Here is a 72089-nt window from a genome sequence, read left to right as displayed (position 1 = left end):
GAAGCCACCCTGCTGCAAAATCCCAAGCCTGGGATTGCAAACAAACATTTAATGCAAAGCAAACAGAATTGGAGCTCCTGGTACAGCTGTACCAGCACACACCCTATCATGTGATTTTCTAGATCTGTGAATATGTGACTTGCCCAAGGTTATCCAGATGGTTTTCTTAGCTGAGTGGTCTTCAGAGTTGAGGTACAACTCACAAACCAGTACACTGCACTGCTTCTATGTCAGTTTAACCAGTTTAATCAGCTCCCTGGCCCTCAGAAATGGAAGTGGGACATCTGCAAGAAGTTAGAAGCTTCCTGTAAGTCTTTGGGATATTTGATCTATTTTGTGAGGGGGATGGAACTTTACTCATGCCTGCTCTATATTACTTGAAATAGGATAAAATAAGAAAGCAGATTAAATAAGCAGCAATAGCAACATATGAGAAGCAATCAAATTTCAGCCAGTTGAAAATCTTCTCTCCTTGCCAATGGTTGCGCAGGCAACCTGAATGTGATGCTGCAAATAAATCTCACCTGAAAAGCTCTGAATGGGCGATAATAATTGTGATTAATAACACCCACTACCAAGACACAATTAGAATGGTCTAGGTTTTTTTAATTAGGTGTCTCAACCTGGACTGCGATGGGTTGGCACTGTGGGGGCGGTGGCTTTACATCCTGACCTTTCTTCTGAACACAACGCTGACGTCCAAGGAGCTGTTTTGACAGTTCTTCCACAGCCCTGGCTGGAAAATGACCTTACAAAATCTGTTGATTAAGTGCCCTCCCTTATCAGCCTCTTGATTCAACATCACAACAAAAGATGCAAAATGCAGCCAGGGAGGCTGGGATCTAATACATCATTTTTTTCAACGGGGAAAATGTACATTTTCTTGCTCCACTGTTTCACAAAGCCTAGATGAGTTGGGCTTATTGCAAAGAACAAAACACTTCTTTTTGGTGGATGAAATATTTATTCTTTATATAAGGAATAATGTACAGTCTCTCTGATGTTGTTGTTTGACAGCAGTGCAAATACAGAAATTAAACAAATATAGAAGGCCTTTCCTCAATGACCTTATAGTCTAAAAGGAAGGAAACCTCAGATTCCAGGATCAAAGCCATCCCTCTTGGTTTATCAGTCTGGCCCTTTGGACTTCTCTGGATGACATCTTTCAAACAACACTTGCTTTTGGTGTCCTCCTAACATTTGTGCAGCTTATAAAAAGCTGACATGCCTTCCATATGACTCATAGCACTAAGAGCTTTGAAAAAAAATATGTTGCCAATCATGGCCCCAAACTTTCACTATAAATCGCATCCACCATTAAGATAGGACCCCAAAATCTAGTTTGTTTTTTGGGTTGATAGTGGTTCCTCATCCTCTATTGAAAGCTGAATGGCCAAGAGGGGAACAGAAAGTAAGAAAGACAGAGGAGCAGAAAGGATAAAAGGCATGGATGTGACCGTAGTTCTGTGTTTGGCATGGTTTGGAACAGAGATTAGGAAAATGGAAAGTTCAAAGACTTAGTGGAATGTAGTGGTTTATATTAGCGATGCCAGGTTGAAAACTAGAAAGGGCGTCTGTTCCTGTAATGGTTGATCAAAGAAGGGATTTGAGCAAATATTTCTTGTAAGGCAACCAAGTATCAAGCAACACTTGCTGAAACCAAGGTCCTTGCCACACTAGAACATCTATTCAAATTAAATCCAATTGCTGCTTCATGCAGAATTATGGGGTTTGTAGTTTAGGGAGGGTCCTTTAAACTGCTCAGACAGAGAGGTCTTGGGCTCACTTATTTTGCTTATTGTTTGATTTGCCTTGTTGTTGTGATGTTATACTTTCTACTGTATTGTGTTTGAGGCTTCGGCCTGTGTAAGCCGCATCGAGTCCTCCGGGAGATGCTAGCGGGGTACAAATAAAGTTAATAATAATAATAATAATAATAATAAACTACAAACCTCTGCAGGAGACAGCAGCTTCATTTAAAGGAGATAGATGCTCTAGTATGATGAAGACCTCCATCTTCTAAACAACTATTAATCGTACATGAGTCATCTCATTTTCTTTTCATTTGGCAGCCGTGTCCCTCTGTATCCACAGGGGTTTTGTTAAAGGACACCTCCCTACTCACACATACACACACATAGAGACCAAAATCCATAGATGTTCAAGTCCCATTATGTTGAATGGTGTAGTAAGATTATGATGAATTCACACAAGTGCTGGAGAGAGTCTAAATCTATGAAATCTTTGAAATGGCAGAAAGCTACAGTAGGATAGGCATGCATGTCAGTGTAGTGCTTGGCACATGGGGAAAAAACCCCCCAGATATTGATTTTGGGACTTCAAAAATATATATTGGGGCTGCGCTTGGTTAAAACCAAGTTGTAAAATTGCTCCTCTAGAAGGTCCAGTTAAGGCTGAAAGACATTTCATTCTGCAACCAAGTGAAATATCCTTTTTTAAATAAGTTTCTGACTTATGGAATGCTCTAGAATTTGCCAGAAAGGTATGGTGAATGTTGTTGTTGTTGTTGATGATGTTGTTGTTGATGTTGTTGCTGTTGCTGCCGCTGTTGTTGCTGCTGCTATTATTGTTTGCTTTCATGTTGTTTCCAACTCAAGGCAACCCTTCCATGGTATTTTCTAGGCAAGAGGTAGTTTGCAAGCCTTTCACTGAGGTTCAAAACATGGGACTAGCCGTTTTACCAGAGTCTTTGCGTGTGGATGGATGACACACCTCCTGCCAACAGATCCAAAGAAGACACAAACTCTGAGCTGGGTAGAAAATGGCCACAACTTGTGTATTGATAACAGGAACAAAGGAGGTTGGCAGCCAGGCATGAGTTCTGGAGCATGATCGGTCAGTCAGCTTGCTGCTAACTGTGTACTTGACACCACTGAGAACCTTCGCAGCTATGGTGTTGCTGCTTTATAGTTGGGGTTGTTTTCTAACATTCAAACTCCCTTCTCGGAAGCTGCGCCCCTTTGAGAAAATAATACAATCCACAGAAGACAAACTTTCTTCCAATAAAGTAAATGTTTATGCAATAGTCACAAATAACAGATTCAGTCCATCAATCCCAATATTCCAGCAAACCTTCCTTGAGCTTTTACAGGAATCTATTCCTCTTCCTCTAGCTCTTGCTTTCTTCACAGTCTCACCAACACCATCAGCATACTCTGCGCATACTCTGCTCATACTCTGCTCATACTCTCTACATTCTCAGTCTCTCAATTTGTAGTAGCTAAGCTCTCACAGGTGGCTTGACTGTTGCTGGCCACACAATGACTGGACATGATTCCTGCAACCACTTATCCATTTTTCACTTAAGAAATGATCTAAATAATATAAAACTCTGACAAGAACCACCAGATGTTTCCCCCTTCCACTGGAGGGGGGCGGGGAGAAAGAAAACCAGATCCAGGGCCCATGCCACATGACAACCAAAGTTGTGACGAGATAACAATAACCCAACTGATGTTAACAACAACCAAACCAACTGTCATGCAAGGTGGGTAGGATGGCAAGTTGAAGCAGGCAGAGTGCCTGCCAGTAACTGGGGTGGCCCTTTAAGGGGTGCTGGGTGAAGGGAGGAGGCCGGCCCTGGCTAATCCGAGGGCAGGGCAGGGCCAGCTGCTGCTTGGCCAGCCTACCAACTGGTGAGAAAAACTCCCACGGTGCAGGGGGCTTCTGGGAAGAAGAAGCACCCTACAACCAACATAGCTAGCGGGAGAGCACCACCACCACCACCACTACCACCACCACAATGGGCATCACCTGGTAAGGCAGGCGATGCATTAATCAAACACTCAAACAACAATGCCATGCTCTGATGATGAATATCCCTAAACCCTTCTCCCCTTAAGCCAGTGCAGACAGCATACATAACAGGTGAATTTCTGTCTTTTTATCCAAGGAACTTTGGAAAAATGCATGAAAAAGAACATGTTGTCAAGCAGCATTACCCCAAGCATCAGCATCACATGCTGCTCAATACAGCTAACTCTGATCTCAAAGGGTAACCTCTGTTTCCATTCAGTTTACAGCACCCAGCAGAGCCAATGTTAAACACCCTTTTGACTAGATAACATCGAACTGAGGAAATAAAGAAAGCTTGTACATTTTTTCATTTTCCATAAAATGAAAGAATGTCTGGACACCTTCCAGGAAAAAAAAGGAATGGGATGAGGTGAGTCTTCAGATTGAGGAGAATTTTCTGGAGAACATGTTTGCTTTGCAACAAATCATATTTTTACACATCAAACATGCAACACGTCTGCACAGGAATTGGTGGACTTTGTGCAAATAGTATATTGTTTTGTGTTCAAAAATGAAACCTTTTATTGTTTTATGTGCAGCGCCTCATATGTTCAGTTCAAAGAAAGCATTTTGGTGCAAATGGATTTTTCAACAAAAGTAACGGAGTGAAAATGGTTGTTAAAAACATCACTTTTTTATGTTGTGGGGAGAAAACTCTTGAAATTATCCATTCTTTCACCCAAGAATGAAATAATTAGAGAAATTAATCCTTATACTAAACACCAATATTTGATGCAAGTCCTGTACTAGGGATTACCTCTGAGAACAGATGGGACTATCAAATGAGCTCTAAAGATGCTATTGTTGTTTTTATGTGTCCTCCAGTCAACTCCAAATCACTATTATCCTATCATAATGGTTTCTTTGCAAGATTTATTCAGAGGAGGTTTGTCATTGTCTTCCTTTGAGACTAAGAAATTATGAGTTGCCCAAGGTCACTCAGTTTCATTTCACAGAGCCCTAGTCCAATAGTTTTCAAATGTTGGTCCTCCAAGTTTTTTGTACTCCATTTCCCAGAAGCCAAGCAAGACAGGAGGAAGGTAAGGCCAGCCCTTGTTTGCAAACCTCCTTAGAGTGCATCTGCCCCCCACCCAATCCAGCAGTAAAACCATTTGTATTAATGTACTCATACATTATCTAGTGGCTATGGATCAAGCTACTTCCAGCTTTTTTTTTTTGTCATGTCAGGAGTGACTCCTGGTGTGAGATAATTGGTCGTCTGGAAGGACGTTGTCCAGGGGACGCCTGGATGATTTGATGTTTTTATCATCCTTGTGGGAGGCTTCTCTCATGAGAAGCTGGAGCTGATAGAGAGAGCTCATCCGCCTCTCCCTGGATTCGAACCTGCGACCTGTCGGTCTTCAGTCCTGCCGGCACAGGGCTATAACCCACTGCACTACCGGGGGGGGGGGGGGGGCAGCTAACAAGGGATTAGTTTACTACTTGGGATGGTAGAGGGTTATTAACATTAAGAAAAATACTCTTTTGAGATGCAAAAACATTTGGGACTTGTAGAAGCCAGGAGTAGAAACATCTTACTACCTTTGTTCTCAGGGATCTGTTAGGCCCCTTCCACAAAGCTGTTTAAAATCCACATTGAACTGGATTAAATGGCAGTGTGGACTCAGATAACCCAGTTCCAAGCAGATATTGTGGATTATCTGATTGATATTCTGAGTTATATGGCTGCGTGGAAGGGCCCTAAGTCTTTCCTTTCAAGATGTCCTTGGTGCTGACCATTGGTATGAGGACATTTATTTATTTACAGCTTTTGTATTCTGCCCTTCTCACCCCGCAGGGGTCTCAGGGCGGATTACAGTGTACACATATATGGCAAACATTCAATGCCAATTTTGACATACAACATATATAGACATACACAGAGGCTATTTAACTTTTTCTGGCTGCCAGGGAAGCTGTCGCTTTCATCGTCCATCTGCAACACTGATGAAGTACTTCTGCATTCCCCGCATGCTTTTTTGCTGGAGGGCTTTGCTGGAGTCTTTTTTATGGTCTCATAAATTAGATAATTTAGCCTTCCCACACAAGGTAGGACCTAATTTTCCTACTTCACAGATGCAACTGTCTTTTGGGTTGCAAAGGTCGACAACAGGCTACACAATTGGTTGGAAACCCACTCCAACCCGGGCTGGCTTCGAACTCATGACCTTTTGGTCAGAGTGATCTTAATGCAGCTGACTCTCAGCCAGCTGCACCACAATCCCGGTGCATCTGGTTGAGCTTCATCCCTTGGCATTTCCCCTAAAAAGGATATCAAGTAATCTGTGGAAAGAACTCTCTGTGTTGTGTGGGGCAAATAAATAATGTGACTCAAAGCTTGGGAGAATGACATTTTTGATTGCTTTGTTTATATGCCCTCAAGTCAGCTTGGCTTATGGACATCCAATGTGATAGCTTTTCATGGACTCTAGTCATCTCCAAACCTCCTCAAGTCTTGCAAATGCCTGGCATTGGTTTCCTTGACAGAGTCCATCCATCTGTAATGTGGTCCTCCTTTTTCCTAATGGCTTCTGCATCATGCTATATAGCAGTGCTTTTTTGGGTAGTGGAACTACAATTTCCATGATGTTAGAGTGTATATTTAGGATAACATTGCTATTGCTGAGGTCTGTGAAGCCAGGCAGACTTTTCTATTTATTTTTATTTATTTACAGCATTTTTACCCCGCCCTTCTCAACCCCTCCATCTAAAGCCGGCATCCCTTTGATTTATTCCCACTAGAGAAAGAGAACATCTTCACTGTAGAATTAATGCAGTTTGTGACCACTTTAACTGCCATGCCTCAGTCCTATGGAATCATGGGACCTGTAGTTTTACAAACCTTCTCTACCAAAGTGTGTCAGTGCCTCATCAAACTACAAATCCCAGGAGTTAATAATAAATAATAGTAAACTTTATGTATACTCCGCCACTATCTCCCTGATGGGGACTTGGAGTGGCTTAGATGAGGCCAAGCCCAAGAACACAATACAATAAATGAAGTCAAAACACATATAATAACATGATAAATTACATGAAACATAAAAATACAGCAAACAATATAAAATTAAAACCAATCATAACACAGTGATTGTGACAGTGACATGTAAAGAATAAAATACTAAAGCTAAAAACTAAAAACACAGGGTGAGATAGTTCCTAGTATTGAGCCATAGGAGTTAAAATAGTGTGAAACTGCATTAATTCTATAGTGTAGAGCCAGCCTATTTGAATAGTTGTGGTATAACGAATAAACATGTAGGTAATTTCTATTGACTGAATGGCTCTACTCTAGTGAACACAAACAACAGAATATAGCCCTTAATGTGCCAAATAGAGACAACTAATCAGGACTTTCCTTGCCAAATTGGGACATTTGGTTGGCATGAATCATAGCTGGAAAAAGAAGGAAGGAAGGAAGGAAGGAAGGAAGGAAGGAAGGAAGGAAGGAAGGAAAGGAAAGGAATCAAGTCTCTAAACAGGTGACCTTGGTTTGGATTTGCTTCTACTGTATGTTCTAGCTACCTGCTACTGGACTTTTATCTATCAGTTTTAACAGAATGCCAGTCTCAAAAGACTGATGCCTTTATTTTCATAGGATGCCTATTTATGTCCAGGATAGTTGGGAAATGGCATCAGTTTTCTACATCTTCTCCTACAGAGTTACATCTGCCCCACCTCTACCCCCCAGTTCCAAGAAGCCATGTCTTCTATCTTCTGGAGGTTAAAAGGACTCGAACCTCCTCACCTCATCTCCTCTCTTTGCATGATCCATGTGCAACCTGTTGTATCAGTACAAATCAAAGCAGACCACCGACACACAATGGATAACCTTTGTAGCTCTGGATCAACTGCATATATTTGCATAGCATGCATAGCCAATGAGGTGGCAATGTCTGTCAAGCCAGGAAGAAACTGAAAAGCATGGAAAGGACACAATCAGTTCTCATTGTCTTACTTTTTCACTCAACCTCTCACCATTTTTGTGATGTTTCTTTCTCTGTTGCATCCTTGGCTGGCTGTGTCTTTGTTGGAAAGTGAACCACTCAACACAGAAAGACATTGTCAGCCTGTCAACATAAGGATTGGGCACAACTGGGCTCGGGCAATGTTTTCTGTTTCGGATGCAAATATATGCACTCGAAAGAGGACAGAGATACGCATGCTGGGAATGGGGAAAGTGTAGCCCCAGGGCTGTTTTTATGCTTTCTGGATCATGAATTGTTTCCCTATTTTGAGGAAGTGTAGAGTGAAATGTTGCATTCTCTCTGTCACTGAACTGAACTGAATAACCTGGAAGAAATCTTGTAATGCAGACTTACCCACTACTAACTAATTTATTGATTGATTTTTTTATTTAATTACTTCATTTATATGCCACTTTTCTCAGCCCTCGGGCGACTCAAAGCGGTTAACAATAGCAAAAATTAAATGCTCGACATATAAAAGCAGTTAAAAAAACAAACAACAACATAATAAACAGTTAAACATCAATATAACATCTCATTAGTGTCTCAAGTAAAATCATGATTCAATCTCATCATCCGTTGATCCGTAATTCTGTGTTCATTACACTGCCTATTCAAATGCCTGCTTGAACAACCAGGTCTTCACTTTCCTCCGAAATGCCAATAGGGAGGGGGCCGATCTAATTTCTGTAGGAAGGGCATTTCACAGCCGAGAGGCCACCACTTAGAAGGCCCTGTCTCTCATCCCCGCCAGATATACCTGTGATGCAGGCGGGACCGAGAGCAAGGCCTCCCCAGATGATCTTAATGTCCTAACTGGTTCATAGGAGGAGATGCGTTCGGACAGGTAAGTTGGGCCACAACCATTTAGGGTTTTATAGGCCAATGCCAGCACTTTGAATTGTGCCCGGTAGCAAACTGGGAGCTAGTGGAGCTGGTGCAACAAGGAAGTCTTAAGCAATAGTGACCGGTGGATCCTGCATTATTGGGAAGGCAAAATCACTTTGGCTGCTCAGGACAGTATAAGGATCCACATGTGGAGAAAATGTACTTCAGCAATGCACAGTCTTCTTGCAGAATAGTAACACATACCAGAGACTCCTTGAATGTGCAGTCACAGCACACAGAGGGCATCTTCTACATGGAATTGCAAGGCACAACCACAGTATGGACTGTGCAACTACAGTGCACAAAGTTGCAATATACACAGCCTGGCTTCAGACTATGTCTGTAGAATATGTCTGTGGCACTGACATATTCTGCTCCAGGTAAGTAGAACAATTTATGCATAAATGCATTCCTAACAGGATGCCCACCTCTTGAACATTGAGAGAGCTATCCGCGGTGCTGAAATCTATCTCTCAGTTTTGTATAGAGTACTATTGTTAATTTTCATATTTGAAAATGAAAAGGAAAGATGAGCAATTAAAAATCTTGCCGCACTGTTAAGTGCCGCAAGATAAGAAATAAAGGAACCATGGAACACATTAGAGCATCTTTCAATACAAAAATGGACAAATAGAAGGTGGTCAATAGAAAGAAATATCCAAAAAGCTAATGCATAAAATGAGATTAGCAAGAGGCGAAATCAAAGAAGATAAATTTGAAGAAATTTGGAAACTCCTTATTACTTTACTTGTGCAAACACTGGATTTAATCATACTTTCTGCTTGGAAAAAAGTCTTTTAAATATTAAGAATAACACTATGTAACAAAAATTAAATGTCCTGTTTAATTGTGTGGAACTTGCTTTGAAAGCAATTGTTATACTCCACAAATTTCAATTTTTGTGGCTATTTACTTCAGTCTAGGCACTTCGTTTCCTTAATGAAAATATACCATTTTTAACCTTTCAATGTGCAGTCTGCAACAACATTCCCATGTTTTTATAATAGAACCAATTAAAAAATTAAAATGTATAACCCAGGAACAAAAAATGTGCTACATACTGTAATATGTAAGCCTTTTCTAAATAAAAATCTATGAAGATGTTTGGGTTGATGTAAGTTTTTTTCGGGCTATATGGCCATGTTCTAGAGGCAGTCTCTCCTGACATTTTGCCTGCATCTGTGGCAAGCATCCTCAGAGGTAGTGAGGTCTGTAGGAACTAGGAAAATGGGTTTATATATCTGTGGAATGACCAGAGTGGGACAAAGAACTCTTGTCTGTTGGAGCTAGGTGTGAATGTTTCAACTGACCACCTTGTTGTTTACTGATGGACAATGTTATATATTTGGGAGGAAAGGGCAGGGGGGAGTGAATGTTATAACATTTGTATAAGGTGGAAGATTCTTGTGAATCTTCAAAAGCAATATGCAAGTGCAGCCACAAGAAAGGTGTTCAAACTGGGGTTTAACATTTACATAAATGATCAGCCACTGCCAGAAGGGACAGGGAGTTTCATCTATGCTGATGATCATGCCATCACCGCTCAAGCAGGGAGATTTGAAATGCTTGAACAGAAACTCTCTGGAGTTTTAGATACTCTTACTGCCTATTACAAGGAACACCAGCTGATTCCTAATCTATCTAAAATGCAGATATGTGCTTTTCATCTTAAGAACAAATAAGCATCTCGAGCTCTGAAAATTACCTGAGAAGGAATCCCACTGGAGAATTGTAGGACACTGAAATACCTGGGAGTTACTCTGGATTGTGCTCTGACTTTTAAGAAGCACTGCTTGAATATCAAGCAAAAAGTGGGTGCTAGAAGTAATATATGAAAGCTGACTGGCACAAACTGAGGATCACAACCAGACACAATGAAGATACATCTGCTCTCGTGCTTTGCTACTGTGCTGCTGAATATGTGTGCTCGGTGTGAAATACACCTCACCACATTAAAACAGTGGATGTGGCTCTTAAAGAGACCTGCCGCTTTATTACAGGATGTCTAGCACCCTACATTACTGCAGAAATTATACTGTTTAGCCTGCATTGCACCACCTGACATCCATTGGGAAGTAGCAACCTGTAATGAAAGGACCAAGGCAGAGACATCTCTGGCTCATCTTCTTGACTGTGAGAGCCGTTCAGCAGTGGAACTCTCTGCCCTGGAGTGTGGTGGAGCCTTCTTCTTTGGAAGCTTTTAAACAGAGGCTGGATGGCCATCTGTCAGGGGTGATTTGAATGCAATATTCCTGCTTCTTGGCAGGGGGTTGGACTGGATGACCCATGAGATCTCTTCCAACTCTTTGATTCTATTATTCTATTATTCATCCCCTGTTTGGATATCAGCCAGCATGCCAATGCCTTAAATAAAAAGATAACTTTCTAAGGTTTGCAGAGATACTCACAGGAACACCTCAGCAAGCAAGAGTCCAAAAGTGGCAGGTTAAAACCCAGAACCTCAATCAGTGGCTGATACCAGATGAGGAACTCCATCCTGGGCACACAGAAGACTGAGTGACTTGGAAGGCACTGAACAGACTGTGCTGTAGCACCACGAGATGCAGAGCCAACTCCATGACATGTGAATGTGGAGAAGAGCAAACAACAGACCACTTACTACAACGTAGTCTGAGCCCTGCCACATGCACAATTGAGGACTTTGTTACAGTGACACCAGTAGCACTCCAAGTGGCCAGCTTCTGGTCAAAGGAAATGTAGCATAAGGACAAGTTTAAAACTTTGTTTGTGGTTTTTCTATGCATTATAACTGTATTCTCAATTCACTTCTGACACGATAAATAAATACATAAATAAACTGGGGCACTTCACAACCTGTCAGCTCCTCCTCTGGATTTTACCATTTGAATCTAAGTCAGACTGTTACATGCACATAAATGAAAGAATTCAATACAGTATTTGTAGAACCCATATCCATGGTTTCACTAACCCATGCCCAGGGAATATTGACCTCTCTAAGAATGTGTTATCAGTGGTTCTCAACCTGGGGTTCCCAGATGTTTTTGGCCTACAATTCCCAGAAATCCTAACAGCTGGTAAACTGGCTGGGATTTCTGGGAGTTGTAGGCCAAAAACATCTGGGGACCCCAGGTTGAGAAGCACTGTGCTAGATTCTCCAAGTGTTTCTCCTGGAAGTTATCATAGGGTTGTTTTGGAGAACCTGGCAAATTCCTGGAGAGGAAACACACAGTTGCATTGTAAGATGCTAAAATTCCTAGGAAGGATATATCTCTTGGAATCCCTGAGTCCTCCAACATCTAGGACCAGAAATAAGATAATTTAATGGTGTTTGGTTGGATCTGTGGTTGCATATAACATGGTCTGGCTGAGAATGTATACATGAACCTTACTGTACTACCTACTATGGAGGAATGGTTGTTGAAATTGACAGATTCACCAGAAATGGATAAATTATCAATTACATTTATTAAATATTGAAAATGCCTTTTTTATCATGTCAGAAGCAAACTGAGAACATACTTTGCTTCTGGTGTGAGAGAATTGGCCGTCTACAGAGATGTTGCCCATGGGACACCCAGATGTGTTACCATCCTGTGGGAGGCTTCTCTCATGTCCCCACATGGGAAGCTGGAGCTGACAGATGGGAGCTCACCCCATCTTGTGAATTCAGGTCAGCAGTTCAGCCGGCACAAGGGTTTAAGCCATTGCACTATTGCAGCTCCTAATAGACTGTTTGTGGAAAAAAAATAGGATAAATCTCCTCTCACCTCTGCAGGAGTCAACCATATACCATGCAGCTGTGGACAAGTCTACATAGGGACCACCAAACGCAGCAGCATTGCCCAAACACAAATCAAGGAACATGAAAGGCACTGCAGACTACTTCAACCAGAGAAGTCAGCCATAGCAGAGCAGCTGATGAACCAACCTGGACACAGCATATTATTTGAGAACACAGAAATGCTGGACCACACCAACAACCACCATGTCAGACTACACAGAGAAGCCACTGAAATCCACAAGCATGTGGACAATTTCAACAGAAAGGAAGAGACCATGAAAATGAACAAAATCTGGCTACCAGTATTAAGAAACTCTAAAATTACAACAGCAAAACAGCAGAGAGGAAACAACCAGGCACATCTTAACACCTCTCAACAAAAGATTTTCCCAGGCTCAGACAGGCCTTCAAATGCTAATGAAGGTGGTCAGTTGAAACATTCACACCTAGCTCCAGCAGAGAAGAGCTCCTTGCCCCACCCCAGCCATTCTACAGATATATAAACCCATTGTCCTAATTCTAACAGACCTCACTACCTCTGAGGATGCTTGCCATAGATGCAGGCGAAACATCAGGAGAAATGCCTCTAGAACATGGCCCTATAGCCCAAAAAAACCCACAAGAACCTAGTTTTGACCATTATTAAGATTTATATTGGAATCTTGTTTTGACCATTAGTAAGATTTATATTGGAAGAAGACAGAGAAATATGGTAATATCTGATGAAAAGAAAGTTGGAAGATATTTTTCTTTTCAGTCTGTATTTTTTTCTGTGTCCCAGTTCTCTCCTTTCTTTTTCTCCTTTTCTTTTTTTTAACATTCATAATTATATTGTATTTTGAAAAACGCCTCATAATAAGTGTATATAAAAATGAAAACATGATCCCGCTTCTTTTTCTCTTACATAATTGCTTGCTTGCTGTCAAGGTTGAAAAGACAGTTTGTTTCCTTTTTGAAAAGAAAAGAAAAAATACTTAGAAACCTTATCTTGATTGATTTCAGAAATTGCCAGCTCAGAAATTGGAAATGCATCTTCTTTGTAGTATTTGGCATTCTATTGACCAAGAAAGACAAATATTTGGCCTCAGAAGGGCAGACACATTTCCATCAGTTTGGCAGCTGGAAAAAGGGAACCTCCCTTATCTTTTCTTTCCTTTCTCTCTGCCTCTGGCTCTTTCTGTCTTAGGAGTGAAAAGGAAACAGTCCTGGGGCTGATTGGGGCCATTTTCCAGACCTTGACATCTCAAAACTTCGCAAACTGCCACTTTATTTGCAGAAAAAGTGTATTCTTTTTTCCTGGAAGCATTTGAGAACATCAATTCACTTTTTAAAATAGGTTGTATGCCTTATTTGCAATGTTTAATACCAAAAATGCTCATCTCAGAGTAGAAAATTGGCCACTGAATCTATGTGAGAGATAATACTGAATACAGACCATGTCTTTTCAGCCATTACAGTACTGCAGAGTTGAGGTAGTAATGTGGTGTCAACTGCATTATTTCAGCAGTGGACGTGCACCCAACATCGCATATCCCCATTCAATGTACTTGTAGTGTCTGTTTTGAAGAACTTACTAACTGGGCAAGTACAGGCCCTTCTGATAGCTTGGAGCTGGATTATTTCCAATTCCTACTATATCGCTTCTGTGTGTTTTTTACTCTCATTATTAGGAACTTGTTGTGTAACCATTCGTTGTAAAGGTAACATTCAAGGTCTTTTGATAGGCCAAGAGTTTCATGGGAAGAGGAAATCCTGACTTATATTGCATATGAGCAATTGGTCTATCCAAGTTGTTGACCTTGGCCAACAATACCTCTTCAGGTTCTCCTGCAATGGTCTTGATTATCACCAGGCATTTATAAGAGTGGATCTACATCATGCAGAACCATGTTTTCCAGATAAGCTGTGGATTTTCCCTTGTGTCAAGGAAATGGAATGTAATTCTTCACTTGGGTGCCTCCACACTGTAGAATTAATCCAGTTTTCCACCACTTTAACTGCCATGACTCAATATTATGGAATCATGGGAGTTGTCATTTGGTGAGGCACCAGTTCCTTTTGGCAGAGAAGGTTAAAGATGGGCATAGACACCGCGAACTGGGAAGCCCTGGCCCTTGAGCATACTAACTGGAGGTCAACTGTGACCAGCACTGCTGCAGAATTTGAAACATGCCAAGAGGAAGGCACGTCAAGCCAACCCTGCCTGGGACCACCTTCCACCTGGAAACTGATGTCCTCACTGCGGGAGAAGATGTGGATCAAGAATAGTGGCTACCTTTGGACCCACTGCCAAGACACCACATCTGGAAGACAATCATCCTCAAGCTACGAGGGATTGCCTAAGTAAGTAAGTAAGTAAGTAAGTAAGTAAAGATCCTGTAAAACTGCAACTGCATTGAAACATGGCAGTTAAAATAGTGCCAAATTGCATTAAGCTGGGTAGATGCAGGGAATGCCATGGATGTAGAGTATTTGGATTTCAGTAAGGCCTTCAACAAGATTCGCCATGACCTTCTGACAAACAAACTAGTCAAATGTGGGCTCGGCAAAACTGCAATTAGGTGGATCTGTAATTAGTTAAGTGAATGAATCCAGGGGATGATTCTCCCCAATGCTTTCTCTTCATCCTGGAAAGAAGAGACGACTGGAGTGCCATCAGCAGGGTTTCACCCTGGGCCCGGTCCTGTTCAACATCTTTAGTAATGATTTAGATGAAGGATTAGAAGGCATCATCATTAAATTTGAAGACAACACCAAATTAGGAGGGATAGCCAAGACTCAAAATGATCTTAACAGATTAGAGAGATGATTGGCTAAAACTAATAAATTGAAGTTCAACAGGGACAAATGCAAGAGACTCCACTTAGGCAAAAAAAAAAAAATGAAATGCAAAGGATACAGAATGGGGAATGCCTGGCTTAACAGCAATGGTGTGAAAAAGATCTTGGAGTCCTCATGGACAACAAGATAAACATGAGGCCACAATGTGATGCGGCAGCTTAAAAAGCCATTGGGATTTTGGCCTGCATCAGTAGGAGTCTAGAGCCAGGGAAGTTATGCTACCCCTCTATTCTGCCTTGGTCAGGCCACTTTACCTGGAATCACACTGTGTCCAATTCTGGGCACCACAACTGAAGAGAGATGTTGACTCTAAGCTGGAATGTGTCCAGAGAAGGGCGACTAAAATGATCAAGGGTCTGGAGAACAAGCTCTATGAAAAGTGGCTTCAAGAGCTGGGCATGTTTAGGCTGAAGAAGAGAAGGCTGAGAGAAGACATGGTGGCCATGTATAAATATGTGAGGAGAAGTCATAAGAAGGAGGAAGCAGTTGTTTTCTGCTGCCCTGGAGACTAAGATGTGGAACAATGGTTTCAAACTACAGGAAAGCAGATTCCACCTGAACATTTGGCAGAACTTCCTCACTGTGAGAGCTGTTCAGCAGTGGAACTCTCTGCTCCGAAGTGTGGTGGAGGCTCCTTTGTTGGAGGCTTTTAAACAGAGGCTGGATGGCCATCTGTTGGGCATGCTTCTTGTCAGAGGGGGGTTGGACTGGATGGCCCATGAGGGCTCTTCCACCTCTAGGATTCTATAATTCTATGATTCTAATAGCAGATTGACAAGCCATCGTTGATCTTAGGCATTCATGGGAGCTTGAAATGAAATACATCACACTTGGTCCCAAGTGTTTTTCTTGCAGATGCTGACAACTTTAATGGTCTCAAGGCTTCTTGCCAGTATAACTTTAAAATGCTTGTGGGGTAGGCAAGTGCTAGAAAGAAAAGCCACTAAATGCACGACTGGATAGATTCCAAGCTTCTACAATCACAACACAGATATATAGAAATGTGATACAAAGTGTAGAGGTCAGCTGTTTAATTCGAGAGAAAACATTCTTTGATCTGCATTCTCCAAAACAATGGAAACCACTAATGGGTTATGATGGAACATAACTGTCTAAAAAAGTGAGAGGAAACAAAATTATTCTAGACCAGAATTGAGTTCCACCATGAACCATTAGTTTTTCATTATTTAGGACTCTAGAGACCAACACTCCACCTAATTGCAAAGCTTATCTCCAGAGGAGGGCAACTAAAATGATCAAGGGTCTGGAGAACAAGCGCTATGAGGAGTGGCTTAAAGAGCTGGGCATGTTTAGCCTGAAGAAGAGAAGGCTGAGAGGAGACATGATAGCCATGTATAAATATGTGAGAGGATGTCATAGGGAGGAGGGAGCAAGCTTGTTTTCTGCTGCCCAGGAGACTAGGACGTGGAGTAATGGCCTCAAATTACAAGAGAGGAGATTCCATCTGAACATGAGGAAGATCTTCCTGACTGTGAGAGCCATTCAGCGGTGGAACTCTCTGCCCCGAAGTGTGGTGGAGGCTCCTTCTTTGGAGGCTTTAAAAAATAGGCTGGATGGCCATCTGTCGGGGGTGCTTTGAATGCAATTTTCCTGCTTCTTGGCAGGGGGTTGGACTGGATGGCCCATGAGGTCTCTTCCAACTCTATGATGCTATGATTCTACCTGATATCACAGTTCTACATACCTGTGTTGTGAACACTTTTGGTCATAGCAAAAACACATGCATCAACCCCCTTAAATATTCCATTAGTGGAAGAAATGATTCCCAATTGCATTGTGAAGTTTTTAATATTGGAGCCAGGTCTGAGTCTTCAGACTTTTGAGTAGAGAAATAATCAATGTGCCATGTCTATCTGCCTCTTTAGATGCAGAAGAAGATGAGAGCCAAGATAGCAGGCTTGAGCCAGAGACAGAGGAAACAGGCAGCCCAGCCCTAGAATGAGAGCCCATTCCATTCCATGTAGACCCCAATGAATAGGAGCCAGAGCCTGAGCTGCTTCATACTCCAGACCAGTGGTTCTCTAACTCTGCTCCTCCAGATGTTTTGGACTTCATTTTCCACAATTCTTAACAGCTGGTAAACTGGTAAACTGGCTGGTATTTCTGCGAGTTGAAGTCCAAAACACCAGGAGGAGCACACTTTGGGAAACACTGCTTTAGACCATTGCAGACTGAAATGGAGCAACATAAGTACAGAAACATATGCCTGGAAAGGGAAACACAGAGCTACTTAGGCCAGCTACATTGAACTATAACTAGCTATACATACTTTGATGCAGCCAACATACCTTCTTTGCTGCAGAACAACAGTTCCACAATCACTCTTTGGACTGTATGGGCATTCTCTATTCTCCGCTTTCTTGGAAGTTGGCTTGCTCCTTGGACAGCTTTTTTAGTGATTATCTGTCTAATTATGATCTTGATCAAAACGACTTTCCATTTTCATTCTGGAGTGCTCTGAGTTATAGTTTGATGAGACACCAGTACTACTTGGCATAAATGGCTAAATATGTTCAATACGTTGTTGAAGGCTTTCATGGATGGAATCACTGGGTTGCTGTGAGTTTTCCAGGTTGTATGGTCACTTTATGGAGCCCCCGGTGGTGCAGTGGGTTAAAGCACTGAGCTGCTGAGCTTGTTGATCGAAAGGTCACAGGTTCGATTCCGGGGAGCGGCGTGAGCTTCCGCTGTCAGCCCTAGCTTCTGCCAACCTAGCAGTTCGAAAACATGCAAATGTGAGTAGATCAATAGGTACCGCTCCGGCGGGAAGGTAACGGCGCTCCATGCAGTCATGCCGGCCACATGACCTTGGAGATGTCTACGGACAACGCTGGCTCTTCGGCTTAGAAATGGAGATGAGCACCACACCCCAGAGTCAGACATGACTGGACTTAATGTCAGGGGACTACCTTTACCTACCTATGGTCACTCTCCAGAAGCATTATCTATGGCAGGCATCTTCAGAGGTTGTGAGGTCTGTTGGAAACTAGGCAAGTGGGGTTAGTATATCTATGGAATGCCCAGGGTGGGAGAAAGAACTCTTGCCTCTTGTTTGTGAGGCTGAGAGTGCGTGACTCACCCAAAGTCACTTAGTGGGTTTCCATAGTCGAACTGGAATTGAAGTCTAGTCTCTAGAGTCATAGTCTATACTACTCTGGCTGTCTTTTAACTGTACTGTACTGTTCTAAAAACTGCTTTTAAACATTTTTATGTGTATGGTTAAAACTCCTTTTAATCCTGTTAATAGTTCAATTCAATTTTAATGTTGCTGTTTCCCATAAGATGCAGTTATTGCTATTAAACTGGAGTCACAGAGCAATAACTGTGTATAATGAAAGGGCTACTCATCTCATGTGAGTTCATAAGCTGGTCAGGGTTTGCCCAGTTAGTGCTCGCAGAGTGTCAATATATAACTCCTCAGCTTCCAAACCTATAGCAGTTTAAAAACAATTCAGACGAGACACAGTCAGGCTGAAAAGGTAGATTTGGAGGTGATAAGGATTGCTAGGTGTAAACCTGTTGATGGAGCTCCATTTCCCTAGTTATGTCTGATGATACAGGATTTAGACTATTGTATTTATGGGACTGGGGATACTGACATTAATCAAAGCTGAAGAAATAGATAAGTCACTTGTAGTGATGGACAGAGAATATAATAATCCAATTTTCAAAGTAGGATCCATGAGTCTATAGCCAGGAATGCCTGCTTTGCATGCAAAATGTCATAAAATCATAGAATCATAGAATCAAAGAGTTGGAAGAGACCTCATGGGCCATCCAGTCCAACCCCCTGCCAAGAAGCAGGAATATTGCATTCAAATCACCCCTGACAGATGGCCTTCCAGCCTCTGTTTAAAAGCCTCCAAAGAAGGAGACTCCACCACACTCTGGGGCAGAGAGTTCCAGAGGTCCTCCTGGTCAGTGGCAAGGCTGAACAGGGTATAGGGCAGTGGTTCTCAACCTGTGGGTCCCCAGATGTTTTGGCCTTCAACTCCTAGAAGTCCTAACAGCTGGTAAAATGGCTGGGATTTCTGGGAGTTGTAGGCCAAAACCCCTGGGGACTCACAGGTTGAGAACAACTGGTATAGGGTGACAGTCTGTGCTGGATGGGGTTACACTCCCCTTGAAGGCACAGGTTTTCAGCTTGGGAGTTCTCCTGGACTCATTGCTGAGCTTGGAATCTCAGGTTGCGGCGGTGGCCGGGGGGGGGGGGGGGGGTTGCACAGTTAAAACTTCTGTGCCAGTTGTGCCCATACCTTGGGAGATCTGACTTAGCCACGGTGGTCCACACTCTTGTTACATCCAGGATAGACTACTGCAATGTGTTCTATGTGAGGTTGGCTTTGAAGACTGTTCTGAAACTTCAAATAGTCCAACAAGAGGCAGCCAGGTGAATAACTGAGGTGGCATACAAGGAGCACACAACTCTCATGTTACATCAGCTCCACTGGCTGCCTTCTGCTACTGGGCATTACTAGCTTTGGCTTATAAAGCCCTAAACAACTCCAGCCCAGTTTACCTGTCCAAACACATCTCCCTTTACTAACCATCATGAAGACTAACTATCCTTTACTAACCATCATTTACTAACCATCATGAAGATCTTCTGGGAAGGCCCTGCTCTCGGTCCCACCACCATTGCACGTGCACTTGGCAGGGACGAGAGAGAGGACCTTCTCAGTGTTTGCCCCCGGATATGGGACTCTCTTCCTGGTGAGAGTAGATCAGCTCCCTCTCTCCTGTCCTTCAGAAAGATGGTAAAAACCTGGCTGTGGGACCAAGCCTTTGGGGCAGTGCAATGAGGCAATAATATGAAAGCTACTCTGCTGACCAAAGCCAGCATGGTGTCTTGAGATGGTTTTAAACAGCTGATTTTAAAGTAGATATAAGTGGTTTTAATGTTTGTGTATATTTATAGTTTTATGTCCTGGCATTGAATGTTTGCCATTTATATGTTGTGCTCCACCCTGAGTCCCCTGCAATAAATAAATTTATCAGATATCACATAGTTATCAATTTATTGTCCAATGTAGTGTTTCTTCTAATGCTTTTGTTGAAATATCAGGGATTAAGAAGAACTATAGTGTCAGTTCACACTCCTTGGTGATAGCACTATGATCTCAGTTTAACTGCCATGGCAACATCCTTTAGAAACCTGGGATGTGTACTTTGCTAGGACACTAGAATGCTGGCTGTGAATTTTAAATCCCATTCTGTAAACTGCTAATGCCACAACTCCATAGGATGTTGCCATGACAATTGTCATGGCATCATAGAGTGATGAAACTTTACTTTAAAGAGGCTACTTTGTGGATAAGAATCAGCACCTTGGAGAACATCTTTATAGTTCAGGTAGCTACCCATAGGAGACTATGTGCACTCTCCCACTGATGTAGATGTCTCTAGCTGACTCTGGACTGAAGCCAAGTTAAGGTTGTGTTAAAAAATTAAGAGAGTGATTTCAGCCCATCCACTTATCATTGAACCGTTCAGTGAACATGTCTATACAGTTCTGGCTTGAATACATCTCTGGCTTCCTGGAACATAAAGGCATTGACATGTTGCAAAAGAAGAGCATGCGTTTTGAGTATAGCAGCATTACAAGTATTGCAGTGGCTGACTAGTCAATAAGGGATTACATCTTCTCTCCTCCTCCCCCATCCCACCCAAGAAATACTTCCCCAACTTTGCTGTGCTGTGTAAACTGTTTGTGGATGATGTCATAACTACTCCACTTCTCAAAGGGGCCAGGGCATGGAAACCAAGACGCAGGAGGGGAAGAGAGCAACAGAAAAGATCTCCCCTCCATCACAATTCTTGCCTTCCCATTCCCTACAGGTGTTTGACGCTTCAGACATATTGAACTGGCTTGGAACAGCAGTTCAAACTACCTGCGCTGAAAGAGCACTTTGCATTGTATCTGATTTTTTTTATGACTAGCAAGTAGCAAGCTCAGCTTCCCTATGCTCTCCCCCTCCTCCACTCCCACTTAGGTTAAGAGCATACGTGTGTGTGCGTGTATGCAGTGCGTGTGTTCCTCTTCTTGGCTTACCCCCACCCCCTTTCTCCCCTGCAAGTTGGAATTTTCTTCTTCCGCATCACATCCAAATCTCTGCTAAAGCATTGGTTCCTCAGAGCCAGAGGAAAGCAGCCAGAGAGAGAAAGCAAGAGAGACGGAGAGGGGAAAAAAAACCACTCTCCTTTTGATGTGCTTTGTCTCGGTCGGTTCTCAGCTGCTGGACATCATGTGTAGACCACGGCACTGCTGAAAAGACCATCAGAGGGATCAAAGACCTGCAATTTCCAACAAGAAACCTACACCCAGGTAAGGAGGTGGCACATCCTCTTTAAGTTCACCCTGAGCTCCTTTATTTATGTGTGTGGGGGGAACCAGGCTGACTGCAGTTTTAGCAGGAAATGCATGATTCTTTCCAAGGAAGGATGGCTATTAATAACTCCCCTCACTCCGCATTCTTTCTCCCCTCCCCATGCACACACCTCCCTCGATCCTGCATTGGAGCTAATTTACCTGCCAACATTGAAGGGTTCGTTTGCAAAGGTCTCTTTGCAACAGGAAGCAAAGATGGGTGATAGATATTCGAGGCATGCACAGAAGGGTCTTGCTAATGAACCAGTCCAGCAAGGAGCCCAGCTCCCCAGAGATATATTTGCAATCTCATTCTTTGTGCAAAGGGGCGTGAAAATGACTGCATTGTGTTCAGCTTGCAAGTACCTTCAGAAAAGTCTCTGCCCATCCAAGGCTGTCCCTTTTGCCTGTCTTTCTTGAAGTGGGTATAGAAAATGTGTGTTCTGATTAGCAAGCATGTATGTTCATATGGTGTGGATGTTGCATGCCTTTTCGAAAACCTTGTCCCCTGGGTGTAACTGTGCCAGAAAACTGTGTTATCTGAATTAACTCTGTATCCTCTCCTCCACCTTGCAAATCTAGGCTGAGCTTGGTTACCACAGTCTTGCCACAACTAAGATGGATCCGCTTTTCCACACCCAAGCTGACCTTCTTTACATGCGGAGGCTGGTTAATGACTCATCCCTGTGGAACATCACCTTGGGCGACTGGTTTCACAATGGGACAACTGACGGCTTCTTGCCCATGGGCATCAAGGTCACCATCGTGATTGTCTACTCCATAGTGTGCATCGTGGGGCTGGTGGGCAACTGTTCCGTCATGTATGTGATCATCAGGTAAGCCAACACCAGGATGGCAGGTGCCAAATGGCCCATCTTGGGCAGAAGCAAGGTTTGCATTGAATGTAGAATGTCTTTAGTTAAACATAACAACATCTGGCCAAGCTTGGAAGATCTCTCAAGAATTGGGCACAGCTAGTGATCAAGGAATAGATAAAGGCAAGAATGTATCTAAGCATATGATTAATTCCTTTTTCCAATTAGTTAGTTGTCATAGCCAATGGATGGTTGGCATGATATGAACTATCCAAACTGACGAAATCTACTCTGCAAAAGGTTCATTGCCTTAAAGGTCTCATTTAAAGTTTGAACTAAAGCTCAGAGTGGCTTCAACACCCTAAAGATATCAGAGCCACACATCATAGAGAGAAAGAAGGAAGAACTTTAGGATCATAATGGTTGATGATGAGGATGATCATAGAAAAAGAAGCATTTTTTAGATTGTATAGGATTCTTCACATAATATTGCATTGGTTAATCCCAACTGAAATAGATCCATTGACTCAATTGTTAAATTATGAATCAGCACATACTGTAGGTCAATCCCACTGAGTCAATGGGTCTTCTATAATTAGGATTAACAATAGGAATTAGGCCATAATCTCATTCTAATCCTCAGAGTAACTGTTAAGTAGGCCAACTTCACTGCTACAGGTTGCAATTTAGGTGATGCAGCAAAGCCTGCAAGGAACTGGTATGTCTCCTAATAAAATGAGGTTTGCTGAGAGATTTGAATTGGGGTTTCTTGGTTTTAAAACTGCAGCACATACAAAACAATCCAGTGAATGGAAGATCACTAAATGTATGAATTTGTCATGGAACAAATTATGGAGCTGGCATGACCATGGAGACAAGAGTGCTTCACTTGTTTATGGAAAACCAAGATCAAAATCCTTGGTTGAGTCTCAAAGTGCTGGTGATGGATAAGTAGTAGCTCAGCTCAGGTGTTCTCAGCTTTACCTTAACATCTGCAGAGTAGAACATACTAGCTCTTTCACTTCTTTTGGGTCCTTGAGAAGTGTTGAGCCTGAAACAGGGAACCTCTTGCATCTATGGAGACTCTTCACATGATTCAGAATCCAGGTACCAGTAGTTCAAAATGGTGAGGAGAGTCCTCACGCAAGCAAGAGGCTCTTTGCTGCAGGTTTATCACTCTCTCGCAATCTTTCTCTCAATCTCTCCCAGTCTTTATGTCACTAACTACACTAATTACCTGGCTACATAAAGTGTGATCTATTACTTCCAGATGTTTGAGATGACAGCCTCAATCATTTCCAACTGCTGGCCATGGTGAGCAGAGTTAGGAGTCATAGCTGAAACATCTGGAGAGGGTCTGCAGGCTGTTGTTACTGCTTTGTTCATCTGGAAACCCTCCAAACTGGTGCTAAATCAGGAAATGTGAAAGGATAGATAGATTGGTTGTTTGCACCTGCTTCCATTTTTTTAGGCCTTCCAGCAGTTACCTGCATTACCCATGGTGGTTATTTGTACGCTACACTGGTAAAGTACTCATAGCCTGGTACAAGAAAGCCTAGTGAGATATAGTTGAGAAATTGTTATCCAAGCATGGATTCTTATGTAAATGAAAAAGTGGTACCCAAGCATGGAAGGATGATAGCAAAAGCATCCAGTGGGATCTATGGTATGCAGAATAATATTTTTTATAGAGAAAGGAACTCTAAGGTGATGTTGGGGCCACAGATTGTCTAGCAAGGATCAAGTACACTAAGTGGTCACAAGACACTCAATGCCTGTCTAGCGAAGGCTTTGATATGGTCCAGTATGGCTCTTGTTGTGTTCTTCTACTAGATGATATAGCTAATGGGCTATAATCCTGAACAGCGCTCAGTAGGGAGACATTTTGTTGCAAGGACCATTTGACTTGACTGGGGATATGTCTTTACAACAGTGCTCTTCTGTGAATTAGAATACCAACAAGACAGCCTTTCTGTCTTGTTCTTCTTGTTCACATTGCATGCTACCTGAATTCTGCTTTGATTTATTTTTATTTTTTAATCAGTATTTCTACCAGAAGTGGTCAATACTCAGTTTGTGGATCTCCCTTCCTTTGGTTTCTTGGCATTTCTCCTCAATACATGTTACAGATCATGCCTTCGGAAACTGCAGAAAATATGATTTTGATGAGACTGTATGCATGACTGCATCAAAATTCTTTCTGGATGAGTGTTTTGATTGATATGCTCCCTAAAACTTAGCTCGAAATGGATCATCACAGAATGACACATAATCAATCAAACTAATATTGGGCACTCTGTATTTCTGTAGAGTTTTATCACTTTATAAGTATGGATAGACATTAGTGTATCAATAATCTATAAAGGTGCATCGGCTGTGGTGGCACAAGGATGTGTACATGAACGGAAGGAAATGATTTGCTGCTGAATTGCTTCAGTGGCAAATCAAAAGTCCTCTTCAGCTGGTCTAACAATGTGTGGAATAATGGTGTGAAGAAGGGACACATGGCTCGACCATTGCATCTCTCACCCACCACGCATAGGTAGGGACTTTCTGTAGAAAAGGGAGTCCATTATCTATGAAGGCTATCCAAATCATTGGCCAATTTGGATAGCCAGTGTTTCTAATTGCATGGAGAACCCCTACAGATAGAAGGAGTTTTGCTGTTCAGGAAGTCTCCATCTATGTGTGGACACCAATGGGAACGGGGACAGAGAAGGGTACATGCACCACTCCTTCCATATTTATCTCACATGAGTTCAGAATGCTCCAACAGGCTAATGCAGAACTTCAAGAATTAAAGATGTCCACAAGCAGAATTTCAGAAGCAACTTTATGATGGCAACAGATCATTGTCCAGTGTGTGTGTATATTTAATACTAGAAGAGAAAATTAGGAATGGTTCTGGCCAAACAAATGTATTCTGCAGTGTTGAGCATCACCAATTTCATGGTTGTTTTGCTTGAGTGACACCAGTACATTAGCCATGTTTTCACAACCTGTTTACGATGCTTAGCCTTTATTCTGTCACACACACACACACACACACACCACACACACACACAATTACCTTCTATATCCACTGATTCTGTCTCCATGGATCCCACCATCCATGGCTTGAAAATATTTCCCTCCCCTCAAAAATATTCCACAAAATATTACAATGTAGGCTGCACAGGATAAATCAGCCAAACAAACAAACAAACAAAAAGAATCCTTTAAAACAATAATAAAATTGACTAGGAAATCCACTGTTACCTGATACAAAGGTATTTATGCAGACATCATACATAGGCTTTTCTTCAGCTGTTGATGAGTATTTAGGGAACAGGCCCAAGGAAAGAAGAAAATGTAGATGACATTGTTGTTCATGATAAGACATGGATTTATTTTCAGCACACAAAAGTTGAAAGAGGTTTGCAAAAGGAGGTAAATACACACAAAGTTTGAAACTATAACTACCATCTTCCCTCTACATGCACTAGGATTAAGGTCAAAAGACCTTCAAAAAAGTAAAGATCCAAAATAAAAAATCAGTTTTTTAAACTGGAGAAACACCTCTCTAGAAATCTCTAGGCATCTCTAAGCCTTTTGCAGTGACTCTGTGGTCAATTTACAACAGAAGTTGACCATACAGTAACACTGAAGGACTTCCAGAGAAAACATTTTAATCAAACCATTGAATAATCAAATCTGCAAAAGTCAAACTCAACTATGGAATGCTGACTGACTGTAATGAATCAATATATGGACACCCACCATTTTCCACATATTTGGTTTTTGATGATCCACTCCTTTGACTGTTTTGAATTTTATCCCAAACCTATGTGTGGTCTGCAATTTAATCACTTATTAACATAAAACCAAATTAAAATGGCACCAATTTAAAATGCAAGTGAATTAAAATGCAACCCAGTTAAAACAAAAGTGATTTCAAAATGTAACTTACATAAAACAAAACATATCGCTGAGCCCCCATTTGGATGATTTCTGGAGATTGACAGTGCAGTGGTCTCTAATCTGCTGAATAACTAGTGTGGAGTCTGTAATTAAAAGTGATTTAAGTACACAATCTGGTATTATATTTGGGACTTACATCTTCATAAATGATGCACAAAATCGAACTGAGCAGTTTTTGCAATGTCCATATTCACTTGTTGTGACTAACACCATATTTTGCAAAGGAGTGACATTGGAGTGCTTCTTGATGCTCATCTGGGCATCAGCTATGAAGGACTGGAGCAGAACCAGAGTGACCAATGTCTACTGGAAGTGACCTGTGAGCATTAGAAGGTCCTGATGCAGCTGTTTGCAATTCACTAACACTTGTGAAACATAGACTGTGGTGTAGGATCTTGCTACAGCCATTCAAGCAGTAAATGAATCCAATGCATCACACAGGACAAAAAGTCCTTTCCAAGTAAACAATATTCCCAATGGCCTGTTGAAATAAAAAAGAACCAATGGAAAGATACCATGCAGGGAACCAGTCTAGTTTTTTCCTAATATGGACATTCCAGAGCCTGAGAGCAGCCACCAAAAAGGTCCTCACCTACATTCTCAAGATTAATAACTGGCAAATAGAGGGAGTGACAGACTTTTTATTTCTAGGTGCAAAGATTCCTGCAGATGCAGACTGCAGCCAGGAAATCAGAAGACGTTTGATTCTTGGGAGGAGAGCAATGATCAATCTCGATAAAATAGTGAAGAGTAGAGACATCACACTGGCAATGAAGATCTGCATAGTCAAAGCAATGGTATTCCCCGTAGTAATCTATGGATGTGAGAGCTGGACCATAAGGAAAGCTGAGCAAAGGAAGAGAGATGCTTTTGCTGGAGCAAAATTCTGAGTGTGTCTTGGACTGCGAGAAGATTCAACCAGTCCATATTTCAGGAAATAAAGCCCGACTGTCCATTGGAGGCAAATATAGAATCATAGAATCAAAGAGTTGGAAGAGACCTCATGGGCCATCCAGTCCAACCCCCTGCCAAGAAGCAGGAATATCGCTTTCAAATCACCCCTGACAGATGGCCATCCAGCCTCTGTTTAAAAGCTTCCAAAGAAGGAGCCTCCACCACACTCCGGGGCAGAGAGCTCCACTGCCGAACGGCTCTCACAGTCAGGAAGTTCTTCCTCATGTTCAGATGGAATTTCCTTTCTTGTAGTTTGAAGCCATTGTTCCGCATCCTAGTCTCCAAGGAAGCAGAAAACAAGCTTGCTCCCTCCTCCCTGTGGCTTCCTCTCACATATTTATACATGGCTGTCATATCTCCTCTCAGCTTTCTCTTCTTCAGGCTAAACATGAAGTACTTTGGCCACATCAGAAGTCAGGAAAGATTAGAGAAGACAATGATGCTCAGGAAAATGGAAGGAAAAAGGAAGAAGGGTTGACCAAGGGCAAAAATGAATGGACGGTATGCTTGAAGTGACTGGCTTGACTCTGAAGGAGCTGGGGGTGGTGATGGCCAACAGGGAGCTCTGGTGTGGGCTGGTCCATGAGGTCATGGAGAGTCAGAAGCGACTGAATGAATAAACAATGACATGCTTGTGAATGTTGTAGGACTGAGATAAAGGCCTCTCTTGATGATCTCAAAGTCCAGACAGGTTTATATAGGAGAATATGGTCCTTCAGACGATCAGGACTCAAGCTGTATAGATCATGCCTATCACTTTGATTTGTGTTTGGAAACCATCATGGAGCTGGTGGAGCTGTTGCTACAAGGGAGTTATGTTCTCCTTGTAACTGTCAAACAACAAACACAGGGATTTGAAAGAAAAAAAAGGGGGGGGAGTTGTGTGGTTCTTGTTAGACACAAAGGAGCAGAAACAAGAACAACAGCAAGGAAATAAATTAAAAAACAAACCCAAGGCTGTAGAACAAAACATAATAATAGTAAATCTAGTTGTGTCCCAAGTGTCTCTGGAGATGTGTTTAGCTCCCATCTCTCTGCAACAGCACAGATGACACTTGGTTATTGACATACGTACAGAGAGCCCCCAGTGGCGCAGTGCGTTAAACTGCTGAGCTGCCGAACTTGCTGATTGAAAGGTTGCAGGTTCAAATCTGGGGAGCAGTGTGAGCTCCCGCTGTTTGTGGTGCAGCTGGCTGAGTGTCAGCTGCATTAAGATCACTCTGACCAAAAGGTCATGAGTTCGAAGCCAGCCCGGGTTGGAGTGGGCTTCTAACCAATTGTGTAGCCTGTTGTTGACCTTTGCAACCCGAAAGACAGTTGCATCTGTCAAGTAGGAAAATTAGGTACCACCTTGTGTGGGGAGGCTAAATTAACTAATTTATGAGGCCATAAAAAAGACTCTAGCAAAGCACTCCAACAAAAAGCATGCGAGGAATGCGGAAGTACTTCATCAGTGTTGCAGATGGACGATGAAAGCGACAGCTCCCCTGGCGGCCAGAAAAAGTTAAATAGCCTCTGTGTATGACTGTATATGTTGTATGTCAAATTGGCATTGAATGTTTGCCATATATGTGTACACTGTAATCTGCCCTGAGTCCCCTGCGGGGTGAGAAGGGCGGAACATAAATACTGTACATAAATAAATAAATAAATTAGCCCCAGCTTCTGCCAACCTAGTAGTTCAAAAACATGCAAATGTGAGTAGATCAATAGGTACCTCTCCGGTGGAAATGTAAGGGCACTCTATGCAGTCATGCGGGCCACATGACCTTAGAGGTATCTACAGACAATGCCGGCTCTTGGCCTTAGAAATGGAGATGAGCACCAACCCTCAGAGTCGGACACGGCTGGACTTAATGTCAGGGGAAAACCTTTACCTTTACCTTTACCTACAGTAAGTGTGGATACACTATTAACTATATAAGAGATGAATTTTGCTGACAATGGCAGGAGGAGAGTTGTGCATAGCACAATTTTGTACCTTATGCATAGTGGATTGTGCATTGTAGCTCCATACTGTACACTGTAGTTGCAGACTGTGCATTGGCTTCCAGTCATTGATATGTGTACATAATGCTGATGTTTTACATGGGGGTTGTATAAGCAATTGACATGTAAAGGTATTTGTGCCTATGCTGGAGGGTTTGCAACCCTTGTGTATTTTCAACATTTATTTTCCTCTACACATGCTCTTGTTTGCCACCAGTGCTGAGAAATATAAGAACAAGAATAGCATGGTATTGGTACTGCAGGAGAAATCAATACACCATTGAGTGAAGAGGTGTTCTTGGAAAACCTTGGCCTCTTCTTTGCCACAATGGCTAAAGATGATTTCTTTCTCCTTTCCACTTTTTCTCACTAGGTGATTAAAGACATGGGTCACCGGTGAACAGTCCCTTGGTGCATCATAAAGGAAAGGAGATTAATCCAGAGGATGAATGGAAAGGGAAACCTGTAGAAAAAAATGTATCAGGCAGGGATGGTGGACTGTCTTCGACTTGGGAAAAGATCTGGAAAGGGCTCTGTGAGGTGTTGCCACCATGCTGTGAACAACACACAGCAAAACACAGAGACAGATGCTGTGAATTGGCTCAGAAATGCAGAAGTACATTTGCGCACAGTTAATAATTGTGGTGGTGCAATGGGTTAAATCCTTGTGCCAGCTGAATTGCTGACCCACCCAATACCACTGTGAAGGTTGAGTTGCTGATGTGAAGGTTGCCGGTTCAAATCCATGAGAGGGAGTGAGCTCCCGTCTGTCAGCTCTAGCTTACGGGGACATGAAAAGAGTTCCAGAAGGATAGTAACAATACATCCAGGTGTCCCCTAGGCAACGTTTCTGTAGTCAGCCAATTCTCTGACATCAGAAGCAACTTGCAGTATGTTCTCAAGTTGCTTCTGATATGATTTTTTTATGGTGTATTATTTTTTCCCAAAAATGTAGATGTGGGAGAAAAATGGTGGCGAAAAAAGGACAATACTCTGAGATAAATATCTGTCTCTGTGTAAGAGGGATTTGTAACAAAACCCATTTGTTTAAAATGGGAAAAGGAGGTTTCTAGATCTCAGCTACATTCAACGGGAAAACTGAGGTCTGCAAATTTCTGCTAAAAGCCAGGATCTGATAATACATGGCTAGGAAATGGCTGGGGTTGTGCATCCAGCATGATCCCTATCCTCATCTGTCAATTTTTTAAAATTTAAAAGTTTCCTTTTTTGAGGGAGGCACATTTCACAGATGAAAACAGGGACGTGTGTGGCCAAGCAAGTGTGCCCAAAAGTTGTTAATGAGAAAAACACAAAGGCCAAAAGAGGCTGTGTCAGTTTGCTACATTCATAGAACCATAGAATCCTAGAGTTGGAAGAAACCTCATGGGCCATTCAGTCCAACCCCCTACTAATAGGCAGGAAAATCACACTCAAAGTACCCCCGACAGATGGCCATCCAGCCTCTGTTTAAAAGCCCCCAAAGAAGGAACCTCCACCACAGTCTGGGGCAAAGAGTTCCACTGCTGAACAGCTCTCACAGTCTGGAAGTTCTTCCTCATGTTCAGGTGGAATCTCCTTTCCTGTAGTTTGAAGCCATTGTTCCACATCCTAGTCTCTAGGGCAGCAGAAAACAAGTTCGCTCTCTTCTCCCTATGACTTCTTCTCACATATTTATACATGGCTACCATGTCTCCTCTCAGCCTTCTCTTCTGCAGGCTAAACATGCCCAGCTCTTTCAGCCACTCCTCATGGGGCTTGTTGTCCAGACCATTGATCATTTTAGTTTCTCTTCTCTGGACACATTCCAGCTTGTCAACATCTCTCTTCAATTGTGGTGCCCAGAATTACACAGTTTTCCAGGTGTGGTCTAACCAAGGCAGAATAGAGGGGTAGCATGACTTCCCTGGATCTAGACACTAGACTCTTATTGATGCAGGCCAAAATCTCATTAGCTTTTTAAGGTGCCTCATGATATTATGTACATGTAAGTCATACTATGGATACAAGATTAACTTGTTTAACTTGTTGTCCATGAGGGCTCCAAGATCTCCAAGTTATCGAGCCAGACGTCCCTCATTTTGTATTTTTGCATTTTTTTCTGCCTAAGTTGAGAATCTTGCATTTGTCTCTGTTGAACTTCATTTTGATCATTTTGGTCCACCTCTCTAATCTGTTAAGATTGTTTTGAATTCCCTCCTCCTTTTCTTCCTACTGGTTCAAGTATTCTGTGCAATGAACCTTTTTCTGTACAGAAAATGAGTTTCTTGTGTGGAACACAATGGGGCTTCGAGCAGAAGAAAATGGGTGGGCTTTCCTAAGCGTAATAATGCCTGTGCAACACTTGGGAATGTTCAAATACAGGGAGAATGCTGTGAAAGAACTTCAGATTTCTTCCTGAAGTGGGGAGAAAACTACTTTAATGCTTGCATGCAATGATGAAATAGTTGAGGATTTAAATTCTTAGCATGTAATCCCTTGACACATGGAAGTTGCATCTGTACCCTCAGGGAAATAAGCAGAGGTAGCTGAATTGGGAATTACTCCCGTAAAGTAGTTGGGGAGATGAAGCAATATTTACCCCAAAGCCCTGGTTGCACTTTACTTTTCCTCTTAGGAATTACCAGGGATGAGTCAAGAATGGCTTTGATGATGTTCCTCGATGTACAGTGGCTCATAATGCCTGTATGTGTGTGAAGATTTCCATATCTCAGGAGTTGGTCCAATTTCAATAGTCTTCAGGGGGGTGAGGAGGAATCTCAAGGTGAGAGCACTACTTTGAAGAATGTATGTATGCATATTAATGTTTTTGGACATGAAAGAGAGTGTACCACTCCACCCACTGCTGACGTACAGCCAGAGAAGGGTTTCTCTTGATTTAATGCAACCCCCAGATCTTAAAGATTTAACCCACTCTTGGGATCACTATCTAGCCAAAAGAGTACCAGATTGTTGCGTTGGGAGAGTCCACAAGTCCTGTGGTCCAGTAGTTCTCAAACTTTGCCCTCCATCCCCACTTTTGATCTTGATGGCAATTGAATGCAATTTCAGAATGTGGTAGAGTCTTCTTCTCTTGAGGGTTTTTAACAAAGGCTGCAAAGCCATCCTTCAGGAGGGCTTTAATTGTGTGTTGCTACATGACAGAATGGAGTTGGGCTGGATGGCCTTTGTGGTCTCTTCCAACTCTACGATTCTGTAATTCTAACTCTCAGAAGGCACTATCAGCTTCTCCAATGGTTAGGTGTTTTGGAGCAGGTGCTGAACACATTTGGAGAACCAAAGGTTGAGAATTGCTTCTGTCAATTGAAATGGAATATGAGAGAGCTATTTTCTATTCAGTTTAAGATTTATTATGGGCTGAGAAGCTTTCAGGTCATACCTACTGTTGCCCCTTTATCTCATGAATGCTGTGTTGAAAAATTTGGTCAATGCATGTCACAAGTGAACCTGATCAGAGAGATGAGGCAAGATCAGATGGACTCTATTCATTGTTTCCTGCATTTTAACTTTCCGTGCAATATACATAATATAGATTGCTACTTACTTGCACATCACAAATTTATGTGCCTATAATAAGTACACTTATAGATCTCTTCTATACTCCTAGGTAAATTTTGTTTAGATATATCTTTTTTCTATTTTTCTTTTGATATACCTTGTGTATTAATTCATTGTGCAGAAAATGTTGCTTCCAGGACGTGTATTCTTTAGGAAAGTCCATGCACATTGTTCACATACAATGATTCAGGGACTCCGAAGGTTATTATCTGTCATTTTCAACCATGTTTGGAATATTTTTAATCCACTTTCCACTCCCACTTTTGTATAATTATTTAGACAAAAACAACTATATCACTTGCTCCTGGTAAAGCTTGAAAAGCCAAGTTTTGGCCAAAATAAGACTGTTACCCTGAAACCATTTAGGGCCATATTGCAATTTCTGACTGACAACCAGGATTCTCTTTCTAGAGTATTCCTATGATGCATCCACACTGTAGAATTAATGCAGTTTGACACCACTTTAACTGCCATGGCTCAATGTTATGGAACAATGGGAATGATCGTTTTGCAAAGTCTTCAGTCTCACCAAACTCCAACTTCCATGATTCCATATCACTAACCTATGGCAGTTAAAGTGCTATCAAACTGCATTCAAGTGTAGAGGTCGCACATCAAGGTGGGAAGCAGGTTCAAACTTGTAAACATTATGAAATCAGGTGAATGTCTTCACAGTGGTATTGGGTGGTTGCAGCAGTCAAAAATGCCAGTGCAGGTCTGGGGTGCATCAACAAAAGCACAATGCCCATATTGAGGGAAAGCATAGTCCGACGCTCTTCTTTGTTGACTAAACTTCACCTTGAATGCTTTGTCCAGTTCTGGACTTCACAGTTCAAGAAGGATATCCACAAGCTGGAAAATGTCCAGAGGAATGGTTAAACCCTTATGAGGAAATTCTGGAGGAGAGAAGATGGAAAGGTGACATGATAGGTTCCTTAAATATCTGATGGGAGGTCATGTGGAAAGTAGAGGAAGTTTGCTTTCTGCGTCTCCAAAAATCAGAACACAACCCAATGGATTCAAAATTACAGTAAAAGAGATTCCACCTAAATGTTAGGAAGATGTTTTTCAAACTGTAGGAGCTCATTTGACAGTGTAATAGATTACTGCTAAGGATGGTGGACTAGCTTTCTTTGGAAGTGTAAACAGAGGTTGGGTGGCCATCTTCAAGAAAGAAGGACTTCAGTTCTGTATTTCTGCATAGCATGGTGCTGAACGAGGTGGCCATTGGCCCTTCCAAGCGTGTGATTCTAGTTCTTTAGAGCTCCCTCCCCCCTCAACTTTAAGCTGCCCAGTAAATAATTATAAGAATTCATGCTTATTATCTGTAATTAAGTGCAAGCACTCGGGGAGTGATCTGGATGGGGTTGCATCAACCTGAATGGGCTGGAAGCCCAGTCTCTTCGATGTCTTTGTTAATCTTGCTGTGACAGCAGGGAAACTCATACTTTCCTTCTTGTACCTTCAAAAGCTTTGCTTCTTACTATTTGGTCCTATTTATGTATGGACATGTTTATTTTTTTTCTGAGACACATCTGTAGTTGTTATGCATTTGAGGGTTATCTTCTCTTGGAAATTGAACTGTTTTCCTATCCTGAGAGGGTTAAGTTCCTATGATTATAGACACAGACTTAGTTTCCATCTCCAGAATAACCTTGTCTCCATTGTGGCTTGTTCTGAAGGAACTGGCTTCCTTTTTTCTCCTCATTGTTTTATGTTTAATATCTTCTGGAAGAGCAACGATAAAAGGAGTAATCCAACTGATGAATGCACCTGATGTGAGGGATGGATCAAAATGATACTGCAATGACATGCTGTGTGGATGTGTGACTCTTTGTGTTGCTCTCTCCATTCTCATTTGTCAGCTACCCCAATAATGAATTGATCTAGAACTGAAGGGAATAGAGACAAGGAATTTCTTCTCCTTTTCTCTCTTTTCCCCTTTCTGTTCGCTTTCCCCTTTTCCTCTTCCTCTTCCCCTTCCTTTTCATCCAAGCACAACCAAAGCTGAAAGATAAGGAGTTATTACCATTACTATTTTGAACTAGAGTTCCCAGATTCTTCCAGCTAACTTAGCCACTAGTTTTTTTTTTTGATGGAAGAGTGTTATTAGACCAGTACCGTACACAACATATCCAAAATGTTGCACTTATGGGACAACTAACAGCATGGGTAAAAGACCACTATTAGATATTTTAATCAATTCTTAGGGGCAGTGGTGGTGCAGCAGATTAAAACGCTAAGATGCAGAATTTGCTGATCGGAAGGTTGGTGGTTCGAATCCATGGGATGTGGTGAGCTCTCATTGTTAGCCCTAGCTTCTGCCAACCTAGCAGTTTAAAAACATACAAATGGGAGTAGATCAATAGGTACTGCTTTGGTGCGAAGGTAACGGTGCTCCATGCAGTCATGCTGGCCACATGACCTTGGAGATGTTTACAGACAACACTGGTTCTTTGCCTTAGAAATGGTGATGAGCACCACCCCCCAGAGTCGGACATGACTAGACTTAATATCAGGGAAAACCTTTACCTTTACATGCAAATACAGGTGTCCATAATAAATTTGACCAAAAAAAAAAGAGGAACCCAAAACACTTGTGGTATCCAAACATTTTGGGTAAGGGATACTCATATTTCTCAATAGTTGGAACTCTCTGTTGGAACTTTGTAACAGAGCTCCATGAAGTCATGCCAGCGACATGACCTAGGAGGTGTCCATGGTCAACATCAGCTCTTTGGCTTTGAAATAGAGATGAGCACAATTTCCCATGGTCGGACTCAACTAGACTTAATGTCAAGGTGAAACCTTTACCTTTACTATTAGATACTTTTTATGGTACTTGATTTCCATACTTTGACTTTGCCAGCAATGATTCTGATGTTGGAGTGCTGTGAGTTTTTCAGGATGCATGGACATGTTTCAGTAGCATTATCTCCAGATGTTTCACCTGCATCTGTGGCAAGCTTCCTCAGAGGTTTGTTCAGAGGTCTGCTGGAAATGAGGCAAGTGAAGTAGCAACACGAGGGAACAACAATTCCGATGTGTGTTGCTGGAGAGACTAGAACAGGCATGGGCAAATAAATAAAATTGCTAATGGGGGCATGTGACACTTGAGCTTCTTTTCTGAACTCCCCTGTTGCCTTGCCATCATCTCAAGACCCCCTCCTGAGGCTGTTAGGAATTGTGGGAGTTGAAGTCCAAAACACTTGGAGGGCCCAAGTTTGCCCATACCTGTACTATACCCTTTCTTCCAGCAATGAAGTGATCACATGACATGGTTTATGTTCTGGTCTCACCAGAACTGGAAGTACATCCTGTCAACATCTGGCATAATAGAGCCACAAATACAGTGGTAAGGAGAAAGGATTGTTGGCAGGGATGGAATAATGCTCTCAACCCACAAAAAGTCCTGTCCATTTTACTCCAGTGATGTCTTTTTTTCCTCATTATTCTTTGACCTCAGAAAACAAAAGTACAGGGAAACCATCCACAGAAAGACAGGGAAATGAATTAAATATGCTTTTAATAATCTGAAGGTTCAATAAGAGTCTTCTAGTATTTTTTTTTATAAAAGGTATACCTTATTTGCCTGCTGTAGGGATAAAATGAAATTGAACTTGAGCTGCCGGCAGAACAAATATTTTATGACAACCTCGAAGCAATCCGAGCTGCTCTCATATGATCTATTTTCCTTTGCTTTTCGCCTCCTGCAACAGGCAGTGGGAGCAAATCAGATAGATATGTAATTAATATTGAGGGGACATCTTTATGCAGTGTGATCACGAGATGTAATGAGGAGAGCTGGCAGAATCATGCCACATGCCATGTCCCTGCCTAGCCCACACCTTGAGGGAAAAGGTAGCAAACAATTTTTTGCAGAAGATATTTTTTAATAAGAACTCAGGAGTCCTTTTGCCCTACATCAGTGATTCTCAACCTTCCTAATGCTGCAACTCCTTCGTACAGTTCCTCATATTGTGGTGACCCCCAACCATAAAATTGCTTCCATTGCTACTTCATAACTGTAGTTTGCTATTGTTATGAATCATATAGTAAATATCTGATATGCAGAATGTATTTTCATTCACTGGACCACATTTGCCACAAATACCTGATACGCCCAAAGCTGAATACTGGTGGGGTTGGGGATTGATTTTTGTCATTTGGGAGTTATAGTTGCTGGGATTTATAGTACTCCTACAATCAAAGAAACACTGAGCTAGGAGGAGCTGCAACAATTTGCTTTTGCCTGAGCTGACTGGGAAGAGCAAACACTGAGTTAATTGCATGCCCTTTGAACTGAGCTTGCAGCAGTTGAGGTCTGCTGAAGGCAAAGGGGAAAAAAGGAGGAGAAGGAAACTGGGACATTTCAAATGCAACTGAAAAAGTCATGACAGAGGATTCATTAAGGGATATGGCATTTACATGGTCACATGCATTTTTAATGCACCTTGGAAATTTCTGATTTTGACAATAAGTGTGTCCTTTTGGGAAACACAAAGTGCTGAAACACTGTGCCTTTTAAAACTTCCCACTGCTAGAGAATCCAAAGTGACCTCCCTGGGCAGAAAGAGACATTCTTGTTTTATCTCTTGCAATTAGCAGAGTTTGGTATTAACAGCATCAAAATCAATAATGAGAAATGGTCTGACAGGTTTGCTCTTGGATGTTTTACAGATCAGCCTGTAAAGTATTCAATGGCACAGTGACAGCTGGTGATAAATGACAAAATCCTACATTAGCGTTCTTCTTCTACTGTTGGATTTATGCAAAAAACCTCTGCTTATTTATCAAGATCAAGGTCAGGCAACATGGCTGATATAGAGTTATGAGTCTGGAGCTGGGTCATCTGATTCTAATTGGCGCATTCTAGTTACATGTAGTTGACAGAATTTGCATCTCAATTACACAAAAATGGCTGGTGCCAAGTGACAGATGCTGGATGCAAGTTGAACATTTGTGTTGCGGGCTTGTGGGAGTAGGATGTGACAATATTAAGTCGTAGTGTGATGATCCCCCATAACCTATTTTCTGGATTGAGCTGGGAGACATGCTTTTCAAGAAGCAGCACGTACGTCAGCAACAACGTCAGGAGCAGAACGATGAGAGATTTGGGACAGATAAAGGGAAGCACTTCTTTGCCTGGCACAGAGTTAAAACTATGGCATATGTTGTTACGCTATGCGGCAACGGACACTAACTTGGATCATTGTTAAGGGGCTGGAAAAATGGATAGCTACAGCAAGATTCTGAGTAGTAGTCATTGGCAAGGGATAATGAAAGGCTATTGTTCAATTTCTCCTTTTATGGGCCTTCTGGGAAAATTTAGTGGCCCCTGCCATGATTCTAGAACAGCTTCTTACTCAAGTAACTAACTCGGATTAATAACTAAGTAGTGTTTCTCAGCTGTACCTTCCTCCCAATCTAGACGGATGGGAAGCAGCTGCTGTGAGTGATAGAGGTCTACTCTCCTTTTGATCAGAATGCAGCAGATTGACATTTCTAATCCCAGTTACATACACCAGCGATTTCCAGTATGACAATCAAAAGCATTCTCCTTGTTGCAATTCCTCTTCATGGTGGAAATTACTAGAGGAAGAGGTGTGAAGAAATGTCAGTGTGTAGCATGCCAAGTAACAGACTCCTGTCACTCACAGAAACATTTGACTGGTTATTCCAAATTGGATTTATTTAATGAGTCCATATATATTCCCCACTCCACTGAATGAATGGGGATGTGAATACATACCAGCTTCAAATGTGCCACTCTTGTTTAAATATTTGTAACCATGATTGTGAATTTCATCCATAATTTTCTTTGAAGAAAATGCTGTTTCCTGCATAGAAAGCACTATAATCTGCATTGCAGTATGTATGCTTGTATAATTCACTGCCATTAGGTGCAGTGACAGAATGATTTAAATAGTAGATCTAGCCCAGATTGCAGATTTGTGCTAGGGACAGAATACTTGTGAAAGGGACTATGGAACTGCCTAATAGTGGTACTGACATAGGTGCATGTACGCTGTAGAATTAATGCAGTTTTTGACAACACTTTCAGTACCATGGCTCAGTGCTATGGAATTGTGAGAGTTGTAGTTTCACAAGGTGTTTAGCTTTCTCTACCAAAGACTGTTGTTGTCAAACTATAAATCCCAGGATTCCATTGCATTTTGTGGTGTTAAACCGCATTAATTCTACAGCAAATGTGAACCTATGGACCAGTGGTTCCCAGTCTTTGGTCCTCAACCAGATTGGCCAACTGTCATGAAATCAGGGAGCTGAAACACCAGGAAAACCAAAGGTTGGGAACCACTAACATAGCTCATGCATAAAAATGCCATATCGGAGCATATGAACAGACCCTGTAATCAAGGTTACATACACAGTGTTGTGTAACTGGCATGTGGGAGGCATTGTCGTCCTTTGTTCAATCATTTGTACAAAATGTGATCCTTTAGGGTTCTAGCATAGTATCATTCTACTATTGCGACATTGCGCTATATAACCTCTGCAAAAAAAAATCTCAGTTGACGTATGTACCTTACGAGTGAGGCCAGCATTACTAACATGCCACGACTTGCAAACCTGGGTAAATGGCTTGGAGTGCCAATCAGGACCTCCCTCCCCAGTGCGTGCCAGCTGCCACCAATGAGATCTTTGCAATAGAAACTCTATTAAAATGGAGCTGGGTCTTGAATTTGGTATCTTCTACGTGCAGAGCATGTACTGCGCAACAGAGCTATATATACACCCTTTCCATGGACCAGCTGATGACTCATCCTATTCTCTTTATTTTAAAGAAACATTGAAATGGCTTACCTCCATTTTGGAGAAAGTGAGTTCATTTGTCCAACGGAGGATTTAAAAAAACCAAAAATAATATTCTCTCCTTGCCATTCCGGTTGAGTATCTCTTGTCCCAAATGCATAGGACAAGAAGTGTTTTAGATTTTGAATGTTTTCCTTGATTTTGAAATACTTGTATATTTGCAAATTCATGCATCATGAGGAATCCTGAAGACAGGACCCAATTATAAACAAAAAAGATAATTTATCTTTCATAAACACTATATACACCGTGTGAAGATAATTGTGTACACAATATTTTTAATAATTTTGTGCATGACACTAATGAGGAATCTTGTTGTAGTCCAACAAGTGTCAGAGGATTTTTCTGAAGGTTCAGAGGATGAGGGAGATGATGGGTTTCAAAGTGAGAAGTCTGTGAATGTTCAGGGAGAATACACTATAATAATAATTATAAAACTTTATTTCTAGACCTCCCTCTCTCCCCAAGGGGACTCAGAGCAGTTTTCACATTAAAAGATAAAGATGTAATGCCCAAACAAATGCAGACACATCAAAGCAATATGACATAGTATGAAATAATAACAACAGTGAACTAACTGCATAAAAAATGAAAAATGAAAAACATGTAAAACAGAGTACATTAAAAACATAATAAACATTAAAACATTTGTCAAAGTAAAACCATTTAAAAAGATGAGCATTGGCTGTTCTAGTTGTTCTTTAAAATGTACAATTGCAGGCAAATGAGGCCAATGTTTTGGATTCCTGTCTCATTCGCAAGCAACATGGGAAAGTGAAAGTTCCCGTTCCCTGGGGAAAAGGCCTTGGGCAGATGAGGAGTTTTCCAGGGAGGCTATATTAGACATGAGAACGCAGGGAGTGAAAAACAGGCAAATTGGATATTCTCAGCGGGTTTGAGATAAGACCCTGAAGTCCAGATGTCTCAAGCATAATGTCATGGGTGTCTTAGAGGGCTTAAATTAAGTGGTTTTGTTTCAGAGAAGACTACATTGCTATAGAAGATGGTTCTCCTGTCTCTGCTCTCAAGCTCATGGTTCAAGTATTCTCAAATTTCCTGTTCTTGTTCATGCCTTTGCTTCCTTGGAGAGGTTACCTTGAAAAAGTTCCTGTTCATGGATTTATGTTTGGAGTACTGCTGTGGTTTTTAGTTTCCTTATCTTTATGTTTCATGTCATTTTTGATTACTACTATTTTGTATTTCTATTCTACTGACCCTTTTGGAATTGCCCTTTTCCCCTTATCATCAACTTTCTTTAATAAACATTTTTAGATAGAATTACTGGACTCTGGTGTGGTGCTGGTGAAAAGGTGTTTCAGTGAAGAATTAAGGCAGTTTAACACCGGGTTGTTGTAGTTTTTTTGGGCCATATGGCCATGGTCTAGAGGCATTCTCTCCTGATGTTTTGCCTGCATCTATGGCAAGCATCCTCAGAGGTACCTCTGAGGATGCTTGCCATAGATGCAGGCGAAACGTCAGGAGAGAATGCCTCTAGACCATGGCCATATAGCCCAAAAAAACCTACAACAACCCTGTGATTCCGGCCATGAAAGCCTTCAACAATTTAACACTGTTTGAACTTTCATGACTCAATGCCATGAAATCATGGGAATTGTAGTTTGGCGAGGCACCAGGACTATCTACTAGAGAAGGCCAATTCTACAGAGTGGATGAACACTTTCTAATGCTCTGGACCCCTACTTAAATTTTATTTAGCACCTTGGTGAGTTCCTTCAAAGTTCAGACTAAAACCCAGCATAGATTTACTTCCCAGCTGACATTGAGAAGGACTGATGATCAACAACAGAAATCATCTTCAACACCATTGTTATCTAAAATGGACTGACAAAACAGTCAAATGAACTCACTACAGATAGATGTGGAAGAGCACAATTAGAAAAATCGACACTACTAGCAACACATGATGAATTAGAACGTTACCAATAAATAAACACACCTCTCAAGGAAAAAATGGTAATTGATATTTTGCCAATATATTACAAAGCCTATGCGATGAACAAAAGAGGGAGTATACAAATATACAAATCCAAAAGGAATTACAGTAACTTTCAACACCGAATAATAAAACGTAGCGGGAAAGGGGGGAGAAGATGCAGAATGAGTCATCATCAGATAAAGGTGGCCCTGACAGCAGGCAACTCTGAATAAATGCAATCTACAACTGCTTGCAATAAATACAGTCTCTACACACTGGAAAGATTATTGCTCCCAGGAACTATGCAGTCATCTTGAGTGAGATATTTTTCGATAGTTTTAAACTCTTGTAAATACTTAAAAATCAACAACAAATAAAGATAATGCCTGCAATTAAAAAAAACCCAGCAGGTATTTTTCCTGTGGCTTATTAGAAATACAGTGCAGTGTAGTAGTTTGAGTGTTGGACCATGGTTTGAGTCCCTGCTTAGCCACAGAAAGCTACTGACCAAGGAAAGTTGCCACACACTCTCAGCTTCACAAATCAGCTGAAGACACACAACAACCAATGGTATTCATAAAATACTCCTCCAGCACAATATTTCAAATGAGCCAATTCTCTTCTTATTAGGTTTTTTTTACTATCCAGTTTTCACATGATGCCATAGATAATCATAATTTTTGCACTCAGTGATATAATCTGACTTGGCCACGGTAGTCCATGCTCTGGTTACATCCTGTATAGACTACTGCAATGTGCTCTACATGGGGTTGCCTTTGAAGACTGTTCGTTACCTTCAAATGGTCCAGCGGGCGGCAGCCAGATTACTAACGGGAGCCGCACTCAGGGAGCATTCAACTCCTCTGTTGTGCAAACTCCACTGGCTGACAGTTTGCTCCCAGGCACAAATCAAAGTGCTAGCTTTAGCCTATAAAGCCCTAAACGGTTCTGGCCCAGCTTACTTCCGAATGTATCTCTCCCAATGAACCATCTAGGAATTTAAGATGGTCTGGGGAGGGTCTGCTCTTGATCCTGCTTTCTTTGAAAGCGCATCTGGCAGGGATGCAAGACAGTGCCTTCTCAGTGGTGGCCCCTTGGCTGTGTCCCTGTCTAGGGGTATTAGATTGGCCCCCTTCCTCCAGAACTTCAGAAAGAGAGTAAAAACTTGGCTCTTTGAACAAGTGTTTGGAAATGCAGCGGAATAAATAATTATGAAATAGGAAGAATGAACACAGAATGACTAGACGATGCTGCTGGACAATGATTTTAACAGGACAACATTGTTGATGATATGTTTTAAATGGTTTAAATGGTTTATATCAATCAATTGATTGATAATGGTTTATATGGTTTTTATAATATTAGGTTGAATGGTTTTAATTGTACTTTATGAATATATGGCATCAAATTCTGTCAATTTCTGTAAGCCACCTTCAGTTGCTGTAAGGCTGAGAAAGCTGGGCTACAAATACCATAAATAAATAAATAAATAAAAATAAAATAATATATATATATAATTTGGTATCTAGTATAGTTGTTCCATATCTTTGATATTTTCTGGTTGGATGTCAGGTGTTTCTTTCTCAGTGTATTGTAGAAGTTTTTGTCATTGTTTCCTTCTGCTGTATTCCAGTATATTGCTGATTGCCTTCCAACTTGGGAATGTCATGTTCTGTCACAATCCCATCATAGGGTTTTATGGTATGGGATAATCATTGGCACAGCCTTTTTCTGGGCATGAGCACACAATCCCATCACCATGGAAAGGCAGTGCTATGGTAGGAATGGTGTTGTTTAGCAGAACCATGGAATTGATGTTGTCAAATCCCTGAAGCCAATTGGGCCAGTTCAGACTGCTTTGTTCCAACTTTGGAGTGAAATTTCACTTTTGAAGTGTGACACCACAGCCTTGTGAGATTTTGTTCCATCTAGCAATCCAAAGTGACCACACAGGGATAGGGGAACAAGGTGATGTGATGTGAAAAGGGAGGTGGGAATGATATCAGCGAGTAAATAGCAATCTCAGGCAAGAATTTCACAACACTCTTCAATCATAGTACTTATATGGAAAGATTTTGAGATGCCATTGGATTTATAATAAATCATCTTCTATAACTCTTTTTCCCCTCTATATTTATCCAGTACTTGATCATACAAAAAGCTGGAGTAAGATGGAGCAGTTGATGATTCAATTTTTACGTTTGATCTCTCTAAATCTTTTCCTCTTTTCTCATCCCTTTGTCTGTGGAACAGCTTGATTTAATCTTCTTTTAATCTACCCTTGGCTTGCAAAAAGAGCCACACTGAGAGCAGAAAAGGCAAGGGGGGCCCATTTGTGTGTGCTGAGAGCTGGTGGCTTCCAGGTTTTAGTCTGCAACTTTAAAAGAAATATCCAGTGTGGGAAAACTAATCCCTAAAATATGTTCAGAACCTCAGAAGGCTCTTTTGCACTTAATGCTTAAACATAAGGCAGATTCATTACCTATTTAAATGGGAGTCTCCAATACTACTGTTCCTGTGTTACATTAGGGTATTAGTCTAGGAGGGTTGAGACCTGTGATTGACATATTTCTGCATGCACATTCTTCCTCTAAAAATAATAACTTTATCAGCTCATTTCCAGGCAGAATCCAAAGTGCTATAAAGTCCTACATGGCTTGAATCCAAGTTTGCGAGCCAACTAGAGCTCTACAATCTTTGGGATAATCTTTGTTTTATTTCAGCACCCTTTCAAGCTTGTTTAGTGGAAACCAGGCAGATAGCCTTCTTGGTGGGTGCTTCCAGACTTTGGAACTCTCTTCCTAAACTGATAGAATCAGAGAATGATGATGATTCCTTGTTAGTTGCCTTAAGTCACTATGTCAGTAGAATCATAGAATCAAAGAGTTGGAAGAGACCTCATGGGCCATCCAGTCCAACCCCTTTGGCAAGAAGCAGGAATATTGCATTCCAATCACCCCTGACAGATGGCCATCCAGCCTCCGTTTAAAAGTTTCCAAAGAAGGAGCCTCCACCACACTTCGGGGCAGAGAGTTCCACTGCTGAATGGCTCTCACAGTCAGGAAGTTCTTCCTCATGTTCAGATGGAATCTCCTCTCTTGTAGTTTGAAGCCATTGTTCCATTGCGTCCTAGTCTCCAAGGAAGCAGAAAACAAGCTTGCTCCCTCCTCCCTGTGGCTTCCTCTCACATATTTATACATGGCTATCATATCTCCTCTCAGCCTTCTCTTATTCAGGCTAAACATGCCCAGCTCCTTAAGCCGCTCCTCATAGGGATAATCATAAAGTAAATACGAACTTAGAACATACAATCATTTGGTGAAGATAAATGGTAGGAGAGTTGAAATAAGCAAAATAAAAACATTATGTCACACAATTCACATAAACCTACTTTTCAAAGACAACCCTGGGCAAGGCAATGGCAAACCTTATCTAAACAAAGCTTGCAAAAAAAAAAAAAAGCCTCATGACAAGTTGGCCTTATAGTCACTATAAGTTGGAAATGACTTGAAGGCACACAATAACAATATTTCTATTTTAGAAATAAAAATTAACACGGACTTCCATTTACTTCCAAATGTATGTGTTGTGAGTTTTCCATGCTGTACGACCATGTTCCAGAAGCATTGTTTCCTAATGTTCCACCTGTATCTGTGACGAGAATCCTCAGAGATTGAGGTCTGTTGGAAACTAGGAAAATTGGCCTTATATATCAGTGGAATGTCCAGGGTGGGAGAAAGAACTCTCAGAACACAGAAATGCTGGACCACTCCAACAACTACTATGTCAGACTACACAGAGAAGCCACTGAAATTCACAAGCATGTGGACAATTTCAGCAGAAAGGAAGAAACCATGCAAATCAATAAAATCTGGCTACCAGTATTTAAAAAACTCTAAAACATAACAGTAAATAAAGAACAACACTCAAAAACAGGGGAATTCTAGACAAGAAACAATAAGGGCCAGCTAATCACCTCCCAACAAAGGATTCCCCAAGGCAATAAGAAGCCAGACCTTGAAACTGCTAGGCCATTAAATGCTAATAAAGGTGGCCATTTCAAACATTCACACCTACCTCAACAGATAAGAGTTTTTTCTCCCACGCTGGACATTCCACAGATATATAAGCTCAATTTTCCTAGTTTCCAACAGATCTCACAACCTCTGAGGATGCTTTCCATAGATGTAGGTGAAACAACAGGAGAGACTGCTTCTGGAACATGGTAATATAGCCTGGAAAGCTCACAACAACCCAGTGACTCCAACCATGAAAGCCTTCAACAATACATCTCCCAAATTTCATTCTCCCCCCCTTAATTTTCTGTGGTTTGGGGATGCAAATCAGGTCTCACATTATGTGAAATTGTCTGAACATCTAGAATGAAGAAGAAGTGTTATTGCTCAAGGTGCTTTTGGGAAAAAAAACTAAACAATGCAGAATGTATGGCACTAAAATTGCTATTTCTGTGGGCTGCCTTGAGGTGCAGCAAGGCTGAGAAAGGCAGACTACAAATGCCGTAAATAAATAAACTGTTCATCAGTAACTGATGGAGAATACGGTTCCAGTTTTGTGCTACGCTGAATCTGAATTCCATTGTTGTGTGTCTTCTTTGCTCTGTCTAGATTCACCAAGATGAAGACAGCAACCAACATCTACATCTTTAACCTGGCTCTGGCTGATACCTTGTGCCTAATGACCTTACCTTTCCAAGGCACCGATACCTTCCTGGGCTCCTGGCCATTTGGAAACGCCCTCTGCAAGATTGCCATCTCTATTGACTACTACAACATGTTCACCAGTACTTTCACCCTGACCATGATGAGTGTGGACCGCTACATTGCCATCTGCCACCCTATCAAGGCCTTGGACATCCGCACGCCCCACAAAGCTAAACTCGTCAACATTTGCATTTGGGCCTTGGCCTCGGTCTTTGGGATCCCTGTGATGGTGATGGGATCGACTGAGAATGAAAATGATGGTGAGTACAATAAAATTAACTATAAATGCTATCTAGTGCAAAATCTCGTACCTTCCAATATTTCTCAGATGTTGCAAAAAAAAAAAAAAGGGATGGGAAAAGTGACTAATGAGGAACAGCACACAAGCTGGCAGGAATCCAGAACCAAGAAATGCAAATGAGCCCTTTGAACACAGCAGCCTTCCCTGTCTTTTGGGTTAAAGCCTGAAGGCCCCATTGGCAAAGTCTATCCCAGTCCAATGATAACTATGCACATAGCTGGAATTGTGGCACAGTTATCTCAAAGCAATGGCAATATTTTCCTTTGTGGAATACTTGCTGCTTAAATGAGATGTAAATCTAAGCACATTGAAAAATATTAATCCCCCTGCCAGGCAAGGCAGGAAAAAATATCTAGCAAAGTACTGCATATGCGTAATACCAGCCTAGACAGCATCAATTGATGCTTGTCATGACAAGAAGAGAAAAAAGCTAAACACAAAACCCGAAAAGAAAAAGAAAAACCCAACCCTGGAATTGTCTTTGGAACTTGCTTGTAGACTCAAGGGACTTGTGCATTCCTTCTTTATTACTTCCCAAGTGCAAAATAACTCTGACTAATCGTGAGCTTGCATGGGGTTGAGTTGGGACTTGAATGCCATTCTTGACATATCGTTTGTGCTCCCAGAACAATTTGGGAGGAATTAAAAGGAAAAGGAAGACTTGTTGCCAATGTATTTGCAAAGCTGAAATACAGTATTGCATGAGCGGCTGGGAGGTGGAGCACAGCTTGAAAAAGCCATTGCATAAGGATTGCACATCCCATTTGGCATTTTTTTCCCCATGTCAGGAGCAAATTGAGAAACTGCAAGTCACTTCTGGTGTGAGAGAATTGTCTGCCTGCAAGGACATTGCCTTGCACATCCCATTTGTCATTTTTCCCCATGTCAGGAGTGACTTGAGAAATTGCAAGTCGCTTCTGATGTGAGAGAATTGTCTGTCTGCAAGGACATTGCCCAAGGGCAGAGGCGGCCCTAGGTAATTTTAAATGGTAAGCAAACAGAATTTTGGCGCGCCCCCAACCAATCACTGATATATATTTTCTGTTCGTTGTGGGAGTTCTGTGTGCCATATTTGGTTCAATTCCATCATTGGTGGAGTTCAGAATGCTCTTTGATTGTAGGTGAACTATACATCCCAGTAACTACAACTCGCATATGTCAAGGTCTATTTTCCTCCAAGAGCTCCCCAAGAGCGCCCCTGGGCAAAATCAACTATACTGCAAATGCTTCCTTTGCATAATGGGTTGAGCCGCCCCTGCCCAGGGGACACCCGGATATTAGATGTTTTATCATCCTTGTGGGAGGCTTCTCTCATGTCCACACACAGGGAGCTGGTGCTGACAAAGGGAGTTCAACCCACTCTCCCCGGATTCAAACTGCTACCTGTTGGTCAGTAGTCCTTCCAGCACAAGGGACTCCCATTGGCCATGCTAGCAGGGGATTTAGAGAGCTCTGGTCTAAAGACAGAAGGATTTCCCCAAACTCTGCTGTGGCTTAGAACTTGTGGAGCTCATTAGTAAAATATTTATTTGTTTGTTTGTTTGTTTACAGCATTTATATTCTGCCCTTCTCACCCCGCAGAGGACTCAGGGCAGATTACAATGTACACATATATGGCAAACATTCAATGCCAATTAGACATACAATGTATATAGACATACACAGAGGCTATTTAACTTTTTCTGGCCGCTAGGGGAGCTGTCACTTTCATTGTCCATTTGCGACCTTGATGAAGCATTCCCCGCATGCTTTGCTAGAGTGCTTTTTGCTAGAGTCTTTTTATGGCCTCATAAATTAGTTAATTAACCTCCCCACACATAGGTGGTACCTAATTTTCCTACTTGACAGATGCAACTGTCTTTCGGGTTGCAAAGGTCGACAACAAGCTACACAAAATTGGCCGGAAGCTCACTCCGATCCGGGCTGGCTTCGAACTCTGGTCAGAGTGATCTTAATGCAGCTGACACTCAGCCAGCTGAGCCACAATAAAAAATCCAACAAAGCAAGCCTGCTGTGCCTTCTTGGACATAAGTCCCACTGAGTTCAGTCAGACTTATTTTCTGCTAAGTGTATAAATTATTTTGTTTGCAAAACATGTTTTTTTCTATGTAAAAAATGCTGTTCTCTGCACTTCATTTACTATATCACCTACTTATATATGTGCATGCATAATCTAGTTATGTATCTGTTTTCTGGTCCAACTACCCCAAATATATTCCACCAGGCAGCAACCACACTAAGCAGAAGAAGAAGATGTACAGTAAGCAAGGCTGTGACAAAAATTTGCAACAGTGTCCTATTTCTTTGGCATGGAAACACCTCCTCCTGTGTCCCAGTTACCACACTTCCATTCCTCAGTGAGACTGCTGCCGGGTAAAATACATTTGAGGATGTTGGGTCAGGAGACATTACTTATTCATGCATATGTAACTACCATTTAAACTCAGGTATAAATTCACATCACATATAAGTTGCAGGCAGATTTTGGGGACAAGCTTATTGATTTTGGTATGACCCATGGAGACATTACTGATATTGACCTACGGGTAAGTAATCCTACTTGTTTGGGGTCAATTTTTGAATAAACTTTCTAGACTTATACATGAGTATATACAATAAACATGATTCAATGTTTTCTAGTTTCTAGAGCCTCCAAATGTGATTTGCTTAAGTGTTGACTCACCACTCAACAATTTATTTAGTGGGTCAGCTCAGAGTGGGACTAAATAATAGGATTCAGCCCACTAAAATACGTATATTTCCTCCTGTGACACCTATACAGTGGTCTCTGAAAGAACCGAATAAGTGGACAGGGAGCCTCCAAGTCTTCCTTTTGGGTTCAAAAATATATCTTGATATTTTTGAACCCCAAAGCTTGATTCCACAACTCCTGCTCAAATGAGCCCTCCTCCATAAATTACCTATCTCCCTCTTTTATCTCACCCGAGTTTTTAATTAGTTTTAATCAGTTTGCCCTTTTAATCACTACATGTAGCCCGCCCATTATTATTGTGACTGTGCATATTTTTTATTTTTTATATTGTTATGTATTCATATGTTTTATGTAACTATGGTGTTATTGTTTATTGTTTGCATTTTCGGTTTGTGTTTTTGGTTTTTCTTTATTGTAATTGTCATTTGGGCTTGGCCTCATGTAAGCCACTTCGAGTCCCCATTGGGGAGATGGTGGCGGGGTAATAAATAAAAATTATTATTATTATTATTATTATTATTATTATTATTATATCTTAAAATGAGATAGTGATATGCAAATGCCTGGAGTTGGAGATATATTGCTGAAGATTAAATGGTTCCCTTTTTTGAGACCAAACCCTTCCATTCTTTCTTGTCTTTGCAGAGATTGACTGCCTGATCAGACTCCCTGAACCAGTGGAATATTGGGATCCCATCTTTGGAATCTGCATTTTTCTCTTCTCCTTTATGATCCCTGTCATGGTCATCACGATTTGCTACAGTCTCATGATCAGGCGCCTGAAGAATGTCCGTGTTCTTTCCGGATCCAAGGAGAAGGACCGAAATCTCCGGCGCATTGCTCGCTTGGTCCTGGTGGTGGTGGCCGTCTTTGTCATCTGCTGGACCCCCGTCCACATCTTTGTCCTGGTCCGGTGCCTGGGAGCCAAGGCAGACAATGAGGTCAAGTTAGCCATCTTGTACTTCTGCACTGCCCTGGGTTACACCAACAGCTGCCTGAACCCAGTCCTTTATGCTTTCTTAGATGAGAACTTTAAGACCTGCTTCAAGAAGTTCTGCTTCCCATCTGCCTTTAGGAAAGAGCTTCAGATGTCCAACCGGATGTGCAGCATTGCCAAGGATGTGGCTTATGCTTGCAAGAATTCAGACGGGACTAACAATCCGGCATGACTAGGCGTGGAAATTCCGATGGTGCCGGTCAGCCAACAGAGCCCAACGACGCCGACGTCGGAGCTAACTCAGATAACAGCCCTTTAAAGAACAATTATTTTTGATTCAGGGCTAGAAACTCACAGTGAGCTGGGAGAAGGAACATGTTGGAGCATTCCTCCCCCCAGGTAATAAAGAAGTGAGGCATTTTGAACATCAGAATGTAATACTTCTTTCTCTTTAAGGGCCGCATTTTCAATTGACTCTTGGATTCCACAAGGCCACAGATCATGTTGGCTTTGAGCACGCCACATAAATACAAAGGATTATGGAATGAAAGAGGTTTAATGCGCATCCTGGCTATTGTGGGTTTCTTTGTTGCTGCCACAGCAGTTGAGAAGTGAAAGACAGAGAGAGAAAGCATTCTTTGCTTCTGCAACTTGAATTGCTTCAATGGCTCATCAGACAATTTTATTCCGAGAATGCTTTGCAATGAGACTTTGCAATGAGACAATGAGGGTTCCGGCTTTGAGTTTTGTGGGAGCTGAAGTCCAGAATGGCACGAAGAGAGTAACAGACATTTCCTTAAATTATTGACAATGAAAGGATGAACCAATCAGTTCTGTGCATTTCAGTTTCTGAATAATGGGAGCATAGAAAGACGTCTTCATGCTTTGTTTTAATCCTTTGAACCTTTGCTGCATAGGTGCAGCAGAATGGAATCGAGACCTATGGTGATGAAGCAGACTTGTGGAAATCTGATACATATTTCCAATTATACCAATTTCTTCATTTTAACTAAGAATACTCTAAAGCTAGCTGCCACACACAGAGATAATGATGAGAAATGTGTACCATCTTGATCAATGCACATCTGAAAGGGGATTTTTACCCTTGATAATGCAACACAGCAACTATTGTAGCCACAGGCAAGCATGGACAAGGATAAAACTCAAGGGGCAAAATTCAAGCATGTGAAAAGTCAGTTCAAGAAATGACTTAAACAGCAGGTTTAAAAAGTAATAATAATAATAAAAAGATGAAATCCCTGCCCACTTCTGGATTCCCTTTACAAAACAGTGGCGGTTGTTGGATCCAAGCATTACAGAGCATCTAAAGAGGGAGGTGTGCACACATATTATATACTGTATATTTAAGTCCTATTGCCCTCTCCTGTTGCATTGTGAATTCTGGGCTAGTCTCCTGATGGAAACTAGAAATGAAGCATTTTGTCAGTCAAGGCAATTCCAGTGTCCATTGCATATCTGCAAGGGTGTTTCAAATCCATAACCGCAGGATGTGGGAAGTCTAAAACTGCTCAGTTGACTTATGGAAGAATTGGCTGGTTAAATCATGCCAAATTCTATCCTTGGTGGTGACTTTTCCCTGCGGCCGAACTCCAACATTTGATATGTACATACTGTTTCAGTATACAGGGGTTCAATGTTGCTAAAATGCCAGCCTCCTTGTATAAAAGAATACACTTTGTAGCTTCGTTTTAATGGCACTGCAATAGAAATGGAAAGGAAGGCAGTTTGCTTTCACCCAAAAGGCACAGGATGAAACCTGCCTTACTGATCAATGCAGTTACCAACACTCTATACATATGTAATATCTCTCTCCATATGGCCTTGTCAGCAGAGCTTTGAAAATGCAGACAGTGGCCATGTTTGCTGGGGAATTGCTGGGGATGCCTTTTCCCCCAAGCTCTGCCTTATGAATATATGAATTAATGGGGTCTCAGAGAAATCTCTAGTAGGGTCAGCTAAATCCCTTTTGGGTTTTTCTTAGAATCTTAAATGGTTCATGATGGACTTCTACCAAGAAAGGAGCCTAACTGGTGGGGAGTTCCATGAGGACAAGCTGTTGGCCAACTGTATCCCCCCTCACATAAGAGTGGGTTGATGTTGCCATTCCCAAGAAAGCACCTATGTTGCGTGTTATAAAAAGGGCTCATACCATGACTATACCCAACATATCCTTGACTGATAAAGGCACAGAGGTACTACCATTCCTTCATGTTGTTCAGAGGTTGACCACTTACATTCCAACCTCAGCAACTGCCATTCTATCTGCTTAACCGCTCTCCACCAAAATACACTTTTCTGCTTTGAATGACCTGCTCCAATCCTGTTGAAACCCAGCCTTGTTTCTCCTAAGCAGACCTAGCAATTCTTTTGCATGGTAAAACCATGTGCCTCTAAAACTCTTCAGGAGAACCATAGCCAGAGGAAGTTCAAAAGGGAAAGCAGCGGCCGGAGAAAGGACGAAGCAGACCCCTTTCGCTTCTCTGCTTCTCTGTTCAAACCCAGTGTTTGCCATTGCTACTTTTTATTCAAAAAGGAGGCCATTGGAGCCTTGTTAAATGTATTGGTGTGTAATATACAGCTCGGACTTTAGTGTGCCTGAAAAAAATTTGAATATTTCCTTTCTGTGCCTGCAAGAACAAAAGAAAAAAAAAGGATTTTAAAAACAGAAAAAAAATGAGAAACTGGACTCAAACTATTAGAACAATGATCCTGCAGAACTGGATCCAAACAGAAAGAAGGAACCGTGCCTCCGCCTTCTTACTGCTGATTGTACAGAATTCCTGATGGAAGTATTTCTTGTAAGCGGTTTCATGAGATTGTGTATTTTTTCATGTGTTGATCTGCTGGATGTTGGAATGCTTCCTATCCACTGTATGACTATAAGCTGCCGTGTTTCTATGTTTTGTAGGTTTTGTCTCCTATAGTGGGGCTTTGGGAATTATGGACTGCACCACAAGTTTAAATACTTGCTGTTCACATGAAGCATACAGCAGGGGCTTTTGAGTCAAAGCTGCATTTTCTTAGCCCTTGTTTTGAGAATAACTTGGGGGGGGGGGTGTCGTGGGGGGGGGCAGAGAGAGAATTTTGTTAGATGGGTGGAAAGCTGCTGCTGAAGATGTAACAAGTATGTTATAATGATGAGTTATTCCCAATCCATTTCATGACCCCATAGTAGGATACACCCCTTGCCCCCAGCCTGGCACCATTAATGTCAATGAGATAGACACATTCAAATGAAGTTAGTTGAACATAGGCCCATTATTAACTCAAAAGGATGGGGACAAGTGAAGGCATCAATCCCATAGTATTCCACCCCATACTAATCTGAATCACTTTGCTCAACTAATGGATCACTACCGAATCAATTCATGAATAGTGAGTTGACGCATAGGGGAAGCTCATTGGTTTAAATCTCATTGGCTTTACTAGGAGCTATAGGCATTATCTGTCATCATCATTATCATTATCATGGTCCCCTATATACACTGAACATACTGTAGAAATAGGAATATTGATCTCTGTTGAAATAAATTACTTCTTCTTGAAGTTATAATAAAGTCTCACTGGAGGGCCTAGGAAATTAAGTACAGAATCATAGAATCAAAGAGTTGGAAGAGACCTCATGGGCCATCCAGTCCAACCCCCTGCCAAGAAGCAGGAATATTGCATTCAAATCACCCCTGACAGATGGCCATCCAGCCTCTGTTTAAAAGCTTCCCAAGAAGGAGCCTCCACCACACTCCAGGGCAGAGAGTTCCACTGCTGAACGGCTCTCACAGTCAGGAAGTTCTTCCTCATGTTCAGATGAAATCTCCTTTCTTGTAGTTTGTAGCCATTGTTCCTTGTCCTAATCTCCATGAAAGCAGTAAACAAGTAGTTGAGCACTAAAACAGAAAACACATTCCTATGAAACGATCAGTTCTGAGACAGCTCCTGGACTAGAAAGATCCTGACCTGACAACATAATGACAGGGAGAAGGAAACCAGCCTTGGAGGAGCAACCTCAGAGAAGGCCTTCTCCAACATTCCCAGCTAACGTTCCCATGAAGGTGGTCTTAGATCCAGCCTTGCACCGCTATTTGAACCACACTGTCAGGTAGCTCCTGTTTTAGCCAAGTTGCTGTTGGCTTTGGATGAAAGAGTGTCCAAGGGCTTAACCCTACCCACTAAATAGGTTCACTCCCTTGGATAGCTCAGAATAAAAATACAGAATAAAATTGGGTGCAGATCCAATGCTGCACTGAAGTGGAAAGCCTGAGCTCCACTGCAGAGAGTTCAGAAGGTCTTTGAATTGGTGGGTGGATGTTTTCATAAATTTTCAACCTTTTCCCTCCAAAGACATTAAGGCAAAATGCCTACATAATTACCCAGTTACATCTCTGAACCCAGAATTTCTAAAGTTTTAAGAAGTTTGTGTGCTGTCAGGTGGAAGGCAATATCTGCAGATTGTTCTTTTAAGAGCCCAATTTCACAGTATTGATACAAGACTAATTGTCTCGAAGCAGACAGAAAAAAGCACCCAAATCATAATCCACCCACCAGCTGACTTGGGTGGATCGTTGCAGAAATTAGGTATTATGCATGGGATTGCTTTACCCATCAGACACCCGCCCACCAGCCTAACGGCACCCTCTTGAGATTCATGCACACACACACACATACACACATTCCTGTACATTCATCTCATTAACTTTTTCATTTAAGAAACTGCTATAGTTCTTCAGTTTAGGTACAGCCTTAAGCAGGCACATGCAAAAAACCCATCATTTATGATTAGTAGACTCCCATCCCCATGCCCATGCCCATCTCCTTCTTTTCTCTCCTTCCTTCTATCCATCTTTTCTAGGGCAGCAGTTTCAAAAAGAAATAGAAATATATAGCTTTACTGCTCTGTGCCTATGGAGTTAAATGGGCCATGATTAGCTGGCTGGTTGAAATGCCTATGGAATTAAATGGGCCGTGATTGGCTGGCTGGTTGAAAAACAATGTTCTTAATTATCTACTGAAATGTCTGTGATGATAGTATACTATGATTGAGCTTTATGACTCTTGCTGTGCAAAACGGCCATTTTGCTAGGCAGCTATTTGTGCTTTAGGAAGAATAAAGTTCTGCACTTGACAATTGTGATCTTATTACTATAACTGCATCATCAGTATTGTATTATTATTAGCAAAAGCTCTACACCAGGGAGATTTCCAGTGCTTCCCCTCCACTTTGGGAGGAACGTGGGTGGGGCCTGCAGTTCGTTGTGCAATGGCACACTGTAGGCCCTTGCTTTGCATAAAATGGGGCCTGCAAAACAGGGCAAAAACATCTCATGTGAAAAGGTGGTGAAAAGAAGCAAGGGAGCGGAGGGATGATTTATTGTTGCCACCAATTTGAAAGGAACCAGTATTCAGGAGATTTTACCCCAGTTCCCAATTTTAAAAAGAACTGGCCAATTTGCAATGGAGGTTGCCGATTAGGAACCAAATTTACCATCAAGTTGGAAGGGAGGCTGTTCAATTGCACCTCCTCCTTTATTAAGAAAGTAATAATTTAGTAGTAATTACACTGTATATACAGTAGCGTGACTGCAGAGAAGAATGTAGATTTATTTGGTTACTTTTCCCTGCGTTTCTGCCATCACGTGAGGTAAGTTGTAATATTGTGAGAAATGGCACTTTGGACACAGAATAGACGGAGCTGAGGCAATCTTCAAATAAAAGTTAACAATTTTATTAAGTACACAGCGTGTGGTTGCAAGACGTAACTTTTCCTTGTTGCACTTGGAATAATACTTGTAATTTTAACAGTTCATTCTTTCAAGTAACACAGTATCTTTCTGACGTAGAGCACTTGTTTCAGACAAAGTTTCAATACAGGGATGTTTCCCTTATTTGATCCTCCCTAGATCAAATACTAAGTAAACTATTATTTAGCCTCTTCTTAGATTAACAGAATACCAGCTATGTTTCACCATTCGGCTGCACTAGCCTGAGAAACTTCCAATAGCCAAACCCAACTTTTCAAAGCCTCAAAGCTTTGCTTCACAAGTCACTCCGCCACCTTTCCTTTCCTTCTCTTCCAACTCCTAACTCCTCACTCCTCTGAACCTAACTCCTGACTCCTCTGAACCTAAACCCGGACTGCTCACTCCTCTAAACCTAAACCCTAACTGATTTTTAACTGTCGATTTTTCAAACTCTCCCCTCTAAGCTCCTTCCACTTCCCTCTCTCCTGCATCGGTCTCCATGGCAACACACATGGAGGACTCCTCTGACTTAGGCCGCTCCAGCATTACTGCAGCCAATCTAAACACAAATACAGTTAAAATCATACAATTTATAATCAACTCCTGTACAGGTGGCAAGACAGAACCCTATGACACTATTCACTTCTTTCCAAGAGGAAGAGGAACCATTGGTGAACACTCTTTGGATTAAGTCACTTATTCAATTACAGACTCACCTAACAATAGCATTGCCTATTTTGTTTGCAAGGAGATCATGGGGGACCTTGTCGAAGGCCTTACTGAAATCAAGAAATGCTACCTCCACAGCCTTACCTGCATCTACCAAGCTTGTAACTCTATTCAAAAAAAGAGAGAAAAGTTTAGTCTGGAATGACTTGTTTTTCAGGAACCTATGTTGACTTTTACTGATCACAGCATTCATTTCTATGTGATTGCAGATTGCTCCCTTAATTGTTTTTTCCAGACTCTGCCCTGGTATTGATGTTAGGCTAATTAGAAGATAATTATTTGGGTGCTCCTTTTTTCACTTCTTGAAGATAGTCAACAGTTGCCTTCCTGCAGTCTGCTGGGACTTCTACTGTTCTCCAAGAATTCTCAAAGATTATTGCCAGTAGTTCTAAAATGTCTCCTGTTAGTTCCTTCAATACTCTTGGATGTCGTTCATCTGGATCTGAATACCTGAATTTGTTTAGAATGGCCAGGTATTCCTGGACTACTTCTTTACCTATTTTGTGTTGCATTTCCTCTATTACTTTGTCCATTCTGTATCGCTCAGATTGAATATCAATATTCTTTTGGGAGAAGACCGAGGCAAAGAAAGTGTTGAGTAGTTCTGCCTTTTCCCTATCCGGTAAGCATTCCATCATCTTCTCCATGCAGAGGTCCTATAATTTCTTTTTTCTTCCTTTTTCTACTGACATAACCAATTAAACCTCTTTTATTGTTTTTAATTTCTCTGGAAAGCTTTATCTCATTTTGTGCTTTAGCCTTACAAACCTTTTCTCTACATATGTTTGTTATTTGAATTCCTCTCTAGAAATTTCCCTCTTTTTCTATTTATTGTCCATGTCTCTTTTAAATCTTAGCTCAGCGAAAACTTCTTTGGACATCCATTTTGGTTTCTTTACCCTTCTCTTATTTTTCTCCTTTTGGGAACTGGTTGCAGTTGTGCCTTCAGTATCCCACGTTTAAGAAACTCCCACTCATCATCCCCCCTTCTCTTTTAGTATTCCTGTCCCTGTTACTATTATAACTCTTCTTTCCTCATGTCTGGTCATCTGGTCAAGGAAGTTCTTCCATCGGGCTTGAACGTCTATCGTAGACCCTCACAACTACATCTTTTTCAGTCCTTAATTCTTATCCAGATGCCCTCAACCTGGGTTCTAGGATTGAAGTCATGCATCTATTCACATGTGCAAATATTTTTAACATACAATCCTACTCCAACCCCTCTCCTGTTTGGTCTATTTCTCTGAAATAGGTTATACCCCTCAATTGCTACATTTCAATTATAGGACTTGATCAGGTTTCAGGTTTCAGTTATGCCTATGACATCATAACTGTTTTGTTATACTAGGAGTTCCAGCTCATCTTGTTTTATTTTCCATGCTCTGGGCATTAGTGTAAAGACATCTGAGACTGTGGGGCATTCCCCTTAGCCATTGGAGATTATTGTCCTCTTGCCGCTTGATACTTGTGTTTGTCAAACTCTCTTTTTAGCCTTTTGGTTGTTCATTCCAGGCCTTGATAAACAATTGTTCCCAAGGATAATGTCACCCTCTCCAACACAACTTAGTTTAAGGTCCACCTGATCAGGATTGCCAGTCTCTGAGCAAAAGCATTCCTTCCTACTTTTGTGAGGTGCAACCCATCCTGTGCCAGTAGGCCGTCTTCCTGGGAAAGCAGACCATGGTACAGAAAGCCAAATTGTTCTTCCTGACACCATCTTCAAAACCAGTGACAGATTAGTTGATGAGTTTTCAATTAGTTGAATACAGATTAGTTGATCAGTAAACCCAGGGGTGAATCTGCACTGTAGAATTAATGCTGCTTGATACTTCTCTAGCTGCCATGGCTCAATCCTATAGAATCATAGGAATTGGTTCCCTTACTACACTGTAATTCCTACATTTTAACTGTCAGTGTATGGCGGATGCAGAGCCTTCATCTAATCCTCCAAATCTGCTGGGGTTGCCTGGGATGGAGCAGGTTCTGCACATTTCAGTACATAACAAACAAACCAAATAATTAACATGACACAGGTATACATGGAAAACAATAACAAATCAGGCTTCCTGTGTCTGCGTCCTGTGTCTGAGTCGCCTCTGGGCTGAGAGGGGTGATATATAAATATGGTAAATAAATAAATTTCACAATTGGGCTAGAGATTGTCCCCTTGACACAGCTCTTTTCTTCATTCAAGGAAGCCTCCTCCAGGTATGGCATGACACCCACGCATTAGCCATGCATTCAGTTCCACATTTGGTTTCTTGGAATTGTTGTACAATATTGTCATTCAACATTCAGAGTGGACAGCAGAATGAATACATAACTCTAGATGTAGAAATTGAAGCAGACGTAAGTATACAAAAGCCTATGCTATCCTTTTCTCATATTTTCTCAAAGATGCTACAAGATCCCTTTGCAATTCTGATGTCTCTCTATAGCCTCTCTCTCCCTCTCTCTATTATCTATATAGCTATTAAGCTATCGTGCAGTCTGTCATCAAATATTAAACTGAAATGTGTTTATCTTAAAAGAGCAAAATCAACTGCTCAATCCATAATTAATAAAGGAACATGAGTTATATACTCAAAACATGACGACTTTGTGTTCCAAAGCAAAGCAAGGACATTCAAGCAGACCAAATATGGCTATTCTTGCCAATGAGATAAAAGTCAAACTGAAATTGCTCTGCGTAGGATAGATGCATTCATAGCTTCCTCCTTGCCTTTGTAGAAGTCTACAAAGGAACTAAATGTGTTTTGTTCTGACAAGGGGCAATGAACTTACTCCGAAGTGTTTCAAGGAGTTGCTGGTTCTTCATCAGAGCAGCCACTACAAAAGTGAAGTTCAAAGCACAACAATGACACAGAATTCACAGAGGGAAGAGCATTACTCATCCGTCATTATGATTCTATGTTTACAGCCCTCAATGTGTCCCTGATAACTATTGTGAGATTATCTGCCTGAAATCCATTAAATCACAATAGGGCTCCAGCAGCAATCTTACCCTCCCTTTTTGGTGTGGAAACAGAGGCTTTTCGGAAAGCAAGATGCTATTATTTGCTTGGTGGCACATAAGCTTTGAGAGGGTCTTTCTGCAAAAGCAGGGAGGCCAGTGAGCCATACAAATTGACCGGCACAAATGAAATAGCAACAAATTCAGCAGGCTTCCTGATGGCCTTCCTTTGCATCTGGAAAACAATTATCCTTCTGCATAGCCATGCATTCTGCTTGAGCACAACACAGACCGTAGGGCAGGTGGGTGGAAGGAGAGGATTTGGGAAGAAAGTGCACTGGAGTCACAGAGGACAGCTAGACTGTATTGTTACAAACTATATCATGGCTCTATGCTGGAACTGCAGAGTGCAGCCAGGAAATTTATTTATTTATTTATTTAGCAATTTTGTATACCGGTCTTCTCACCTCTGTCGAGGGACTCGGGCCAGTTTCCAACAGTAATATCACAAACAGTCATTAAACATCATCTATATATATAAATTTGTTAGGGGCATCCAACGAGGAAACAAAACTCAAAAACCCCCCAATGAAACTTAACCAAAATTCCCATGCCCATAACACAACCCACAAGGTACAAACATATCTACTCAAAATGAAAAACAACACAACAACACACTCACAAAACGGCAAAACAACAAAACTCAAAAAAACCCCAACGAAACTTAACCAAAATCCCTGTGCCCATAACACAACCCACAAGGTACAAACATATCTACTCAAAATGAAAAACAACACAACAACACACTCACAAAACGGCAAAACAACAAAACTAAAAAATTCTCCAACGAAACTTAACTAAAATTCCCATGCTCATAACACAACCCACAAGGTACAAACATATCTACTCAAAATGAAAAACAACACAACAACACACTCAAAATAGCAAAAAAACAAAACTCAAAAAACCCCCAACGAAACTTAACCAAAATCCCTGTGCCCATAACACAACCCACAAGGTACAAACATATCTACTCAAAATGAAAAACAACACAACAACACACTCACAAAATGGCAAAACAACAAAACTAAAAAATCCCCCAACAAAACTTAACCAAAATTCCCATGCCCATAACACAACCCACAAGGTACAAACATATCTACTCAAAATGAAAAACAACACAACAACACACTCACAAAACGGCAAAACAACTGAGCATGCGCATTGGCGCCCAGCCGCAAGTTCCCTGGCGCGCGCACATGCCCTTCTGGCCAACGTTCCCTCTGCGGAAACCATGCCCACTCCAAGCCCCACCGCGCCGCTTCCCGCACACACACACACCCCTGCCGCACACACACACACAACCCCACACTCCATCACTCCCCCCACCGCCGCACACACACACGCAACCCCACACTCCATCACTTCCCCCACTGCCGCACGCACACACGCAGCCCCACTCCCCCCGCCGCCGCACACACACATGCAACCCCACACTCCATCACTCCCCCCGCCGCCGCACGCACACACGCAACCCCACTCCCCCCGCCGCCGCACACACACACACAACCCCACGCTCCATCACTCCCCCCCCCCGCCGCCGCACACACACACGCAACCCCATGCTCCATCACTCCCCCCGCCGCTGCACACACACACACAACCCCACGCTCCATCACTCCCCCACCCCAATCTTACCTCCTTTTACTTCAGGCCACCTCCAAACCCCACCCCGCCCCTTCCCGCCCTGTCAAAATCTAGGAAAGACAGGAAGGAAGGAAAGAAGGAAGAAAGAGAAAGGGAGGTAAAGAAAAAGGGGGAAGGAAGGAAAGTTAGAGAAAGAAGGAAGAAGAAAAGGAAAGAAAAGGAAAGATGGAAGGAAAAGAGAGACAGCAGAAAAGAAAGAAAAAGGGGGAAGGAAGGAAAGAGATAGAGAAAGAAGAGGAGAAGGAAAGATGGGAGGGAAGGAAGGAAGGAAGGAGGGAAAGAAGGAGAGAAAGAGGGAATATTGGCCACAGCAACACGTGGCGGGTAAAGGTTGTTATTTCTATTATTATTATTATTATGCTATTGTTCCTATGAGACCCTGGAGGAATGGGAGAGGTCTCAGGTTCCAGAGGCAATGCATTGCATTATTGTTATTGTTATGATGGTGGTAAAATAAAAGGAAATAAAAAGTGAAAGAAGGAAGCAAACAGGGAGGGAAGAAAGGCAAAGGAAGAAAGGGGGAGGGAATGAAGGAAAGAGAGAAGGATGAAACCAAGTAGTGAAAGAAAGAAAGAGGTAGAGAAGGAAGAAAGGAGAGAAAGGGGGAGGAAAAGGGGGAAGGAATAGGTAGGGACCTCTCTTTCATAATAGTCCAGATATCTACCTCAACTTTGATAAGTTTTACTATAGGCCACAGCAACGCATGGCAGGGCACAGCTAGTATTACATATTAAACTAAAACATTAAAATAGCAAAATGCAATCAAATAATTACAATGGTCAGTCGTCACAATAAAATCGTTGTTTATCATTCGTCGTCATCCATCCATATCACAGAATATTGACTCACTCGTCGAATGCCAATTGCCATAGCCAGGTTTTCACCTGTTTTCTGAACGTCAAGATGGGAGGGGCAGTTCTGATCTCCAGTGGGAGAGAGTTCCAGAGCCGAGGGGCCACCACCGAGAAGGCCCTGTCCCTCGTCCCCACCAGACACGCTTGTGAGGCTGGTGGGACTGAGAGCAGGGCCCCTCCAGACAATCTTAACAATCTAGATGGTTCGTAGGGGAGAATACGTTTGGATAGGTAAACTAGGGCTTTATAGGTTAACACCAGCACTTTGAATTGTGCTCGGAAGCTAATTGGCAGCCAGTGGAGCTGGCGCAACAGAGGAATAGTATGCTCCCTGTACCCCACTCATGTTAGTATTCTGGCTGCCGCTCGCCGGACTAGTTGGAGCTTCCAGGCAGTCTTCATAGGCAACCCCACATAGAGAGCGTTGCAGTAATCTAAACGGGATGTAACCAAAGCGTGGACCACTGTGGCCAAGTCAGAGTTCCCAAGGTACGGGCGCAGCTAGCGCACAAGTTTTAATTGTGCAAAAGCTCCCCTGACCACTGCTGAAACATACATAGGCAAACATTCAATGCCTTTACAATCATATACAATAAGAAACACAAACACAAACAAAGAAGCTTCTCCTTTCATTTCTGGCTTCTGGAGGCGGTGCACATCTCTGTCTCTGATGAGGTGCTTCTCCATTTTCAAGCCGAGGAACCTGCATTGTCACCTCCTGGTTGTGTGGCCAGCATGATTGCTTGGAGCATTTATTTGCCTTTTCCTGTCAAAGTGGTCCCTCTTTATCTACTCATATTTGCTTGTTTTTGAACTGCTAGATTGGCAAAAACTGGAGCTGACAGATGGGAGCTAACCTTATGGATTCCAACTGCCAACCTTCAGGTCAGCAGTTCAGCAGCACAAGGTTTTAATCCATTGCACCACCACAGCTCCTCCTACCTGTGATGCTGATCCTATAATAATAATAATAATAATAATCACCATCATCATTTTTTTTTTGTCGTGTCAGGAGTGTCCTGTTGTGAGAGAATTGGCCGTCCGCAAGGACGTTGCCCAGGGGACGCCCGGATGATTTTGATGTTTTCTCATCCTTGTGGGAGGCTTCTCTCATGTCCCCGCATGAGGAGCTGGAGCTGACAGAGGGAGCTCATCCACCTCTCCCCGGATTCGAACCTGCGACCTGTCAGTCTTCAGTCCTGCCGGCACAGGGCTTTAACCCACTGCGCCAATGGGGGCTCCTTCATCATCATCATCATCATCATCATCATCATTATCATCATGCCATCATATTATCAAGGGACTCAAAGTGACTTACAGTAAAACCAATGCAATACTTTTTCAGACCTAAAGTATACAAACATTAAAATAGAATTAAATATAAACAGTATTAAAAATAAACAAAACCCTGGAATGCATGACTATGATTCAGTGATCAGCTTCTTCTGGCAAATTGTTTCAGAGGGAAAGGGAGAAAAAACTCTTCGTTTTCATCTGAGGTATGGAACAGTCAGTCAAGGGCGAGAAATCGACAAATGGTCTGATTAAGTAATAGAAGGCAATAGCATCTGTTCACATGAGAAGAGACACATGGGAGGAAAAGCTGCTGCAGAAAGAGCAGTTCGGATTTCCTTTCCTCTTCTTCCCAATTGTGAGAGCATTTCCCAATCTGTTTCCCCCTTGTTTTTTACACTACAGCTGTCATCCTTCCCACTCATCCTTCCCATTCATTATGACTAATTTCCAACACAAGGTGAGCCTTTCACATTTTTGCAGGATGTGGTCTGAGGCTGAGAGTGTATGACTTGCCCGTGGTTACCCCATTGGTTTCCCTGGCCGAGGAGGGATTCTTTTATCAATAATGTATTTTATTCATTCCAAATCTCAAAGAGTAACATAAGGGGAAGAAGAACTTGACAGACATATTGACAGTGTCTATGCAGGATAGGAGTTCCATATTCATGATGCTAAAATGCTAAATGGGAAAGGGAGAGAAACTTGTTCTGAGAATCTTCAAATTTGGGCATATGTATACCAGGCTGATGTATGAGGGTACATCTACACTGGGGAATTAATGCAGTTTATCATGGCACACCCAAGCCTTTGTGAAAACTATAGTGTCTGGCTTTACTTGGGGGCTATTTGTATACCTTCTGTTAAGATTAAGACTCTTAGCAGACAGAGGAACTTTAGACAAGGTGAAAAGATAACCAAAATGAGTTTACTGTAAACAACATGAATAAAGGGTTAACTCAACCCGTGACTATCATAAGATAACTTAAAACAATACATTACAAAAGGAGAGTTTTCTGTTCACAGACATCTCTCTGGAGTCTTCTGCCTCTGGTGCAAAGTGATGGTTTACAAGTTGTTGCCAATAAACTGTCTCAATCTTCTTTCTTGTGAAGTTTAAACTGGTCATAAGCTTCTGCTGTCTTTTGGACTGCTGGTATAACAATACAGCTGAATGCTGGTGCTAAGGATGTCTGTTTTTGGATTGCTTTGGCCTAGGATTTCCAGACAATGTCCCAAGCCTCTAGTAACTGTAGAAAAAAGGAGTCCAGCAAGAGAGTTCTATACAGGGATATGGAATAGACCAACTAAGGCTCACCTCTGGGGTTTGTTATGCCCCACCCAAAAAATAATACAAAGGAAGATATCTACACTATTGGGAAAACCTATAAACAGGGGGAACTAAAGCAGAGAAGAGGAAAAGGGCAGAGTCAAGACTTCACACAGTTTGACATCACTTTCACTGCCATGGTTCAATGCTACAGGCTCCTGGGAGTTGTAGTTTGGTGAGGCACCAGCACTATTAGGCAGAGGAGGCCAAAGATCTTATAAAAGCACAACTCCTATGATTCTATAGCATTGAGTCATGGCAGTTAAAGTGGTGTCAAACTGCATCAATTTCTACAGTACAGATGCATTGTATGAAAGAAGAAAAGTTTCCCAGACTGGCTGAAATATAAGGACCTTGATGCACCCAGCAAGAATGTCCTTTTTCTCCATAACCTTTCCCAGTCAGCTGCTAAAATGGCTGAGAATGAAACTAATTTACAATTCATGGTATGGAGAGAAGGCACTCTGCTCCAATATTGTGCACACACATTCAAGGTAAACTGGAATACACACATACATAGGCATCTTCAGCTTCATGAACCAAATCTCACATTGCAATATAACTCCTAGGTTTCAATATGTTGAGCTGTGTTCAACTGCAAGCTTGAGTCTAAGGCAAGTATCTATGGGGGAATTGAATACAACTCATGTTTGGCAATTTAGATTCATTCTAATTTCACGGGTCCAGATTTGTTTGCTTTGGTAAAATGCTTAGTGTATTCCAGGAGATAATACTCTTCCCAGAAGAATTAAAGGAAATGAAGATGAACGACCTGAGATGAAGGGTATGGTTTTAATTTGCCAAAGTTATGTTTGAGAAAAGCATCAACTAATCAATTTTCTTGATAATGTTACTGTTAATCATGCTAGACAGAAGCATTAATTTCTGCTCCATTGCGTTTAGTCATAATCACAAAGAATAATTCCCCAACCTTGCAGACTTACATTGGCTGTGTAACACAAAAACACCCATCCAGATTTATACATTGATTGTGCTATGTAACTCATACAATTTGAAGTAATCCCAATCACACTTTTGTGTTTTCTGGACTACTCCTTTGTGCTTTCCTGGACTGGACATTAAGCCAGTCATGGGACTATTTGCATTTGACATCAGTACATTTCTGGGTTTGTGTCCCTCATGCAGGTGGATCTTTAAATGGACTAGGGACCTCATCATACTGAGAGCCCATCCAGACAGGGTACAAAACACGTGACCTCCTGCATGTTTCCCTGGGGTGTCCAGATGACACCTCAGACAACTGCATTTGGCACAAAGCAGGAAAACCCTGCTTTGTCACAAATCAATTAGATAGCCCAATAGACACATGTCTTTGCGAGAGGCCCAAGTCTAATGGGCTATGACCCTGTGTGTACAGGTACACGGGGAGTCCTGGGTTGTCCAAATACCCATCCTGTACCTTCTGGGCTCCTTGAGCCCAGAAGATGTGATATTGCCTGCACCCCTTTCCAACCCCCCCCCCCCAAGCCCTAAAAATAGTTAAGAATTTACCCGGCCTCCATTAGGCTTCACAACACAGTTCCTGGAATGTACCGTTACATGCAAGAAATAGAGTGGGGGGCAGGAGCGATTTGCCCCCCTCCCCCACTTCCTTGGCATAATTTGTACATTCTAGGAAGTATGCTGCAAGGTCTAATGATGGCTGGTAAGTTATTTTTACTTTCCCCCTATTTTTAAGGAGTTTTGAGATGGGGTGGAACTGTCTCCCTGTCCTCCTGGAAGATATTGGGAGGGCATCTGGACACCCGCCTCAGAAAGCACATGCTTTTTGGGGCATGTGTAAACTAGAATCCAGTAGCATTTGTGTTTTTAAAACATGATTGTACCCGTGGGTTCAACTGCTGCCTTAGAACATTATCCACTTTAAATCCACTTTAAATGCTGTGGATTTAAAGTGGATAATCCACTTTAAATGCTGTGTCTGCCCCCTGCAGAATTCTGGCCTTTGGAGTAGTGATGCATGCTGGGTTCCAAACCCAGGTTATAGTGGTAAGTGAAATCACTCAACAAGTCTAAACAGGATAAGCCTATATTCGTAAAGGATGAAATGTTGGCTGTACCCATCTGTTACCAAGCAAGTGTTTTCTGTCAAGCAGTTTCAAACATTACCCATTACCTCTAGTGCATATATGAGCCTTAAAACATGTAATATGTAATTTTGTTGTTCATTCGTTCAGTCGTCTCCGACTCTTTGTGACCTCATGGACCAGCCCATGCCAGAGCTCCCTGTAACTGCATAGCTGACAATGATGTAGGACAGAAAGCATGGTGGACATAAGAAGCAAATTAACAAAACAATTGTTTATTTGTTAACAAGTAAATAAAGTTGTAAAGTATAGAACCTGATAAAATCACAACAAAAGACCACGAAAAGACAGCTCTGGGGCATAGAAGTTAATACTTTTCCAATAATATATGAAACAGAGATGAATAGAGCTTGTCATCACTTTGCAGAGACAAAAATCTTGGTACTTTATCTTATTTTAATACGTCTGCAAAAGTTCCTTGAACACAAAATATTCCTCAATAGAAAAGAAATGTTGCTTTTCATAGAAACAGCTGGAAATCACTCTGGCTTTTTGATTGCCTTCCATAAAACTGATTATTTTGTAGAAGAATGAAAATATAAGCTATTGACAAATTGCATGTCAGTTCATCAAAGTCTTTTTCTCAGTATACAAAGCCACCAAAAAAAAAAAAAAACCAAAAAAACCCTGAAGTGTCCATAATAAATCATATTGTATATTTTCAAGATCCCCTGGAAGTTGTAAAATCAGATAAATTTATGTACCGTAACTAATTGAAAACTATTTGATAGAACAAAAGTATGAAGCTACAAACCTTCTATGTACAAATTACAAAGAGACTTTAGAGGGAGATGCTTTATAGAATCACAGATCACAGGATCTTAAGACTTGGAAGACAGTACAAGGGCCATCCAGTCAATGTTATTTTGTCATGCAGGAACAAACAACCAAGCACACCTGAAATATACCCCCTCCAATCTCTGTTAAAGATTCCTACTGTCAAACAATTCTTATGGAAGAGATTGAATGGCTGTAAACAGCAAGGTTTCCCTGCATCTGCTGGGAGATTTATAGTTGCTGCCTCCAGACTTGAAATACACAAGAGTTCAGTATCTTCTATCCAATAGACAATTCCTACGAAATTTTCCCTTCTCTCTTTATTGGGCCTAAAGACTATCTTCAGAGTTTTTCAAATCCTCTTCTTGGATTTCAAGAAGAGTAATCTGTAGCTAAAAACTCTTTGCAATCCAATACCTCTGTATTGTAATCCTTGGATTCCAGAGGGTGAGTAATGAAGCCACCCTTGCAACAGAGAAAATACAAAATGATTTAAGGGATTTTATAGAGTTCACAACTGCTTAGGTAACCCACAAGTAATAAAAAATAGAACTATGGATACCTGGAGTTGTGAGGGCAGAGAACTGGTAGCTAGTAGGGGTATGCACTATTTGTTTTTGTGTACTGGATTCAAATGATTCAGTAGATTCGGTTGCTAAATGCATGAAAATGAGCTTGGGTGGGGCAGCCGAAGCCTTAGCTGTTAAATATCACATCAGAATATCTTTTTTGGCTAATGGGGGCTAATAATGTGGATCAATGGGGCTGAGCAGCACTCTACCTGAGGTAGAGACAGCAACATGTGGGCAGGGCAGCCTCACGAATCAGCAAAGCTGTGGCTCCTCCTTTGCTTTCTTCCCCAGCAGGCTCCTTTATCCTTTTCCAAAGCCTCTCTCCCGGTGCCTGCTTGAGGCAAATGGGAACTCACTTTCCCAGCAGCACTTTGTGAGGTGCAAGCATTGAAGGAGTCTTGTGCTCCCTCCCAGGGTGTTGAGGCCTGTAAAGCCTCTGAGGATGAGGATTTTCTGGTTGAGCCTGGTGATTTTATGAGGGAAAGTGATAGTGTTTTTCAAGACGACGGGAATGTTTTGGGTAGATCTGTTGTCTGGGAAACAGGCAATGACTCTCATAAGAATCAGCCAGGGATTGACTCTGAAAGAAATGTGGAGGAGACAGGAGGATTACAGATAACCCAGCGCTTACAGATCAGAAGGGATAGTGAAACAGAGACAAATCCAGTGTTCCCAGAGACTGAAAGGTAAACAAAGAGAACCCAGACGTGAGAAAGTGTCATGTCGTGGGCAAGAGAGTCAATGTTCAGTGGGGAGAGCAACGTTGGATTTCCTTGTGTCAAGTTGCCTTTCTTGGGAGTTCTGAGTTAGGAATTCTGTTCTTGGGATTAGATCTTGTTTCCCTGTTTAAGTTCCATGTGTCCTGTTTGGATTACAAATCTTGTTTCAAGTTTCAGGTCTTTAGGATTATGGTCAAGTTCAAGTATCTAGCCTTTGGATTATGGTCATGTTCATGTGTTCAAGCTTTTGGATATAATTCTCGTTTAAGTACAACAACCCTTGGATTACAGTTTCTTGCTTTTGCCTTAAGTGATTTTGGAAATCTAGCACACGGATGTATTTTGAAACTGTTTTTATATTAGATACTCTTTTCTTAATAAACTTACTATTCTTGTTCATCTGTGTGGTGTTTGAGTAAAAAAAGAATCAAGTAGGCAGCTGGGTGGCAACAAGGGGCATAGAATCATAGAATCATAGAATCATAGAGTTGGAAGAGACCTCATGGGCCATCCAGTCCAACCCCCTGCCAAGAAGCAGGAATATTGCATTCAAATCACCCCTGACAAATGGCCATCCAGCCTCTGCTTAAAAGCTTCCAAAGAAGGAGCCTCCACCACACTCCGGGGCAGGGAGTTCCACTGCTGAACGGCTCTCACAGTCAGGAAGTTCTTCCTAATGTTCAGATGGAATCTCCTCTCTTGTAGTTTGAAGCCATTGTTCCGCGTCCTAGTCTCCAAGGAAGCAGAAAACAAGCTTGCTCCCTCCTCCCTGTGGCTTCCTCTCACATATTTATACATGGCTATCATATCTCCTCTCAGCCTTCTCTTCTTCAGGCTAAACATGCCCAGTTCCCTAAGCCGCTCCTCATAGGGCTTGTTCTCCAGACCCTTGATCATTTTAGTCGCCCTCCTCTGGACACTTTCCAGCTTGTCAACATCTCTCTTGAATTGTGGTGCCCAGAATTGGACACAATATTCCAGATGTGGTCTAACCAAAGCAGAATAGAGGGGCAGCATTACTTCCTTAGATCTAGACACTATGCTTCTATTGATGCAGGCCAAAATCCCATTGGCTTTTTTTGCCGCCACATCACATTGTTGGCTCATGTTTAACTTGTTGTCCACCAGGACTCCAAGATCTTTTTCACACGTACTGCTCTCGAGCCAGGCGTCCCCCATTCTGTATCTTTGCATTTCATTTTTTCTGCCAAAGTGGAGTATCTTGCATTTGTCACTGTTGAACTTCATTTTGTTAGTTTTGGCCCATCTCTCTAATCTGTCAAGATCGTTTTGAATTCTGCTCCTGTCCTCTGGACTATTGGCTATCCCTCCCAATTTGGTGTCGTCTGCAAACTTGATGATCCTGCCTTCTAGCCCTTCATCTAAGTCATTAATAAAGATGTTGAACAGGACCGGGCCCAGGACGGAGCCCTGCGGCACTCCACTTGTCACTTCTTTCCAAGATGAAGAGGAAGCATTGGTGAGCACTCTCTGTGTTCGTCCACTTAACCAATTACAGATCCACCTCACCGTAGTTTTGCCTAGCCCACATTGGACTAGTTTCCTTGCCAGAAGGTCATGGGGGACCTTGTCGAAGGCCTTACTGAAATCCAGGTACGCTACATCCACGGCATTCCCCGCATCTACCCAGCTTGTAGCTCTATCGAAGAAAGAGATCAGATTAGTCTGGCATGATGGGAGTTGAGATTTTTCTCTCTGTGTTTCTTACTTTATTTCTAAGTAAGTAAAGAGGCCTAGTTGACTGTGCACACCCATTCTTCTCCTCTCATGTGGCATGCACTTGGGACTTATAGAATCACAGAGTTGGAAGAGACCTCGTGAGCCATCTAGTCCAATCCCCTGCCAAGAAGCAGGAAAATAGCATTCAAAGCACCCCCGAAAGATGGCCATCCAGCCTCTGTTTAAAAGCTCCCAAAGAACCCCACTCCGGGGCAGAGAGTTCCACTGCTGAACAGCTCTCGCAGTCAGGAAGTTCTTCCTAATGTTCAGATGGAATCTCCTTTCTAGTAGTTTGAATTCCAAGAATCCTCTCTTACGTTTTTTTAATGTTATGGTAAATACTTAATTTTTTTCCCAAAATATTAATGGATTGGTAAAACATTCTGAAGCTTAGCAGGCTTGCAGTAGAATGTCAGGACTCGGTTTCCTGACCTTGGATGGTGGCGCAAAAAACCAGATTCCTGACATGGAGAACCGATAAGGATGTGCAGCTGGTGGCCTTGGGAAGGGCAGTTGGTGGTTTGGCGGGGAATATTGAGCGGGATCCTCAGTCGGCGGGAAGAGGGGATTCGAATGTGGGGGAGGGTATATAAGGGTTGACTTGCGTCTGTATGCCAATCCTGGCTTTCATTGTGTATGTGTATCCAGTAGTAAAAGTTTCCTGATTGATTACGGATTGGCGTCCTGTGTCTTTTCTGGGAGCGGCTGCTGTGAACTTACAGTAGAAGATGTGACCTATAAGTGAGATGAGTTTCATGCTGATAGACCTAAACATGATGGCGACATGAGCCTCTAAAATTTTCCCATTGGTGCCAATGGACGAATCTTTCCAGCATGAAAACAGAAACTCCCTCTTAATTCGGGAAGTTCCCTAAAAATGGAACAGGGGGCAGTCAAAAACCAGACTCTGAAAATGAGGTGGGTTTTTGCAGAATTGCACATCCCTAGTAGCTAGTGCAAAATGCAATAGCAAGATGTTGATAGGAGTTCCATATAGACAGTCTTAAAGGAGATTTGCCAGCTGCTCATTTGAATTCAAGTTTCTGGGATTGTATTCAAACCCCTAAGCAGCTTGGGACCCTGATAGTGGAAAGAACACATTTTCATATGGATACCTACCTGAGAACTGAAGTCTGCAGGACAGGACCTCTCCTGTAATTCATTATTGGGCA

General features: G+C 41.9%; 1 protein-coding gene across 1 annotated transcript; it reads left to right on the top strand.

Moving 5' to 3' along the window:
- Positions 1-21065: 21065 nt before the first annotated feature.
- On the top strand, positions 21066-56174 carry OPRL1 (opioid related nociceptin receptor 1). The gene is made up of 4 exons (XM_060771929.2): positions 21066-21622; positions 22247-22500; positions 46333-46688; positions 50088-56174. The coding sequence occupies exons 2-4, from the start codon at positions 22283-22285 to the stop codon at positions 50609-50611; spliced, it is 1098 nt and encodes a 365-aa protein (XP_060627912.1). The 5' UTR covers positions 21066-21622; positions 22247-22282; the 3' UTR covers positions 50612-56174.
- Positions 56175-72089: the final 15915 nt, after the last annotated feature.

Source organism: Anolis sagrei, chromosome 4 (assembly GCF_037176765.1).
Source record: "Anolis sagrei isolate rAnoSag1 chromosome 4, rAnoSag1.mat, whole genome shotgun sequence".
Lineage (NCBI taxonomy): Eukaryota > Metazoa > Chordata > Lepidosauria > Squamata > Dactyloidae > Anolis > Anolis sagrei.
This window is presented reverse-complemented; position numbering and strand designations above follow the sequence as displayed.

Excerpts from the sequence above, each read along its gene's own strand:
- OPRL1 (XM_060771929.2), top strand. The coding sequence starts at position 22,283 with ATGGATCCGCTTTTCCACACCCAAGCTGACCTTCTTTACATGCGGAGG. Across the intron at positions 22,501-46,332 it reads GTCATGTATGTGATCATCAG|ATTCACCAAGATGAAGACAG; the intron begins GTAAGCCAACAC and ends TGCTCTGTCTAG. Across the intron at positions 46,689-50,087 it reads GACTGAGAATGAAAATGATG|AGATTGACTGCCTGATCAGA; the intron begins GTGAGTACAATA and ends TTGTCTTTGCAG.